This window comes from Bos grunniens, chromosome 23, assembly GCF_055505025.1.
Source record: "Bos grunniens cultivar Pamir isolate PY7600 chromosome 23, Bosgru_T2T1.0, whole genome shotgun sequence".
Taxonomy (NCBI): Eukaryota; Metazoa; Chordata; class Mammalia; order Artiodactyla; family Bovidae; genus Bos; species Bos grunniens.
In genome coordinates this window covers 27548465-27620553 of record NC_141187.1, presented here as the reverse complement: position 1 = coordinate 27620553, position 72089 = coordinate 27548465, and the positions used below count along the sequence as shown (strand labels likewise).

The 72089-nt window shown below is 39.3% G+C and overlaps 1 long non-coding RNA gene and 2 pseudogenes across 1 annotated transcript; all 3 read right to left on the bottom strand.

Annotated features, from left to right (window-relative positions):
• Positions 1–524: 524 nt before the first annotated feature.
• Positions 525–1726, bottom strand: LOC147347004 (uncharacterized). Its single transcript, XR_015152767.1, has 3 exons — positions 1705–1726; positions 1320–1346; positions 525–619 (listed from the first exon to the last, which is right to left on the bottom strand). It is a non-coding gene; the product is annotated as an uncharacterized LOC147347004 (long non-coding RNA).
• Positions 1727–11987: 10261 nt separating this feature from the next.
• On the bottom strand, positions 11988–14683 carry LOC147347003 (butyrophilin subfamily 1 member A1-like; annotated as a pseudogene).
• Positions 14684–50533: 35850 nt separating this feature from the next.
• Positions 50534–51615, bottom strand: LOC147347002 (butyrophilin subfamily 1 member A1 pseudogene; annotated as a pseudogene).
• Between the last annotated feature and the right edge of the window lie 20474 nt (positions 51616–72089).

Genomic DNA, 72089 nt, shown 5'->3' with positions numbered 1-72089 from the left:
CACATACTGCTGATATTCATTTTTAATTCCCATTCTCCTTCAGGAGAATGCTTCCAATAAAATGAGCTGTCATGTACTGTGTGTGTGTGTGTGTGTTTGTATTTGCATTGAGTACCTTATGTATGAATTTTATAATAAATAAATTTTGTTTCTTGGTATTACATTCATGATATTGACCTTAAACTTTCTGTTTTATTTTTCTGAAGAACATAGGAGAAGATATGATAAGTATTCTAAAAAAGATCTTCACGACCCAGATAATCACGATGGTGTGATCACTTACCTAGAGCCAGACATCCTGGAATGTGAAGTCAAGTGGGCCTTAGAAAGCATCACTATGAACAAAGCTAGTGGAGGTGATGGAATTCCAGTTGAGCTCTTTCAAATCCTAAAAGATGATGTTGTGAAAGTGCTGTACTCAATATCCCAGCATATTGGAAAACTCAGCAGTGGCCACAGGACTGGAAACTATGTTTGCTAGGGACAAGAAGTTGTGTTCTGTATTTTTTTCTGTTAGTAGTACAATATTGCATAGACTTTAGGAGCTTAATTCTGTATCTTAGAATCATCTTCTTCAGGGCCATGTACTTACCAGGATACAATGATGTCTTCTGCCAGCCTGAAAGTGAGCAAAATGAGATAATATTATTCCTCTTTCCTGGTCCTTCTCATAGCTTTTCCTCTCTCATCACTGGCATTCTCTAAGTATTCAGTGACTTATTTACCTCTCCATCCCTTCCCTTCTTCACAATACTGTGACCATGCCTTTAACTTCAAAATGGTTGGGTCTGTGTATGTGAGTGGGAAAATATATAAAGTTAGAAGGAAAATCAAGCTAGAAGCAAGACAAGGAAGAAAAGAAAAAAAAAGATAGAAAATAAAGAAGTGATGGAAAGAAAGGTAGGTAGTTTAGGAAATGAACATAGAAAGAAAGAATAATAGACAAACTTGAAGGAATGAGAGGAGGAGGAAGGAAGGGAGAAACAAGAAGAACAGAGGTGAAAGGATAAAGAACTAAAAGAGTGAGACAAAGACGGAAAGAGTAAAGAAAGGAGCAGTAAAGGGATGGAGAGAAAGGAAGGAAAGCTTTAGAAATATCCATCAAAAATTACATTTTTTTTCATCTCAAGGAAAAGATATCATCAATTAAGAAAGAAAATGAGTTAATTCATTTTTACAGACTCTCTTCCATTCATGCTTCTACGGTGAGCATATACAAGGGTATATTATGCCTGACTCTTTAGGGAAGGAGGTTTAAAGAAGGGTTAGATATTTGATTATCTGTGGAATTCTATCCAGTGAATGAAGTTCTGAGTTACCATTCTTAAATTGAGCTTTCCTCTCATCTGAAAGGATATGTACACGTAAGACAGGGATTCTCAAAGATATGAAGACAAAGAAAAAAAGACATGCTTTTTACAAGGGTTTATCTTAATTATTACTATTATTAGTCAAGCCATTGCTCTCTTCTGAAATTGCTTTTTATGAATAAAACGTTGAATCACATGATTTTAAGTGTTAAATCAAGGCAAGCAGATAAATTATTCCTAGCATGATAGCTGCAATATGTACAGGCAGTAGGGGAATGAAAAAGATACACGAAATAAGGAGTTAAGGGGAAAGAATAAAGGAAAGCAAGGGGTTTTAGATTGTCCTCCAGCAGAGGACAGTCTTGCAAATATTTGATTACTAGAATACAATTACCAATTTCATTTTGCAATTTTCCTGAAAAACAAGAGTGAAAAAGCATTTTAATATTACAGTGAAACAAACACCTAAACTTGCTTGGAAGGATGACATACGATGACTTAAATTAGCTCATTAAGGTTTTTAAAAAAACCCTCAGTTTTCTCCAACACTTGTTTCAAAAAAGAAAGAAAATAAGAAAACATATTACATGTTAACATAGATAAATAAGTTTACAGTTAAAATTCAAGAGGGAAATTATCCATCTCCTCCATGAAGGTATCCTTTTAGTCATGATAATCATCACATGCAATGCTGTCATGCTATAAATCATCTGTGCAATGGAAACTACAATTTATTCAATGTTTCTAATGACAAATATTTGCCAAGTGCTTTATGTAATTAATTAATACTAGAATACTAATTGTGAAATAGTGCTCCACTGATCACAAAAGAAAAATCTGAGAATCAAAGGGGTCAGTAGCATGAAGAAATTTCTGTGGGTTAATGGACAGATCAATAATTTGAAATCAGCTCTGTTTAAATGCGAAGTGAAGATGCTGTATCCCTGTGTCTCCCTATCCCCATCCCTTTTGTGTCCCCATAAACCTCCACTCCTGGTCCAGCCTGCTGAGTCTTCAATCACAAGATAGAGAACAGTGGCACTCTCTGCAAGGAATAATTTATTGTATTTTTTCAACAGGGTCCTGCACAGAAGAGGTTTTGAATTTTTCTTAGAATTAGATCAAGGGTATAGTAAGCACCAAGAGAGCTTTTTCAAATATATTCTCATTAGAATTTCATTCATTTCAGAGTCCTGAGAAGGAGTTGCTGTTAGCATCATGGGGACAATCAAAATATAACAATACATCACATAAAGAGAAGAGGGAATAGGAAAAGTGAGTTAGCTGATGAAAGCAGAACAAACGGAAACAGATAAGAGAACATTGTAATAAAGTAAGAATGAATAAAATTCGCAAAAGAGAAAATTATACATGGGAAGTAGGAGGATTGAAAAAACGAAGATGCAAGAAAAATCACTACAAAAAGATCATATCTTACAAACTGTCATTAAAGTTTACCATTTTCTCTCCTGAGTTGATCTGAAAAAATAAAAAGTAATATATAAATCAACACAATATTGTAGAATAATTAGCCTCCAATTAAAATTAATTAATTAAAAAAGAATTCTTATGAAAGAGCTAATAGGAAGATCATATTTTGTAGAGTCATTGAAGTTTACCATTTTCTTTCCTAAGTTGATCTGAAAAAATAAAAATTATATAAAAAATTTTAAGAAACAGCTAATAAGATTATATTTTATAAAGAGTCATTAAAGTTTACCATCTTCTTTCCTAGGTTGATCTGAAAAAACAAAACAAAAAAGTAACATAAGACTTCTTATGAAACATTTAACAGAAAGATCATGTTTTGTAAATAATCATTAAAGTTTACCATGTTCTTTCCTAAGTTGATCTGAAAAGTAAAAAGTAATATAAAAATCACTAAGAAATGAAAACAAACACAAAAACCTTCCAAAATCTCTTCACTTGTTTTATATATAATAGATTACCCACTTTAGAGTGAAGAAACTTATATTTATTTTCTAGGTGTTATTCTGTAAAATATACAGGGGTCACATTGCTCTTTACCAAATGATGAAGTAGAAAAAGAAATTTTAATTTATCATGACTGAACTTAAAATCCCACAAAATGGTTTCCCAAAGTCCTTTGAATGATATGGTAACATTACTGTTATTATCACCGTCATCATCACCATTATGACAATTGACTTTTACTGAAGTACTTTCCCCATACTAGACTCTATGATACTTGTTTTAGAATTACATTTGGTCATCAGAAGTGCTCCAGATAAGTAATTACACATATGCAGAGGAGTAACTTTCATGCATTGGAGAAGAAAATGGCAACCCACTCCAGTATTCTTGCCTGGAGAGTTTTATTTTTTTAACAGATATACTGAGGACTTCAAGACTGGAGGGGCAGCATCTCAAGTAACTTTGAGAGAACTGCTCCAAGAAAGTGAGGGGGGAGCTAAGATATTTAGAAGTTTTACAACAAAGGACAGGTAGCAGGAACAAAAGACTACTCTTAATAAAAGAAAACTAGACATCTCAAGTTAAAGAATTTAACACTTTTTTTTTTTTTTTTTTGTATGTGAAGAAGCAAGAGTCTGGGCTTACTGAAACCATTTCTTTGATATGCACCTCAGCTATTTGGGGCCAGTATCCTGTGTTATCTCACCCTAAGTTCCCTCAGGGCTCACTGTAGCGAGTGGCTACAGTCTGATGGCTGCTAGGTGGGCAGGTACTCTTTGTACTCCTGGTGACAGGAGTAAGTCAAGGCTGTATATTGTCATTCTGCTTGTTTAACTTATCTGCAGAATATATCATGAAAAATGCTGGATTGGATGAAGCACAAACTGGAATCAAGACTGCCAGGAGAAATATCAATAACCTCATATATGCAAATCACACGACCCTTATGGCAGAAAGCAAAGAAGGACTAAAGAGCCTCTTGATGAAAGTGAAAGAGGACAGTGAAAAAGTTGGCTTAAAACTCAATATTCAGAAAACTAAGATCATGGCATCCAGTCCCATCTCTTCATGGCAAATAGATTGGGAAACAATGGAAACAGTGACAAACTTTATTTTGGGGGGCTCCAAAATCACTGCAGATGGTGACCATAGCCATGAGATTAAAAGACACTTGCTCCTTGGAAGAAAAGTTTTGACCAGCTTCGATAACATATTGGAAAGCAGAGACATTACTTTCCCAACGTCCATCTAGTCAAAGCTATGGTTTTTCCAGTGGTCAGGTACGGTTGTGAGAATTGGACTATAAAGAAAGCTGAGCATTGAAGAATTGGTGCTTTTGAATTGTGGTGTTGGAGAAGACTCTTGAGAGTCTCTTGGACTGCAAGGAGATCCAACCAGTCCATCCTAAAGGAAATCAGTCCTGAATATTCATTGGAAGGACTGATGCTGAAGCTGAAACTCCAATACTTTGACTACTTGATGCCAAGAGCTGACTCATTGGAAAAGATCCTGATGCTGGGAAAGATTGAAGGCAGGAGGAGAAGGGGATGAGATGAACTGAACTCTTTGTTTCCTTAGTTCCCTCAGGGCTGACCAGCTAACCCGTTCTGCAGTAGATGATGACTGTGACAGCCTTTGTTTAATGATATGCTGGCAATATTTTATTCCTCACTTTGAGACTTGCTTAAGTATGTAATAATCTCAGAGATTTAGGTTTTCATTTCCTGAAAAGGTTGAGGTTTGATAAGGGTATAAATGCCACTCAGCTTTAAAGAAAAAAAAAAATTAGACTTATGAATTCACCTAATCTAAACCTTGATGTTAATATTAAAGGGTCACCATGTTGCAATCCAGATGTCAAAGTCCATAGAAGGGTTTTGAAAATCACAGTCTGTGGACCTGTTCTGCGTGGGTGCGTGCTCAGATGTTTTAGTCATGGCTGACTCTTTGCAACTCCAAGGCCTGTAGCCCACCAGGCTCCTCTGTCCAAGGCATTCTCCAGGCAAGAATACTGGAGTGAGTTGTCATTTCCTTCTCCAGGGCATCTTCCAGGCCCAGGGATCCAACCCATGTCTCCTGCATTGTAGGCAGATTCTTTACTGACTGAACTACCAGGGAAGCCTCTAAACCACCACTAAATGGCAATTATTTTTGAATACTAGTTGCTTTTCATTTGCTAAGGCATATCCAGCTGTTTTTGCAACCCAATGGACTGTAACTCCGCATGCTCCTCTGTCTGTGGGATTTCCCAGACAAGAATACTGGAGTGGGTTGGCATGCCTTCTTCCAGGGGATTTTCCTGGCCCAGGGATCAAACCTGCGTCTTCTGTGTCTCCTGCATTGCACGCGACACTGAGCCACCAGGGAAGCCCTGTGGATCTGTTCTGACTCACTGTAAACTTTTGTATAGTCCACAGCCAAGAAGATTTTTCATATTTTAAAAGGGATATAGGGTGGGGGCGGGGGGCAGTGAAATACATGGCACAGACTATGTGTGACCTCCAAAACCTAAGATATTTACTTTATTGCACTTTGTAGAATAAACATGCTGATTTCTAGTCTATAGGATTGATATCAAGGTGTGCAGTGCACACTGGTGCAGCTTTATAAGGTCTCCATGGTGCTTAAACATTTCATATTTTGCCCAAAACTGTTACTTCCTTTAGCTTTTCCTTTCAAGTCTCTGTTTATATTTTATACTTGTCTCCCTGTTTCTGTTTTTAAGTAATATGAATTATTTTTAGCAGAATAACCTAACCTACAATATTTCTATTTATTCATTCTATTTTCTTTAAAACGATGTCTTATTTTTCTGTTCTGTGTAGCAAAAAGCTCTGCTCAAAGATTAAATAGTATGCTATTGTTCAGTCACTAAGTGGTGTCTGATGCTTTGTGACCCCATGGATTGCAGCACACCAGGCTCCTATGTCCTTCACTATCTCCCGGAGTTTGCTCAAATTCATGCCCATTGACTTGCTGATGCTATTCAACCCTCTCATCCTCTGTCACCCTCTTCTCCTTTTGCCTTTAATCTTTTCTAGCATCAGGATCTTTTCCAGTGGGTTGGCTCTTTGCATCAGGTGGGCAAAGTATTGGAGCTTCAGCTTCAGCATCAGTCCTCCCAATGAATATTTACAGTTGATTTCCTTTAGGGTTGACTAGTTTGGTCTCCTTGCAGCCCAAAGAACTCTCAAGAGTCTTCTTCAACACTACAATTCGAAAACATCAATTTTCTGGGCACTCAGCCTTCTTTATGGTCCAATTCTCACATTTATACATGACACATAAATAATACATACTGCAAAATGTAGATTACACATTGCCTTTTTGTGTATATCTGTGTGATCTCTGACATATGGGGACACTGGATTGGATTCCAGATTTGCCAATCACATGTGATCCCTCCTGGAAACATGAGGCACATACATCAGTAAACGAAGGATGTCACTGTCATCAGTGATTGCAGCCACAACCAATCAATGTTGAGTTGGTGAGCCCTGAGAGAAGTCAGGAAGGAAAAGAGTAGCTGTCATCTAGCAGTCATCAGACTTCCTAAGGCTTCCCAGAAACTTAGTAGTAAAGAATCCACCTGCCATTGCAGGAGCTGTAGGAGATATGAGTGTGAGCCCTGGTTGGGAAGATCCCCTGGAGGAGGAAAAGGCAACCCACTCAAGTATTATTGCCAGTATATTCACATAGACAGAGGAGCCTGGTGGCCTACAGTCCATGGGGTCACAAAGAGTCAAACACAACTGAGGGACTAAACACACACAGCAGACATCAAACAGCAGCCACTCCCCATGATGAACTCTAAAGGGACTCAGGGTGTGAAAACACAGGATAGTGGCCCTATATAGCTGAAGTGCATATCAAAGGAATCATTTCAGTGAACCCAGACTCTTCTCACACACACACACACAAAACACTTAATTCCTTAACTTGAGATGTCTTGTTGTTCAGTTGCTCAATTGTGTCTAACTCTTTGCGTCCCCATGGGCTGCACTACCCCAGGCTTCCCTGTCCTTCACCAACTCTGCCTTCTCTCTTTCCCAGCATCAGGGTCTTTCCCAGAAAGTCGGCCTTTTGCATGAGGTGGCCAAAGTATTGGCCAGTTCAGCTTCAGCATCAGTCCTTCCAATGAATATTCAGGATTTATTCCCTTTAAGATTGACTAATTTGATCTCCTTGCAGTCCAAGGGACTCCCAAGAGTTTTCTCCAACACCACAGTTCAAAAGCATCAGTTCTTCAGTGTTCATCCTTCTTTATGGTCCAACTCTCACATCCATATACGACTACTGGAAACCCAATAGCTTTGACTCTGCAGACCTTTGTTAGCAAAGTAATGCCTCTGCTTTTTAATCAACTGTCTAGTTTTCTTTTATTAACGGTAGTTTTCTGTTCCTACTACCTGCCCTTTGTTGCAAAACTCCTGTATATCCAGGCTCCCCCCTCACCTCCTTGGAGCAGTTTTCTCAGGGTTACTTGAGACACTGACTCCCAGGCTTGAAGTCCTTAGTATGTCTTCTAAATAAAACATAGTTCTCAACTTTTTGGCCGTGCATATTTTTTTTAGTCAACAAAAGGAATACCAGAACGAACATATATTTGGGAATTAGATTATATAGACACACCTAGGAAAAGCAAGAGAGTTTCAGAAAAACATCTATTTATGCTTTATTGACTATGCCAAAGCCTTTGGCTGTGTGGATCACAATAAACTGGAAAATTCTGAAAGAGATGGGAATACCAGACCACCTGACATGCCTCTTGAGAAATTTGTATGCAGGTCAGGAAGTAACAGTTAGAACTGGACAATGAACAATAGACTCGTTCCAAATAGAAAAGTAGTACGTCAGGCTGTATATTGTCACCCTGCTTATTTAACTCCTATGCAGAGTACATCATGAGAAACGCTGGGCTGGAAGAAGAACAAGCTGAAGTCAAGATTGCCGGGAGAAATATCAATAACCTCAGATATGCAGATGACACCATCCTTATGGCAGAAAGTGAAGAGGAACTAAAAAGCCTCTTGATGAAAGTGAAAGTGGAGAGTGAAAAAGTTGGCTTAAAGCTCAACATTCAGAAAATGAAGATCATGGAATCTGGTCCCAACACTTCATGGGAAATAGATGCGGAAACAGTGGAAACAGTGTCAGACTTTATTTTCTGGGGCTCCAAAATCACTGCAGATGGTGACTGCAGCCATGAGATTAAAAGATTCTTACTCCTTGGAAGAAAAGTTATGACCAACCTAGATAGCATATTCAAAAGCAGAGACATTACTTTGCCAACAAAAGTCCGTGTAGTCAAGGCCATGGTTTTTCCTGTGGTCATGTATGGATGTGAGAGTTGGACTGTGAAGAAAGCTGAGAGCCGAAGAATTGATGCTTTTGAAGTGTGGTGTTGGAGAAGACTCTTGAGAGTCCCCTGGACTGCAAGGAAATCCAACCAGTCCATTCTGAAGGAGATCAGCCCTGGGATATCTTTGGAAGGAATGATGCTAAAGCTGAAACTCCAGTACTTTGGCCACCTCATGCGAAGAGTTGACTCATTGGAAAAGACTCTGATGCTGGGAGGGACTGAGGGCAAGAGGAGAAGGGGACGACAGAGGATGAGATGGCTGGATGGTATCACTGACTCGATGGATGTGAGTCTCAGTGAACTCTGCAAGTTGGGGATGGACAGGGAGGCCTGGCATGCTGTGATTCATGGGGTCGCAAAGAGTTGGATACGACTGAGCGACTGAACTGAACTGAACTGAGGAAGGTTTCGGAGAAGGCAATGGAATCCCACTCCAGTACTCTTGCCTGGAAAATCCCATGGGCAGAGGAGCCTGGAAGGCTGCAGTCTATTTGGTTGGGAACAGTCAGATACGACTGAACAATTTCACTTTCACTTTTCACTTTCATGCATTGGGGAAGGAAATGGCAACCCACGCCAGTGTTCTTGCCTGGAGAATCCCAGGGATGGGGGAGCCTGGTGGGCTGCCATCTATGGGGTCGCACAGAGTCAGACACGACTGAAGTGACTTAGCAGCAGCAGCAGCAAGAAGGTTTGGCATTCCAAAAACCACAAAAGTTCTTGAATATGAAATCTCTGTGTGATGTGCTTAGAAGTTTGGTTCTTCAGGCTATGTGCAAATGATTGTTATACACATTCACTTCTAATAGGTATATTATATATATGTATATATATACATATATATAATCATAAAAGTGTAATAGGATAGACTGAAAAATATACCCGGTAATTTGGACCTTCTTCATCTCTTTTCCAACCAAAAGGGCTTTGAGTCTATAGACAATATAGGATTCAGGAAGCCTTTTCATGTGTCGACAACTGTTCTGTACTCCTTAAAGTTGTATAGGGCACAGGTGTTGCCTATCATTATTAAAGGCTATTTATGAGTATATTCAACCTTAACAACATATATACTCAACCTTAGTTCAAAGAAGTTAAAAAATTCTTATATTTAATTTAAGCATCACCTAGACTCTGCAGTTTTTATTAGGTCTCAATTGATGATCATAGATATTTTTCACATTTTTAAAATAACAATGCTTCAGCATGTAGTTGTGAAGTACAACTTTAATTCTTGTTCCACTTATGAGGTTCTTTATTGCCCACAGATGATTCAACCTTTCTGTTGTTCCCAAAGGGAGAATTCTGTCTGCTTTCCAATACCCTCCAAAGAGGAGATTCTTACTCTTCCCCTTATTTTTCTCTTTCCTGTCATTACCCAGATACCTAACAGCCCTTCTTATGAAACATTTCCTTCCCATGCACTCCAGTCTCTTGGCTTCCTCCTGCCAATCTCTTCTTTCTTAGAGATATTTTTCTTTCCTCATGGTACATCTTATTTTATTGATGAGTTTTAAGCAAAGCATTATTTTAATTATCATATAGTATATCATCATGAGAATGTATTAATTAATTCTTTGCTCCCTTTCACACCAGATAAAAACACACCAGAAACAATTTGCTCATTGTTTTCTTCATTTTGGCTTTGTTTCAGAAATCTTTTTTTTTTAATACAGGTACTTAGGTCTTAGGCTATTTACTTACAATACAGTCTACAAACATAAGAGGGCATTATCCAATAGAAATTATATCAGCTTTTACCAGTATTGCTGGCAATTGTCCATCTTATAGGGCTTCACTGGGGACTCAGTGGTAAAGAATCCATCTGCATAAAGCAGAAGATACAGGTTCCATCCCTGGGTCAGGAAGATCCCTTGGAGAAGGGAATGGCAACCCACTCCAGTATTCTTGCCATGGGAAATCCCATGGACAGAGGAGCCTGGCAGGCTACAGTCCACTGGGTTGCAAAAGAGTTGGTCACAAGTTAGTGACTGAACAACAAGCCCATCTTATAAGGATCTTCATTCCTTCTGACTTTTCTCCACACTTTCTCCCTCCTGCCTTCTCCAAAGTATTTGTCTAGTCTTTAATTGGTTGCACCAGTTATACTTTCATTTCTATTTTGTTAAGTATATTAATGTTGATATTTTCCCCTGTGCAAGCAAGAGTCTTTTCACTTAGCTCATATCTGTGCTTAATCCTTCATTTGTGTCTGACTCTTCACAGACCCATGGAGTATAGTCCACCAGGCTCCTCTGTCCATGGGATTATCTCCACAAGAATACTGGAGTGGGTTGTCATTTACTTCTCCAGGGTGTCTTCCTGACTCAGGATCAAACCCTCATCTCTTGCATTGCATGCTAAGTCACATCAGTCATGTCAGACTCTTTGCAAACCTAAAAGTTCAGTGAGATTCTTGGAATAAAAATAAAGTGTATTCATTTGTTATGGCTGTTGTAACAAAGAGAACAAACTAAGTGGCTTAAAACACAAAACTTTGTTGTCTCACAATTGTAGAGGTTAGAATTTTGAGCTCAAGGTATTGCAAGGGCCATGCTTGCTTTGAAGGATCTCTTCCAAGAAGTTCTCCTTGATTCTGGTGATTTACCACCAGTCTTAGATTGTGACAATAAAACTCCAAGCCTGATATGATGACATGATGACATGATGCTCTCTCTATATACACACGTGTGCTAAGTCGCTTCAGTTGTGTCCAACTCTTTGTGACCCTGTGGACTGTAGACCTCAGGCTCCTCTGTACATGGAATTTTCCAGGCAAGAATACTGGAGTTGGTTGCCATGCCATCCTCCAAGGGATCTTCCCAACCCAGGGGTCAAACCCACATCTCCTGTATCAGCAGGCAGATTCTTTACCACAAGTGCCACCTGGAAAGCACCCCACGTACATGTCTGTGTCTACATTTCCTTTTTTATAAGGACACCCAACACATTGGATTAAGGACCCACCCTACTCCATTATGACCTTGTCTTTACTGATTACATCTGTATGACTCTACTCCAAAATAAGCACATATCATGAATATTGGAGGTTAGCTCATAACATAGGGTATATTGAGATAGCAATAAGAAAGAGGGAAATAGAACTGGAATATTTGGATAACTATTTTGAGAGGATTGATTATGAAAAGAAAAATAGGAAACTATATAGGACCATATATAATTCATGCTGTGTTACAAATGTTCACAGTTCTACAGTAATTTGCTAACTAATGATGAAGGGAGCACTGATATGTGAGGCAGTCATCAATCTGTTCCAGAGCTTTATTTTCAGAATTAGCAGTAAGGAGGAGGAAAAAAATCTACTTGCATGTTTTTTGGGGAAAATAGTGAACACCACTGAAGTCCAAAGTAAACATTATTCATGAAAAGGTAGGCCCATGAAATACAGCATCAGTCTATTTTCCTTCATCTGGACAGATGGTTAGGTGGCCAGAGGACCAATGTCTAAAAATAGGCTTTAGGACAACACAGAATGTGTTCTGGTGAAAGGTGAAACTGTGAAATCTATCTGTCATGTCACAGAAAGACACATGCCCAGCCTCATAATACAGGAATACCCCCACACTAAGGGGTTTTCCTCTACAGTAAGAGGGGTTGCTGGGGCAATAAGGGCACAGTACTCTCCCTTGTAGAAACTAATGGCCCAGAAACCATTCTATAGGGACATTGGGACCCTTCCCTTCCTTCTTACATTATTCCTACAAACTCCCAGGTCCCAGGAACAGGTGTTCCCAACCTGCACCTCCCAGAAGTATCTCCCTGAGCTGATGCTCAGTTGACCCAGCACACAGGAAACAGAGTTGAATCTCTGTGTGGAGCTGGGAAGATCTTGACACTTGTTTTGCCAGGTAACTCGTTTCCCTTCTTCAGACAGGAGGAGAACAGGATGAGCAGTGGCTGCATCCAGGGTCACATTTGCTGCAAAGACAAGTGGACCATCATGTTTCTGGGAAGGGTCTCAGTAGACCTGGGCCAGAGGGTTTTTTCTGGGAGCCAGTGTGAGGAACTCCGCCTGTGGCAAAGGTCATGAGGAAGGAGGCTCAGCATACACAAAGGCGGGATTGAGCCTCAGGAGTCCCCCTGGAAATTCTCAAGCATCTACCCCCAAAACCAGAGTCTGCCTACTTTACTGCTTTGTGCTCTCACCTACACCTCTGACTTTATGGGGGGCTGTCCCCCACCACCTCTCTCTGAAAAAGAGTTAACTTACAGCTCCAGTTGATAAAGTTCCTGGGTGTGACAAGAGTGTTTCAACCTACAAACTCCTTTGGAAGTCCTCTAGCCTGCCTGAACAGGTTCTTCCAGCCACATGTGATTGTTCACAGCCTCCCAACCGTGAGAGGCATGAGATGTTCTAAACTGTCTAAATACAGATTCCTTTGAGCAGTTAAAAGATTGATTAGAAATTGTATTGGTGAAGGGTTTTTCACTTGTTGGGCCAATGTTTGGTGCTAAGCTTCCATATCCCTTACCTACTGTGTCCCTGGCAGTGTACTGATTAATATAATTGATGTATAGGAATGTAAGTAGTACCTTTAATGTTTGTAACCTTGGACCCTTGAGTTAATTCTTTTCTTGTTATAGCCCACCATACCTTTGCCCTATAGGAATGCAGCTTTATATAATGCTTTCGGAGGGTGGCGCCTGACTTTAGAATAATCACCTTTAGAGAAAAATAAGTTTTATGAAGAAAGGGTCATAAAATGTAAACAGGCCTCCTGGCCAGAAGATAATGTAAATCACCTAAAATTTTGCATATGATAAGTTTGCAGGAAGAAAGCCTGGCCTACTGCATGACTCTACCCCTTCCCCCATTATCCTCTATGCATAACTTAAGGTATAAAAACTACTTTGGAAAATAAAGTGCGGGCCTTGTTCACCCAAGCTTGGTCTCCCCATGTCGTTCTTTCTCTCACCTTCTGGCTGAATTCCCATCTGGAGCATGGAGGCTCGTCAAGCCTACTAATTATGCCTGGGCTTCTAGGATCTGACCAGGGAGGCCTTAGTGTCTCCTCTCCTTTGGGAGAACAGGAGGACGCCTGCGGTGTACGTAGGTGAAGCAAATTCCTTGTCTTGGAATTTTATTAGCTTTCCACGTAAACCAAGTTATTCAGCCTCTTTTCTCCACTGAATTTTCTCACTGAGCTATCCTTATTTAACCACTCTTTATATCTTTAATTCTATCATATCCTGATAGCTGAAGCCATCTCCGCTTCGAATTCCCTGGATCCACCGGGGCTGGACCCTGGCAGGTTCTCATTCTGTGAGGACTCCTCTGACCCTGGGTAGATCCAGCTCACTTCCACCCAACATTCATCCAGACTGTCCCACAAAAAGCAAGGTCCCTTGTGGATCATCACGTACTCACCAGCTTTGAATTCTTCTTTCCTCCAATCTACAAAGAACAAGTGAACATGAGAACCTACCATCTGAAAAACACAGCTGCCTGTCTGTCCAAAATACAATGAGTTTAAACTACCTAGGATTAATTAAAGAAAAATAGCAATCAAAGAAAATACTCTTTAATACCTTGAACTTCTGTTTACAATCTACTAAATTATGTCTGATATGAGACCTGATATGTCACTCAGAGGGGTAGACATTCTTGCAGGATAAATATCTAGAATCTACTTACAGTGTTAGAGAGGAAATAAGGAACATGGCATGTCTGACCAAATAATTTATTTTGCAAGTCAGTTTCTACATCATTTAACTGATGAAATCCACTTTACTTATCTCAGAACACAATGTAAGATACAATTAAAGACAAACAAACAAAAGAAACTGTTAAAATTTAATGTTTCAAACACATTATTATCTGTTAATGAGTAATCTATGGAATTTATGCTATGTATATTTTGGAGTTTCTTTAATTTTCAGTATACTATTTTCCATACTGTAAGTGTTCATTTAAATATTTTTGATAGTAGAATGTTCTTCATCAGCATCCATATCACTCACCAGGATATAATGGTGCATTCCTCCAGGCTGGAAAAGAACAAATAGGAAACCCTTTACCTGTTTTCCTTTCCTGTTTTTCTCTTGTCTTTTTCATCCCTCCCTATCCTTATCCCATTTATCCTTTTGAATTCCTTGGACTTTCTCTTTCTATCCTGCAGCACTTTTATATTCCATTTTCTTTCAGATGTGATAAAATTATCAGGTGTAAAAAAGTTAGAATTATAGAAGAAACAAAATGTGATAGGGACAGAGTTGGAGCATCACAGAGACAGCATGAAATAAAGACAAGACAGGAAGGAGAAGGGGAAGAATATGCTGAATAACTCCTCATCTACATTTCAGAGATAATTCATCAAAATTACACACATTTATGGGCTTCCCTGGTGGCTCAGACAGTAAAGAATCCACCTGCAATGCAGGAGACCTAGGTTTGATCCCCGGGTTTGAAAGACCCCCTGGAGGAGGGCATGGCAGCCCACTCCAGTATTCTTACCTGGAGAATCTCCATGGACAGAGAAGTCTGGCGGGCTACAGTCCATGAAGTCACAAAGAGTCAGACACGACTGAGTGACTAAGCACAGCACAGCACAGAGAAAGAAAAATAAATGCGTCTTTGCTAACTGTAGACATTTTAATGTTTATTCCCGTATCTTATCCTATTGCTATAGAGACAGGGCCCAAGAGAGATGAAAGGATGAAACTTTCTGAGAGATAATCATTTCAGTTCAGTTCAGTTCAGTCACTAAGTTGTATCCGACTCTTTGGGACTCCATGGATTACAGCACACCAGGACTCCCTGTCCATCACCAACTCCTGGAGTTTACTCAAACTCATATCCATTGAGTTGGTGATGCCATTCAATAATCTTATCCTCTGTCGTTCCCTTCTCCTCTCACCTTCAATCTTTCCCAGCATCAGTGTCTTTTCAAATGAGTCAGCTTTTTGCATCAGGTGGCCAAAGTATTGGAGTTTCAGCTTCAACATCAGTCCTTCCAATGAATATTCAGGACTGATCTCCTTTAGGATGGACTGGTTGTATCTCCTTGCCTGTTTACTCACCATTTTGAACTGAACCATCCTCCCATCTGAGAGAAAACACACAAACAGGCATATATATGACAGGATTTCTTAACAGTAAAAGGAAGATGCAATTAAAGCCATACATCTGCAAAGTTATGTCTGCATATTTGTCAAGTATACATAGTTTTAAAATAATTAGAGAAATCTCTAAAGTTTATTCTAAATGAAAAATTCACTTCAATTTAAAGAGAACTATCTGATACATAGGGTCATGAAAATTTAAACAGTTCTCACAGTGGAGTACTAAAAAAATATTGTTGGAATACCTCATAAAATAGCCTTAGACTGTAGAAATACATTGTCAGTGAAGTTTACTTGAGCAAAAAATGCAATATAAAATATCCAAAGGAAGAGTAATTTCTTGAATTATTGTTTGAATTGAAATAAAAATGAATAATAACCAAGGTTGGGAAGAGAAAATAAATAGGCAAAATCAGGAAAAATATTTATAGACATTGGATCATCTGAGAGTATAATGCTCAAAATTCTCCAAGCCAGGCTTCAACAGTACACAAACTACGAACTTCCAGAGCTTCAAGCTGTATTTAGAAAGGCAGACGAAGCAGAGATCAAATTGCCAACATCTGTTAGATTATCGAAAGAGCAAGAGAGTGCCAGAAAAACATCTACTTCTGCTTTACTGACTACACCAAAGTCTTTGACTGTGTGGATCACCACAAACTGTGGGAAATTCTTAAAGAGATGGGACTACCAGATCACCTTATTTGCCTCCTGAGGAATCTGTATGCCGATCAAGAAGCAACAGTCAAAACTGGACATGGAACAATAGACTGGTTCCAAATCGGGAAAGGAGTATGTCAAGGCTGTATATCGTCACCCTGAGTATTTAATTTCTTTGCAGAGTACATAGTGTGAAATGCCAGCTGGATGAAGCATAAGCGGGAATCAAGATGGTTAACCCTAACCCTAACCCTAATCCTAACCCTAATTTCAATCAGGAGAAATATCAATAATCTCAGATATGCAGACGACACCACCCTTATGGCAGAAAGCAAAGAAAAACTAAAGAGCCTCTTGATGAAAATGAAAGAGGAGACTGAAAAAGCTGGCTTAAAACTCAATATTCAGAAAACTAGATCATGGCATCGGGTCCCTTCTCTTCATGGCAAATAGATGGGGAAACAATGGAAACAGTAGGAGACTTTATTTTGAGGGGCTCCAAAATCACTGCTGATGGTGACTGCAGCTATGAAATTAAAAGATGCTTGCTCCTTGGAAGAAAAGCTATGACCAACCTAGAGAGCATACTAAAAAGCAGAGACATTACTTTGCCAACAAAGGTCTGTCTAGTCGTCAAAGCTATGGTTTTTCCAGTAGTCATGTATGAATATGAGAGTTGAACTACAAAGAAAGCTGAGTGCTGAAGAATTGATACTTTCTAACTGTGGTGTTGGAGAAGACGCTTAAAAGTCCCTTGGACTGCAAGGAGATCCAACCAGACCATCCTAAAGGAGATCAGTCCTCAATATTCATTGGAAGGACTGATGCTGAAACTGAAACCCCAATATGTTGGCCACCTGATGTGAGAAACTGACTCACTGGAAAAGACCCTGATGTTGGGAAAGATTGAAGGCAGTAGGAGAAGGGGATGACAGAAGATGAGATGGTTGGATGGCATCACCAACTTGATAGACATGAGTTTGAGTAAGCTCTGGGAGTTGGTGATGGATGGGGAGGCCAGGTGTGCTGCAGTCCATAGGGTCACAAAGAGTCAGACACGACCGAGTGATTGAATTGAACTGAGAGTATGGTCAAGAAAAGTGGACCAAGTCTCAGGTTTACATGTGATATTAGTAATAGATATATAAGGACAATAACAAGAGACTTATAATAGACAAAGGGTGTAAATCAAAAAGAAACATGTCTCTCTAACCAGGTTTGGGGTTTGAACCATTCCTTTAAAACCTGGGATAAAATCTTGAACAAAACCAGAGGCATTCTATCTCGGAGGACAAGTTGAAGAACCCAAGTTAAAGAATGCCTTCTATTAAACAGAGAAAACACTATCTTTCTTAGTCCAACCCTCTTCATTGAACCATCCTTATAGTGAAATTATGATAATCATCTGGAAGATAGTACTTTAATGGTATTAAAGGAAAATAAGGAAACTAAGAAAAAGTATTTCTAGGTAATACATCTGCAAAAGAAAAAGATCAGTAAAAAATTACCAATTTCAATCTGAAGTACATCTGAAAAGCAAAAAAAAATTTTTTTAATCACATTCATGTAAATATCACAGAAAATCAACAGAAAATAAAAGATGAAAATTTCCAAATATAGAATTCCTAATTCAAAATTTAGAATAAATATGTATTTAATAAAATAATAAAATATTTTTACAGCAAATACTACACATATGACAGATTAAACAAGATTTTTTTAAGTAAAAAGTTATTTGTGTAATCATGGATAAATGCAGGGATAAGTTTTGAAAAGGTCTTTTTAGAAGATGCCACAACCTGTTGAGAAAGTGAATCAATGTATGTATGGGTACAAATTTTTGCAAGCCTGATGATTTCTAATTCTTTGCATTTAACAAATTGGCAATAATATTAATTCTGTTACAAATTCATAGGACTTTGAAAATAATTTTGAAAGCCTGTACACTTTGATTTTATCATCTATTGCAGAAAAATCAACAAATTGAGTGATATGGCTCTAACCAAATTTGCTCCACTACTTACATAATAACTTAGATAATAGTAGAAAATTTCTCAGCAAACAAACTTTTTATAAACAAACACATGGAATAAAATTGATACTGATGACTGATTCATGCATTTGGGAGAAACATAATTGGTAAAAATGAGTTAATGAAGGAAAAAATACTAGGATTACATGAGCAAAGTGTTAGAAAGCTGTGCTTTATATACTTCTTTTATATCCTTTTTATAATGTGACTCCAGACTTCATTGAAGTCCCTTAAATTTTCATGCAAATTTAAAAAGATTAGCTCATTTCTAGAATTGAAATTTTATTAAAGGACAGCATTTGAGAGCCCTTAGAATTTATAGAATTCAAGTTTTTATGTACCAGGTACACTTTTACTTGTCCTATATTATTGGAGGAAACCTCTCTGGTGGTGTTACATCCACTATGTGGTCTTCTCTGATTTCTCCTGGGTTTTACTAAACTAAAACATCAATCTGTATTCCAAGTTGTACCTTTCCTAAATTTAGATGCCTTTTAGGATATAATTCCTCACTTTAAAAGAAAGGAAACTAATGTAATCTCATATACCTTCCAGTAAGGAAAAACTCATTTCTTTGAATTAAATAACAAGAAAGTAATATAAAAGAGGTGTTATGTGGCAGTGAAGACAGATCTGTGTCAAATGAGACTATCTTGATGAAAACCGATTGGTCAGAATTTGAAATACTCAAACTTGGCATATATCTTCATAAAAAATTCTTTTCATGGAAATTATTAAAGCAGAGACATCATTTTGCTGATAAAGTTCTGTATAGTCAAGGCTATGATTTTTCCATTAGTAATGCATGCATGTGAGAGAGCATAAAGAAGTCTGAGCACTGAAGAATTGATGCTTTTGAACTGTGGTGCTGGAGAAGACACTTGAGAGTCCCTTGGACAACAAGGATATCAAACTAGTCAATCCTAAAGGAAGTCAACCTTGAATATTCATTGGAAACTGATGCTGAGGCTGAAGCTCCAATAATTTGGCCACCTGATGCAGAGTCAACTCACTGAAAAAGACCCTGATGTTGGGAAACATTGAGAGGAGGAGGAGAAGGAGACGACAGAGGATGAGATGGTTGGATGGCATTAACTTCTCAATGGACATGAGATTGAGTAAACTCCAGGAGATAGTAAAGAACAGACAAGCCTAGTTCACTGCAGTCCATGGGGTCACGAAAAGCTGGACATGACTTAGCAACTGAGCAACAACAACATTCATGAAAAGGCTCTGTTTCCTTGATTGCAATGACTGGAAATACAAAAGAAGTAATAATACCATAAATTGCATAGCAAATGAAGATGGGTAGCTTGAGTTGGAAGGATAAGATACTGACATAAAAGCATGTAAAACTATGTCTTTGCATTTAAAGGAGATGATCTTTAAGAGTGGGAGGCAAGGGCATAAGAAATACATGAGAATGACAATGTACCAATGGAATACATTTGGTACTTGCCTTTTTCCTGTTCACTCCCCTTTGAAAAAATAGAAGGAAGAAGTAAGCAATTCATTCCAAACAGAAGCATAATGTTAAGAAGGAAGGAGATCCAAAATTAGGACTTCTTTCACAGTTTACTGTGTGGTATAACTTGATGTGTATTTGTGAAAACTGAGGCCATAAATTTCCAAAGGACATCTCACCAATCAGAGGCTGGGCTGTTTTATATCCCTCCACCCCTTTGTACAAAAGGAACTAAATTAGGAAGTAAAACCCTAAGAGGAGATGGGGCAGAAATTCTTGAGGAATCCAGATATCAATCATTAGTCTGTTGTTGGACCATCCTTTTTCACACTGAAATGCGGGTATAGACACATGTGGGACACAGGGGGGCTTCTCAGGTGGCTTGGTGGTAAAGAATCTGGCTGCCAATGCAGGAGACTCGGGTTCCATCCCTGGGTCTGGAAGATCCCCTGGAGAAGGAAATGGCAACCCACTCCAGTATTGTTGCCTGGAAATCCTATATACCGAGGTGCCTGGAAGCACCAGGGATTGTAAAAGAGTCAGACAGGACCTAGGACTAAACAACAACAGGAGACAAGTACTAAAATGTGAGGAGGAAGTATATGGTGAAGGCACCCATTAGTGCAAAAATGTATCTGTAGCAGTAGTCATATGAGACTTCTTATTTACATTAAAGAGATAAATTCCTAAATTCTATTCCCAAAAAAGAGTATAACTGAAATTTTCATGAGAAATTTGTACAACCATTTTGGAAAACAGTGTTATGGTATCTTGAAAATGTAGAAATAAAGTTAATATTATGATCCAGACTTTCCTCTCCAAATATAAAGAATTAAAATGGAATTTTTACATAAACATTGCAAATGAATATTCATATCAACTTTCCTATACAGGTCAAAAATGTGAAAAAATTTAAATATTCATTGGCAGAAGGAATTGCAGAAAAATTGCTGCATATGCCTACAATGGGATAATACACAACAGTAGAGAATAAAAAGTAGATTGTGGATACATGTAGCAATATGCATAACTGCAAAATGAGTATTCTGAATGAAGTAAACCAAATATACAATTATATTAAAAATGTGTATTTTCATAAAATTCTTGAAAACAGGAGATGTATTCAGAAAGACATCCATGATTACGTAGGAACAAGATGGGGTAGAAAAAGGCCTGAAGGAGTCATTACAAAAGTCATGAGAAATCTTAATGGTATAGATAGTTTCATTTCTTTAAGTGTTGTTTTTGCTTCATGGATGTGTATGTATGTTACAATGTATTCAATTAAACATTTTTCACAAGTTCTACTTGCTGTATTTCAACTAGATCTCAATAAAAGATTGAGGTAAATCTCTCTTCAACTTCCAGCCCTGAGTTCTTCCCCATTGTCCCAAATCAGAATTTCTCTGTTAGGATTGCTTTTGCCATAAACATATTTTATTTTTTCTCAAGCAGTTTATTAGATACCCAAGGATACTTTCAACTTATCCAAAGATTCTCCTTTACTGAATTTAATTTACTAAGCACACAAATGCTCCTGAGTATCTAATGATATCCTTTGAGCAGAAAAACAAATAATAAGTTCAGGAGGTTACTGTAGTCACTCAGGAGAGAATGAATGTTCAGTAAGACCACTGTAATGAGAAGAAGTGGGGAGGAAGTAAATAAATGTTTTTGTTAACCATTTGTGTATTTCATTTAGCGTGGGTGGCTGCAACCGGCGCATTTAGCACAGCTGAGAGGAGCTACCCCACGTCCGAGGCCAGGGGTCACGGCTGGAAAGCCTGCGCAGCCACAGCTCCAAGGACCTGTGGCTGCGCAGGCACAGGAGGGCCTAGAGGAGCTATTCCACGTTCAAAGTCAGAAGGGGCAGCAGTGAGGACATACCCCTCGTCCAAGGTAAGGCACAGCGGCTGCGCTTTGCTGGAGCAGCCGTGAAGAGATACCCCATGCCCAAGGTAAGAGAAACCCAAGTAAGATGGTAGGTGTTGCAAGAGGGCATCAGAGGGCAGACACATTGAAACCATACTCACAGAAAATGAGTCAATCTAATCACTCTAGGACCACAGCCTTGTCTAACTCAATGATACTAAGCCATGCCTGTGAGGCCACCCAAGACAGGCGGGTCATGGTGGAGAGGTCTGACAGAATGTGGTCTACTGGAGAAGGAAATGGCAAACCACTTCAGTATTCTTGCCTTGAGAACCACATGAACAGTATGAAAAGGCAAAATGATAGGATACTGAAAGAGGAACTCCCCAGGTCAGTAGGTGCCCAATATGCTACTGCAGATCAGTGGAGAAATAACTCCAGAAAGAATGAAGGGTTGGAACCAAAGCAAAAACAATACCCAGTTATGGATGTGACTGGTGATAGAAGCAAGGTCCGATGCTGTAAAGAGCAATATTGCATAGGATCCTGGAATGACAGGTCCATGAATCAAGGCAATTTGGAAGTGGTCAAACAAGAGACGGCAAGAGTGAACGTTGACATTCTAGGAATCAGCAAACTAAAATGGACTGGAATGGGTGAATTTAACTCAGATGACCATTATATCTACTACTGCAGGCAGGAATCCCTCAGAAGAAATGGAGTAGCCATCATGGTCAACAAAAGAGTTTGAAATGCAGTACTTGGATGCAATCTCAAAAACGACAGAATGATCTCTGTTCGTTTCCAAGGCAAACCTTTCAATATCACAGTAATCCAAGTCTATGCCACAACCAGTAATGCTCAAGAAGCTGAAGTTGAATGGTTCTATGAAGACCTACAAGACCTTTTAGAACTAACACCCAACAAAGATGTCCTTTTCATTATTGGACGTCACCAGATGGTCAACACCGAAATCAGATTGATTATATTCTTTGTACCCAAAGATGGAGAGGCACTATACAGTCAACAAAAACAAAATGAGGAGCTGACTGTGGCTCAGATCATGAGCTCCTTATTGTCAAATTCAGACATAAACTGAAGAAAGTAGGGAAAAACACTAGACCATTCAGGTATGACCTAAATCAAATCCCTTATGATTATACAGTGGAAGTGAGAAATAGATTTAAGGGACTAGATCTGATAGATAGAGTGCCTGATGAACTATGGACTGAGGTTCGTGACATTGTACAGGAGATATGGATCAAGACCATCCCCATGGAAAAGAAATGCAAAAAAGCAAAATGGCTGTCAGGAGAGGCCTTACAAATACCTGTGAAAAGAAGAGAAACCAAAACCAAAGCAGAGAAGGAAAGATATACCCATTTGAATGCAGAGTTCCAAAGAATAGCAAGAAGAGATAAGAAAGCCTTCCTCAGTAATTAATGCAAAGAAATAGAGGAAAACAACAGAATGGGAAAGACTAGAGGTTCTCTTCAAGAAAACTAGAGATACCAAGGGAACATTTCATGCAAAGATGGGCTCGATAAAGGACAGAAATCGTATAGACCTAACAGAAGCAGAAGATATTAAGAAGAGGTGGCAAGAATACACAGAAGAACTGTACAAAAAAGATCTTCACAACTAAGATAATCACGATGGTGTGATCACTGACCTAGAGCCAGACATCCTGGAATGTGAAGTCAAGTGGGCCTTAGGAAGCATCACTACGAACAAAGCTAGTGGAGGTGATGGAATTCCAGTTGAGCTCTTTCAAATCCTGAAAGATGATGCTGTGAAAGTGCTGCATTCAATATGCCAGCAAATTTGGAAAACTCAGCAGTGGCCACAGGACTGGAAAAGGTCAGTTTTCATTCCAATCCCAAAGAAAGGCAAGGCCAAAGACTGCTCAAGCTACCGCACAATTGCACTCATGTTACACGCTAGTAAAGTAATGCTCAAAATTCTCAAAAGCCAGGCTTCAGCAATACATGAACCATGAACTTCAAGAGCTTTAAGCTGGTTTTAGAAAAGGCAGAGGAACCAGAGACCAAATTGCCAACATCCGCTGGATCATGGAAAAATCAAGAGAGTTCCAGAAGAACATCTATTTCTGCTTTATTGACTATGCCAAAGCCTTTGACTGTGTGGATCACAATAAACTGTGGAAAATTCTTCAAGAGATGGGAATACCAGACCACCTGACCTGCCTCTTGAGAAATCTGTATGCAGGTCAGGAAGCAACAGTTAGAACTGGACATGGAACAACAGACTGGTTCCAAATTGGAAAAGGAGTACATCAAGGCTGTATATTGTCACCCTGTTTATTTAACACCTATGCAGAGTACATAATGAGAAACACTGGGCTGGAAGAAGCACAAGCTGGAATCAAGATTGCGGGGAGAAATATCAATAACCTCAGATATGCAGATGACACCACCCTTATGGCAGAAAGTGAAGAGGAACTATAAAGCCTCTTGATGAAGATGAAAGAGGAGAGTGAAAAAGTTGGCTTAAAGCTCAATATTCAGAAAACGAAGATCATGGCATCTGGTCCCATCATTTCATGGGAAATAGATTGGGAAACAGTGTAAATAGTGTCAGACTGTATTTTGGGGGGCTCCAAAATCACTGCAGATGGTGACTGCAGCCATGAAATTAAAAGACGCTTGCTCCTTGGAAGGAAAGTTATGACCAACCTAGATAGCATATTCAAAAGCAGAGACATTACTTTGCCAACAAAGGTTTGTCTAGTCAAGGCTATGGTTTTTCCTGTGGTCATGTATGGATGTGAGAGTTGGACTGTGAAGAAGGCTGAGCGCCAAAGAACTGATGCTTTTGAACTGTGGTGTTGGAAAAGAATCTTGAGAATCCCTTGGACTGCAAGGAGATCTATTCTTCAGTCCATTCTGAAGGAGCTCAGGCCTGGGATTTCTTTGGAAGGAATGATGCTAAAGCTGAAACTCCAGTACTTTGGCCACCTCATGTGAAGAATTGACTCATTGGAAAAGACTCTGATGCTGGGAGATATTGGGGGCAGGAGGAGAAGGGGACAACAGGGGATGAGATGGCTGGATGGCATCACTGACTTGATGGACGTGATTCTTAGTGAGCTCTGGGAGTTGGTGATGGTCAGCGAGGCCTGGCGTGCTGTGGTTCTTGGGGTCACAAAGAGTTGGACATGACTGAGCAACTGAACTGAACTGAACTGTGTATTTCTCGTATCATTAATTGGCTTCCCAGGTGGCTTGTGGCTCAGTTGGTATAGAGTATGCCTGCAAAACAGGAACCTGGCTTTGATCCCTGGCTTGGGAAGATCTGCTGGAGAAGGGAAAGGCTACCCACTCCAGTATTCTGGCCTGGAGAATTCCATAGACTGTATAGTCCACGGGGTTGCAAAGAGTTGGACACGGCTGAGTGACTTTCACTTCACTTCACTTCAGGTGGTTCAGGGGTAAAGAATCCATCTGCAATGCTGAGCTGCAGAAGATGCCAGTTTGATCTCTGTGTCAGTAAGATCCCTTGCAGAAGAAAATGGAAACACACTCCAGCATTCTCGCCCACATAATCCTAAGGACAGAGTAGCCTGGCTACCTACAGTCCATGGAGTTGCAAAGAGTCAAAAATGACTGAGCCAATAAACACATACACACATCATTTATGCAGGGCTTACTTTCATTTTTTCTGGTAATATTAATTCTAACAAGTATAAAGATAGATTTAGACAAATCTTAGTCTTAGAGCTAGAGTGGCATTGTTTTCTCTGATTCTTCTTCCTCTTTTTCCTCTCCTCTACTCTTTCTCTTCCTCTTGTTTCTTCTTTTCATGTTCTCCTTCTTCCCTCATTGTTCATCTTTCTCTATGGAGACCACTACTTCCTAACAGATTTCTCTATTTTCTTTCTTTCCTTTCTTATATCTCTGCCTTTTTTTCCTCTCTTTTCCCTGTAGATTTATATGCATTACTTCTCTTTCACAGATTCTTACATGGCTTTATTAGTGATTTTTCTCAATAAAAGAGAAATTCAATTTGATATATACAATTTTTTCAAAGACTATTAATCAATCATTTCTTTTTAACTTTGAAAAATCTCCCTTAATAGTTACTATGCATTCCTAACTAAAATATCACTTCAGAAAAAAAAAAAGAAATTAAATATTTATAGTAAGCTTTCTGTGAATCTCTTCAGAAATAATTTTCAAATTATTTAAAGAGATGGAAAAATGTTATTTTCAAGCATTGTCTTACAATTCTTATAATTCCTAAGCAAATAAGAATAAATAAGTTGAGTCCTTGCTTCTCTTATGGCTCAGCTGTTAAAGAATCTGCCTGTAATGTGGGAGACCTGTGTTCGACTCCTGGGCTGGGAAGATCCCCTGGAGAAGGGAAAGGCTACCCACTCCAGTATTCTGGCCTGGAGAATTCCATGGACTATAGCCCACGGGGTCTCAAAGAGTCAGACTTGGCTTGGCAACTTTCAGTCACTCACTCAAGTTGAGTCCTGTGACAATCCCGGTGTTCTGCCTTGAGGCACTATCTGGACTCCAATTGAAAGAGGAGTGAGACCAAGAGAATATGGTAATCCTCAGGTGAAGCCAATAAGATCAGTTTCTGTGGGTCAAGGGACCTGGTTTTGTATAACTGAATACAGTGAGGAGGAAAATTTTTAAAGAAATAACTCCAAATACTGGCTTAGATTTCTTGATTCTATTGCTGAGTTTAAGCTCTGCATACATGAGGTGCAACTAATGAAATGAAGCAAAACATAGCAAAGAATCTATACTACTTATAGGAGTTCTATAGGACTGGAAAGCATTCAAGTTAATAGCAGCTAGAAAGAAGAGCTTTCATTGCACATATGGGCCCTGAGAAAACACCAAAATATGGGCAAATCTAGTGGTAAGACAAAATTAATTACATATTCAAGGCTACCCTGATCTTGATTTGACAAAATTTAAACAAATCTTAAAAGAACCAAGGCAATTCAGTAACTAAACTCTGTGCCAGACAAATTCAATACTCAAAAAAACAAAACACAGAAGCCAGCAGTCAACAACATAATATTCAAACTATCCAACATCCTACAAGCAATTACTTACTAGGTGAAGGAGAAAAGTTTAATCCATAACTAGGAAAGAAAGATTCAAAAGAAAAAGACCTAGAATGGCAGATATCAGGGAATTAAATACTGGTTTAAAGATAGTATTTGGTTTATATTATTAATATAAACATTAATTTAAAAAACATAAAATACAGCAAAAAAATACAAAGTACAAAAAGGAGACAATAGAATGCTTAAGGAAAAAAATAGTCTTTGAAAATTTAGCTTACTGGATAGGGGTATATATTAAGCACTGCAGAAGCAAAAATATTAAAATTTGAGACAAAAATTATAACCAAACTAAAGCATAGAGAAAAAATGGCATTGATTGAATTGACATACATGTGTTTTAGATCCTAGAAGCAGTAGAATGAGCAGGGACAGTGAAGAAGAAATAATTGTCTAAATTTCTCCCAATTTTATAAAACTAGAAAGCCACACCTGACTCCAAACTGGATAAACAAAAAGAGTTCCTCACTAAGACACATTTTTTAAAAATCTGGAAACAGTCAGAGAAAAAGATATTTTACCAAAAGTAAAATAAATACAAGAATGTATTTCTTACAGTTCTTTGTCATTAAGTATGCAAACTGTAAGACTATCAAATCACAACTTGAAAGTCTGAAAATGAAAAAAAATTAAAACTGGACTTCTATAGTTGGTGATATATCGTTCAAAATTAAGGAAGGAAAATAATTTTTAAAACAAACCAATGTAGAAGCTTATGTTGCCAGAATAGTGCCACTACAAGATAGAAGTCAATGTTTATTTAGAATGAATGAAATAAAACAAAAATAGGAGAATAAGAATGTATGGAAGTTACATAGACAGAAATGATCAGAACTTAAATAGCGAGAGGTCCAACATGGAAAATTTTAGATGTGAAAAACAGACAGCCTGGAGCGAAGGGAGCCAACAAATGGCTAAATGGCTTATAAATTTTTTTAAAAGCAGGGAATCATAAAGACATCCAGAAACCAATTTCTCAAAGAGCTTCAGGCATAAAGGATATCTGAAAATTTACCAACTTTTTTCTGAAGTTCTTCTGAAAAATATAAATGCAAAGATCAATGTAAATTTCATGAGATAGACATAAGACATAAAATTTAAAATTATTGAAATATTTGTATTTATAATTTACACTATCAGGATGCAGAAGACTACTCACACTCACACACACAGAGAAACAGGGAATCAGAACTCACTTTTTCTATGGTTTGTTTTCTTTTCCTTGGGCTTTGACTGCTGTTAAATATGTAGTCATTTTTCATAATGTGGTAGCCACATGTGTAAGGTTACTTCAAACACTGCGTTAGAGAAAACAGAATCACAGCTCCAAAATTGCCTAACATAGAGTTAGGTTTCTGGGTGCATCTATGCTCAAAGATTTTGTCCACCAGTTATTATGGAATTTTGTTGAATTTGAGTTTCTGTCTTAAACCAGCCTTAAAAATGCTGATCTCCACTATATTACATGGGGGGGTGGGGTGGGGCGAGGAGTACTAAATGACAATAAAGGAGGTTTAAATCAAATGATCTGGTTTTTTAAAAGAGAAATCTGGCATATCATAAACCTTAAACACATTGAAATTTCAAAGGTATCTTGATAAAATTAATGAGAAAACAACTATCTGTTCCTTTGATTGCAACAAGAAGACCAATCAAAGAAGTAATGATGGGAAAACTGAATGGCAAATGAAGAGGGCAACCTCAGTTGGAAAAATAAATTAACAAGACAAAAATCAAATAAAAATATGTGTCTATGTGAGTTGAAGAAGGAGATCCTTGCTTGTTGAGGGTAAAGGGTAAAAATGTAAAAAAATGTAAATGAAGTCGTTCAGTCATGTCCGACTCTTTGCGACCCCATGAACTGTAGCCTACCAAGCTCCTCTGTCCATGGGATTTTCCAGGCAATAGTACTGGAGTGGATTGCCATTTCCTTCTCCAGAAGATCTTTCCAACCCAGGGATCGAACCCAGGTCTGCCACATTGTAGACAGACGCTTTACCGTCTGAGCCACCAGGGAAGTACAAGGTAAGGAAGGTAAGGGTACAAGAAACAAATGAAATAATGACAAGATCCCAGTGGAATACATTATTGGTACTTGCATTTTTCATGTTCACTGTCCTCTAAAAAGTAGAAGGGAAAGAGCAATCCATTCCAAATGAAAGCATTTTGTCAAGAAAAGAGATGGACAAAATTGAAAGCCCTTTTATAATTTACTCTTTGGTATATATTGACTCAGGTCTTACCTGGTGGCTTCATGATAAAGAATACGCCTACCAAGTAGGAGTCACGGGTTCAATCCCTGGGTTGGATACATGACATGGAGTAGGAAATGGGCAACCCACTCCAGTATCCTTGCCTGGGATTCCATGGACAGAGGAGCCTGGTGGGCTACACTGCAAATTTTTGGGAAGAGTTGGATACGATTTAGTGACCAAATAACAGCAAAGGAATAGAAAAGAGATGTTAAATGTAACTGAAGAGGTATCTATATCAATTGAGCTTTTCCTGGAGAAAAATGATAGGCCAACAAATTAAAATACACAAACTTGGCACCTATCTTAGAAATAAAATTCTGTTCACAGAAAGGCTGTCTCCTCGATGGCCATCACTAGAAAGACAAGACAGGTAATAATGCCGTAAACTGAATAGCAAATGAAAGTGGGTAACTTGAGTTGGATGAATAAGATACTCACATGCTGCTGCTGCTGCTGCTGCTGCTAAGTGGCTTCAGTCGTGTCCTACTCTGTGCGACCCCATAGATGGCAGCCCACCAGGCTCCGCCGTCCCTGGGATTCTCCAGGCAAGAACACTTTCCTTCTCCAGTGCATGAAAGTGAAAAGTGAAAGTGAAGTTGCTCAGTCGTGTCCGACTCTTCGCGACCCCATGGACTGTAGCCCACCAGGCTCCTTCATCCATGGAATTTTCCAGGCAAGAGTCCTGGAGTGGGGTGCCATTGCCTTCTCCAAGATACTCACATAAAAGCATGTAAAATCATGTCTCTGTTTGTATTCAAGAGAGATGATCTTTAAGAGTTGAAGGCAAGAGCATAAGAAATAGATGAGAGAATGACAATGTACACAGCGGAATACGTTATTGGTACGTGTTTTCCTATTCATTTTCCTCTGAAAAGTAGAAGGAAGAAATAAGCGATTCATTCCAAATAAAAGCATAATGTTAAGAAGGAAGAAAACAAAAAATTGGACTTCTTTCATAGTGTACTGTCTGGTCCAACTTGATCTATATTTGTGAAAACTGGAGCCATAAATTTCCAAAGGACATGTCACCAATCAGAGGCTGGGTTGTCTTACATCCCTCCCCCGCTTTCTGCTAAAGGAACTAAATTAGGAAATAAAACCATAATAGGAGATAAGGCCAGAATTCTTCAGGGATGCACAATATCAGTAATTCTTCTTTTGTTAGGCCATCCTATTTTACACTGAAGTGCAGATATGCACACATGAGGGCTTTCCAGGTGGCTCAGTGGTAAAAAATCCAACTGCCAATGCAAGAAATGGGGGATTGGACACGACTTAGTGACTAAAGAACATCAACAGGAAACAGGTTTTTAAAAAGATGAGGAGGCATACAGTGAAGGCATCTATCTATGCAAAAATGTAGCTGTAGCAGAGTCATATGAGACTTACTATATACATTAAAGATATATGTTCCTAAATTCCATTCCCCCAAAATAATATAACTGAAATTGTCATGAGAAAGTGGTACAACTGTTTTGGAAAACAGTGTTAGGGTAGCCTGAAAATATAGTAATAAGTTTCCTCTTATGTTCCAGAATCTATTCTCCAAGGAAAAAGTAGTAAAATAGAATTACTAAACAAATATTTGTTTATTTTTGCAACTTAATCAGATTTAATTTTATCTTTTTAATTAATTTAATTAGAGGCTAATTCAGTTTAGTTCAGTTGCTCAGTCATGTCTGATTCTTTGTGACCCCATGAACTGCAGCACACCAGGCCTCCCTGTCCATCACCAACACCTGGAGTCCATCCAAACCCACGTCCATCAAGTCAGTGATGCCATCCAACCATCTCATCCTCTGTCAGCCCCTTCTCCTCCTGCCCTCAATCTTTCCCAGCATCAGGGTCTTTTCAAATGAGTCAGCTCTTCACATCAGGTGGCCAAGTATTGGAGTTTCAGCTTCAACATCACTCCTGCCAATGAACACCCAGGACTGATCTCCTTTAAGATGGACTGGCTGGATCTCCTTGCAGTCCAAGGGACTCTCAAGAGTCCTCTCCAACACCCCAGTTCAAAAGCATCAATTCTTTGGCATTCAGCTTTCTTTATAGTCCAACTCTCACATCCATACATGACTTCTGGAAAAACCACAGCCTTGACTAGACGGACCTTTGTTGGCAAAGTAATGTCTCTGCTTTTGAATATGCTATCTAGGTTGGTCATAACTTTCCTTCCAAGAAGTAAGCGTCTTTTAATTTTGTGGCTGCAATCACCATCTGCAGTGATTTTGAAGCCCAGAAAAATAAAATCTGACACTGTTTCCACTGTTTCCCCATCTATTTCCCATGAAGTGATGGGACCGGATACCATGATCTTAGTTTACTGAATATTGAACTTTAAGCCAACTTCTTCATTCTCCTCTTTCACTTTCATCAAGAGGCTCTTTAGTTCTTCTTCACTTTCTGCCATAAGGGTGGTGTCATTTGCATATCTGAGGTTATTGATATTTCTCCCGTCAATCTTGATTCCAGCTTGTGTTTCTTCCAGCCCTGCATTTCTCATGGTGTGCATCACCGACTTGATGGACGTAGGTTTGGGTGAACTCTGGGGTTTGGTGATGGACAAGGTGGCCTGGCTTGCTGTTGTCATGGAGTCGCAAAGATCGGACATGACTGAGTGACTGAACTGAACTGAACTCTGCATATAAGTTAAATAAGCAGGGTGACAATATACAGCCTTGACATACTCCTTTTCCTCTTTGAAACCAGTCTGTTGTTCCATGTCCAGTTCTAACTGTTGCTTCCTGACCTGATACAGGTTTCTCAAGAGGCAGGTCTTACATTACAATATTGTAGTGGCTTTCACCAAACATCGACATGAATCAGCCGTGGGTGTACACGTGTTCCCCATCCTGAAACCCCCTCCCACGTCCCTCCCCATCCCATCCCTCAGGGTCATCCCAGTGTACTGGCCCTGAGCGCCCTGTTTCATGCATCAAGCCTGGCCTGGCAATATATTTCACATATTTCACATAATATACATGTTTCAATGCAATTCTCTCAAATCATCCAACCCTCGCCTTCTTCCACAGAGTCCAAAAGTCTGTTCTTTATTCTCTGTGTCTCTTTTGCTGTCTCACATATAGGGTCAATGTTACCATCTTTTTAAATTCCATATACAAGTGTTAATATTCCGAATTGGTGTTTTTCTTTCCGACTTACTTCACTCTGTATAATAGGCTCCACTTTCATCCACCTCATTAGAACTGACTCAAATGCTTTCTTTTTAATAGCTGAGGAATATTCCATGTGTATATGTATCACTGCTTTCTTATCCATTTGTCTGCCAATGGATATCTAGGTTGCTTCCATGTCCTAGTTATTGTAAACAGTGCTGTGATGAACACTGGGATACACGTGACTCTTTCAATTCTGGTTTTCTCGGTATGTATGCCCAGCAGTGGGGTTGCTGGGTCATATGGCAGTTTTATTTCATTTTTTAAAGGAATCTCCACACTGTTTTCCATAGTGGTTGTAGTAGCTTGCATTCCCAAAACAGTGTAAGAGGGTTCCCTCTTCTCCACACCCTCTCCAGAATTTATTGTTTGTAGACATTTTGATAGCAGCCATTCTGACTGGCATGAGATGGTACCTCATTGTGGTTTTGGTTTGCATTTCTCTGATAATGAGTGGTGTTGAGCATCTTTTCATGCGTTTGTCAGCCATCTGTATGTCTTCTTTGGAGAAATGTCTGTTTAGTTCTTTGTCCCATTTTTCCGTTGGGTCATTTATTTTTCTGGAATTGAGCTGCAGGAGCTGCTTGTATAGTTTTTTGAGATTAATTCTTTGTCAGTTGCTTCATTTGCTATTACTTTCTCCCATTCTGAGGGCTGTCTTTTCACATTGCTTATAGTTTCCTTCATTGTGCAACAGCTTTTAAGTTTAATTAGGTCCCATTTGTTTATTTTTGCTTTTATTTCCATTACTCTGGGAGGTGGGTCATAGAGGATCCTGTTGGGGTTTATATCAGAGAGTGTTTTGTCTATGTTTTCCTCTAGGAGTTTTATAGTATCTGGTCTTACATTTAGACCTTTAATCCATTTTGAGTTTATTTTTGTGTATGGTGTTAGTAAGTGTTCTAGTTTCATTCTTTTATAGGTAGTTGACCAGTTTTGCCAGCACCACTTGTTAAAGAGATTGTCTTTTCTCCATTGTATATTCTTGCCTCCTTTGTCAAAGATAAGGTGTCCATAGGTGTGTGGATTTATCTCTGGGCTTTCTATTTTGTTCCATCGATCTATGTTTCTGTCTTTGTGCCAGGAACGTACTGTCTTGATTACTGTAGCTTTGTAATATAATCTGAAGTCAGGCAAGTTGATGCCTCCATTTCCATTCTTCTTTCTCAAGGTTGCTTTGGCTATTCGAAGTTTTTGTTATTTCCATACAAATTGTGAAATTATTTGTTCTAGTTCTCTGAAAGATACTGGTGGTAGCTTGATAGGGATTGCATTGAATCTATAGATTGCTTTGTGTAGTATACTCATTTTCACTATATTGAGTCTTCTGATCCATGAACATCGTAAATTTCTCCATCTATTTGTGTCCTCTTTGATTACTTTCATCCGTGTTTTATAGTTTTCTATATATAGCTCTTTTGTTTCTTTAGGTAGATTTATTCCTTTAGGTAGATTTTTTTGTTGCAACGGTGAATGGAATTGTTTCCTTAATTTCTCTTTCTGTTTTCTCATTGTTAGTGTATAGGAATGCAAGGGACTTCTGTGTGTTAATTTTATATCCTGCAACTTTCGTATATTCATAGGTTAGCTCTAGTAATTTTCTGGTGGTGTCTTTAGGGTTTTCTATGTAGAGGATCATGTCATCTGCAAACAGTGAAAGTTTTACTTCTTCTTTTCCAATCTGGATTCCTTTTATTTCTTTTTCTTCTCTGACTGCTGTGGCCAAAACTTCCAAAACTATGTTGAATAGTAGTGGTGAGAGTGGGCACCCTTGTCTTGTTCCTGACTTTAGGGGAAATGCTTTCAATCTTTCAGCATTGAGAATAATGTTTGCTGTGGGTTTATCATGTATGACTTTCTTTATGCTGAGGTATGTTCTTTGTATGCCTGTTTTCTGGAGGGGTTGTTTTTTTTATTATAAATTGATGTTGAATTTTGTCAAAGCCTTTCTCTGCATCTATTGAGATAATCATATGGTTTTTATCTTTCAATTTGTTAATGTGGTGTATCACATTGATTGATTTGCATCCCTGGGATAAAGCCCACTTGGTCATGATGTGTGATCCTTTGAATATGTTGTTGGATTCTGTTTGCTAGAATTTTGTTAAGTATGTTTGCATCTATGTTCATCAGTGATACTGGCCTGTAATTTTCTTTTTTTGTAGCATCTTTGTCTGGTTTTGGTATTAGGGTGATTTTGGCCTCATAGAATGAGTTTGACAGTTTACCTTCCTCTGCAATTTTCTGGAAGAGTTTGAGCAGGATAGGTGTTAACCCTTCTCTAAATATTTGGTAGGATTCACCTATGAAGACATCTGGTCCCGGGCTTTTGTTTGTTAGAAGATTTCTGATTACAGTTTCAATTTCCATGCTTGTGATGGATCTGTTAAGATTTTCTATTTCTTCCTTGTTCAGTTTTGGAAAGTTGTACTCTTCTAAGAATTCATCCATTTCTTCCAAGTTGTCCATTTTATTGGCTTATAGTTGCTGATAGTAGTCTTTTAAGATTCTTTGTATTTCTGTGTTGTCTGTTGTGATCTCTCCATTTTCCTTTCTAATTTTGTTGACTTGATTCTTTTCCCTTTGTTTTTTGATGAGTCTGGCTACTGGTTTGTCTATTTTATTTATCTTTTCAAAGAACCAGCTTTTACTTTTGTTGATTTTTGTTATAGTTTCCCTTGTTTATTTTTCATTTATTTCTGCTTTAATTTTTATGATTTCTTTCCTTCTTCTAACACTGGGGTTCTTCATTTCTTCTTTTTCTAGTTGCTTTTGGTGTAAAGTTAGGTTATTTATTTAATTTCTTTCTTGTTTCTTGAGGTACGCTTGTATTGCTATGAACCTTCACCTTAGCACTGCTTTTACTGAATCCCATAGGTTTTCAGTAGTTGTGTTTTCATTTTCACTTGTTTCTAAGCATATTTTGATTTCTTTTTTGATTTCTTCTGTGATTTCTTGGTTATTAAGAAGTGTGTGTTTAGCCTCCATATGTTTGTATTTTTAATAGTTTTTTTTTTTTTGTAGTTGACATCTAATCTTACCTCATTGTGATCAGAAAAGATGCTTGAAATGATTTCAATTTTTTTGAGTTTACCAAGTCTAGATTTATGGTACAGGATGTGATCTATCCTGAGGAATGTTCCATGTGTACTTGAGAAAAAGGTGTAATTCATTATTTAGGTGTGAAGTGTCCTATAGATATCAATTAAGTGTAACTGGTCTATTGTATCATTTAAAGTTTGTGTTTCCTTGTTAATTTTCTGTTTTGTTGATCTATCCATAGTTGTGAATGGGTATTAAAGTCTCCCAATATTATTGTGTTACTGTTAATTTCCCTTTCATACTTGTCAGCATTTGCCTTACATATTGTGGTGCTGCTATGTTGGGTGCATATATGTTTATAATTGTTACATCTTCTTCTTGGATTGATCCTTTGATCACTATGTAGTGTACTTATTTGTCTGTTTTCATGGCCTTTATTTCAAAGTCTATTTTATCCAATATGAGTATTGCTACTCCTGGTCTCCATTTGAGTGAAATATCTTTTTCCAGCCCTTCACTTTCAGTCTGTATGTGTCCTTTGTTTTGAGGTGGGTCACTTGTAGACAGCATATATAGGGGTCTTGTTTTTGTATCCATTCAGCCAGTCTTTGTCTTTTGGTTGGGGCATTCAACCCATTTACATTTCAGGTGATTATTGATAAGTATGAACCCATTGCCATTTACTTTGTTGTTTTGGGTTTGAGTTTATAAACCTTTTCTGTGTTTCCTGTCTGGAGAAGATCCTTTAGCATTTTTGAAGAGCTGGTTTGGTGGTGCTGAATTCTCTCAGCTTTTGCTTGTCTGTAAAGTTTTTGATTTCTCCTTAATATATGAATGAGATCCTTGCTGGGTATAATAATCTGGGTTGCAGATTTCTCTCTTTCATCACTTTAGTTATGTCCTACCATTCCCTTCTGGCCTGAAGACTTTCTATTGAAAGATCAGCTGTTATCCTTATGGGGATTCCCTTGTGTGTTATTTTTTCTTTTCCTTTGTTGCTTTTAATATTTGTTCTGTGTGTTTGATCTTTGTTAATTTGATTAATATGTGTCTTGGGGTGTTTCATCTTGGTTTTATCCTGTTTGGGACTCTCCTGATTTCTTGGACTTGGGTGGCTATTTCCTTTCCCATTTTAGGGAAGTTTTCAACTACTATCTCCTCAAGAATTTTCTCATGCCCTTTGTTTTTGTCTTCTTCTGGGACCCCTATGATCCAAATGTTGGGGGCATTTAACATTGTACCAGCAGTCTCTGAGGTTGTCCTCATTTCTTTTAATTCTTTTTTCCTCTCTGCTTCATTTATTTCTGCCATTCTATCTGCCACCTCACTCATCCTACCTTCTGCCTCAGTTATTCTACTGCTGGTTCCCTCCAGAGTGCTTTTGATCTATTATTGCATAATTCATTGTGATTGACTCCTTTTTATTTCTTCTATGTCCTTGTTAAACATTTCTTGCATCTTCTGAATCCTTGTCTCTAGTCTATTTATCTGTGACTCCATTTTGTTTTCAAGATTTTATATTATTTTACTATCATTATTCTGAATTCTTTTTCAGGTAAACTCCCTATGTCCTCCTCTTTGGTTTGGTTTGGTGGGCATTTACATGTTCCTTTACCCACTGATTATTTCTCTGCCTTTTCATTTTGTTCAGATTGCTGTGTTTGGGGTGGCCATTCTGTAGGCTGGAAGTTTGTGGTTTCTCTTTATTGTGGAGGTTGCTCCCTTGAGTGGGGTTGGACTAGTGGCTTGTCAAGGTTTCCTGGTTAGGAAAGCCTGTGTCTGTGTTCTGGTGGGTGGAGCTGGATCTCTTCTCTCTGGAGTGCAAGGAAGTGTCCAGTAGCGAGTTTTGGGGTGTCTATGGGTTTGGCATGACTTTGGGCAGCCTGTATTTTAATAATCAGGGCTGTGTTCTTGCATTGCTGGAGAATTAGCGTCTTATATCTTGCCCTGGAATTTGTTGGCTCTTGAGAGGATTTGGTTTCAGTGTAAGTATGGAGGCTTTTGGATGAGCTCTTGTTGATTAATGTTCCCTGGAGTCAGGAGTTATCTGGTGTTCTCAAGTTTTGGACTTAAGCCCCTTGCCTCTGGCTTTCAGTCTTATTCTTACAGTGGCTTCAAGAGTTCTCCATCCATACAGCACCGATGATAAAACATCTAGGTTAATGGTGAAAGGATTCCCCACACTTAGGGACACCCAGAGAGGTTGACAGAGTTACATGGAGTAGAGAAGAGGGAGGAGGGCGATAGAGGTCACCAGGAGGAGAAGAGGGGGAGTCAAAAGAGTAGAAAACAATTTAGCCAGTAGTCAATTCCCTATGTGCTCTCCACAGTCTGGAACACTCAGAGAGGTTCATGGAATTACATAGAGAAGAGCATGGAGGGTGATAGAAGTGACCAAGCAGAGAAGAGGTGGAGTCAAAAGGGGAGAGACTAATCTATCCAGTAATCAGTTCCCTAAGGAGGACAAGGGGATGACAGAGGATGAGATGGTTGGATGGCATCACCGACTCAATGGACATGGGTTTGGGTGGACTCTGGGAGTTGGTGATGGACAGGGAGGCCTGGCACGCTGTGGTTCATGGGTCGCAAAGAGTCAGATACGACTGAGTGACTGAACTGAACTGAAGTGTTCTCAACATCCCGGAACACCCAGAGAGATTCGCAAAATTAAGTAGAGACGAGAAGGGGGAGGGAGGAGATAGAGGTGACCTGGGGGAGAAAAGGGAGAGTCAAAAGGGGAGAGAGCAATCAAACCTGTAATCACACCCCCAAGTGAAAATGGATACTGAAGATTAGATTCTTAAAGGTACAAAATTGAAAACAAATACCAAAAAGCAAAGGACAAAAATATAGAGTAATGGTTAGACTCTCAAAAATACAATATTAAAAAATAAAACAAAATCAATCACAAAAATTATTAAAAACATATATGTGAAATTTGCTTTAAAAACAGGGTCTTTTTTTTTTTTTTTGCAAGGTAGGTTATAAAAATGAAAATTAAAGGGGTAATAAAGAACTTAAAAATGAAAAGATTTTAAAAATTTTTAAATGATAATAGTAAAAATATATCTAGGAATTTCTCTGGAGCAGTTGTAGGCAGTGTGGGGTCAGTTCAGTTTCAGATAGTTCCTTGTTCCAGCTTGTACTGCTTCTCAAGATCTATAGGCCCCTTCCAATGCTTGCTAAGTCACTTCAATTGTGTCTGACTCTGTGCGACCCCATAGACGGCAGCCCACCAGACTCCCCCATCCCTGGGATTATCTAGGCAAGAACACTGGAGTGGGTTGCCATTTCCTTCTCCAATGCATGGAAGTGAAAAGTGAAACTGAGTGAAAAGTCGCTCAGTCGTGTCTGACTCCCAGCGACCCCATGGACTCTACCCCACCAGGCTCCTCCATCCATTGGATTTTCCAGGCAAGAGTACTCAAGTAGGGTGCCATCGCCCTCTCCATTTCAATGCTTAGTCAATGTTAACTACAGAGTTTTAATCTGTTGCACTTGTCACTGCCAGAGTGGTTCCCTTTTCTTTGTTTATTTTGGCTTCCTCTGTTTGCAAATCTCTTTAGTTTCTAAATTCTGTCTTGACAAAAGAGGGAGAAGGTGGTCACTTATTTAGGCTCATGTGTTCAGTTGTGTTGAGAGGGAGGAACACTGCAAACAAATATCACTGGTGTGTTGGGGGGTGCTCCCAGTGTATGTACCACCCTGTGTTTGCCCAAGCTCAAGGCAGCATGTGCTTTCCAGGTCTACACTGCTCAGGTTCCAGGTTGCTCTGCAGGGGAACTATCCAAAGCGGGCCCTGAATTTCATGCACTTCCCAGGTCTGAGCTGCTCAGGTTCAGGTTCTCGGGTACTCCACAAGGGCACAGACTTTGTTGGGCATGCATGTTGTGTCCTTCCCAGGTCCGAGCAGCTCAGGTGACCAGGTGCTTGATGAACACGCTGTCCCAGGTGGCCCGTGTGTCTTAATCACCTTCCCGGTCCCGGCCACTCTGTTTCCTGGGTGTGCTGTGAGAGCACTGTCTCAGGTGTGCTGTGTGTCTCCTCTGGGAAGCTGATCTCAGGCTGCGACCCTCTTGGCAGACATCAACTGTTCAGGATCCCAGGAAGACTTGGTTAGCAACTGAAGCCAGGAGCCTGCTCACAGTTTGGTGGAGGATGCCGGTCTCTGCGGCCGAGATGGCCCCTTGACTTCCGCCTCTGGCTGTTGCATGCCTGCCTATGCCTCTGGCAGCAGGGGAGGGTCCTGTATGCAGCTGGCTAACTCTCCTTTGGTATTTGCTCAATCCTTTGTTCTATGAGCGGGCCAGCCTGTGCGTTAGGTTAGAGCCTTTCATGGGAAAGTTTTCTCTTTTTTTTTCTTTTTTCCCTTTCTCTGGCTATCCCACAGTTTGGGTGGCTATCTCACATAGCTCCCTCAGATTGTCCTCAGAGCATTCAGGCCTGGTCCTTACCTTAAGCATGCAACCCACGCTCCCTGTCCAGGTCCTCCTCACTTATGGCAGACGTGAGCACCTGGGCTACTTCTCCTCTGGGAGTTGCAGTTAGAAGCATATTCTGTGTGTGTGTGTGTGTGTGTGTATGTATGTTTGTCCTCCCGGTTATGTTGCCCTTAAGATTCCAAAACTCCTTACAGACCTGCCAGTGAGATGGTTTCCTGGTGTTTGGAAACTTCTCCTCCTTCACTACTCCCTCCTCAGGATGGGTCTCCATCCCTAAATCTTTTGTCTCTCATTTTGTCTTTTATATTTTGTCCTACCTCATTTTGAAGAGAATGGGCTGTCTTTCTGTGTGCCTGGTTCCTCCGTCAGAGTTCAAAAGTTGTTTTGTGGAAGTTGCTCATCATTCAAATGATCTTTTGATGAATTTGTGAGGAAGAAAGTGGTCTCCCCATTCTCTTCCTCTGCCATCTTGGGACCGCCTCTGAATGTTGAGTTTTAAGCCAACTTTTTCACTCTCCTGTTTCACTTTCATCAAAGGCTCATTAGTTCTTTGCTTTCTGCCATACGGGTGGTGTCATCTACATATCTAAGGTTATTAGTATTTCTCCTGGAAGTCTTGATTCCAGCTTGTGCTTCATCCAGCCTGCATTTTGCATACTATACTCTGCATATGGATGGAGGTTCATGACATTGTACAGGAGACAGGGATCAAGACCATCCCTCCAAAAAGAAATGCAAAAAAGCAAAATGGCTGTCTGAGGAGGCCTTACAAATAGCTATGAAAAGAAGGGAAATGAAAAGCAAAGGAGAAAAGGAAAGATATACCCATTTGTATGCAGAGTTCCAAAGAATAGAAGGAGAGATAAGAAAGCCTTCCTCAGTGATCAATGCAAAGAAATAGAGGAAAACCATAGAATGAGAAAGACTAGAAATCTCTTCAAGAAAATTAGACATACCAAGGGAACATTTCATGCAAAGATGGTCTTGATAAAGGATAGAAATGGTATGGATCTAACAGAAGCAGAAGATATTAAGAGGTGGCAAGAATACACAGAAGAATTATACAAAAAGGATCTTCACGACCTAGATAATCAGATTGATGGAATCACTCACCTAGAACCAGACATCCTAGGGGGCCTTAGGAAGCATCACTACGAAAAAAGCTAGTGAAGGTGATGGAATTCCAGCTAAGCTATTTCAAATCCTAAAGATGATACTATGAAAGTGCTACATGCAATATGCCAGCAAATTTGGAAAACTCAGCAGTGGCCACAGGACTGGTAAAGGTCAATTTTCATTCCAATCCCAAAGAAAGACAATGCCAAAGAATGCTCAAACTACCACACAATTGTATACTCTCACATGCTAGTAAAGTGATGCTTAAAATTCTCCAAGCCAGGCTTAGGCAATACATGAACCGTGAACTTCCAGATATCCAAGCTGGTTTTAGAAAAGGCAGAGGAACCAGAGAACAAATTGCCAATACCCGCTGGATCATGGAAAAATCAAGAGAGTTCCAGACAAACATCTATTTCTGCTTTATTGACTATGCCAAAGCCTTTGACTGTGTGGATCACAATAAACTGGAAAATTCTTAAAGAGATGGGAAAACCAGACCACCTGAACTGCGTCTTGAGAAACCTGTATGCAGGTCAGGAAGCAACAGTTAGAGTTGGGCATGAAACAACAGAAAGGTTACAAATAGGAAAAGGAGTACATCAAGGCTGTATATTGTCACCCTGCTTATTTAACTTATATGCAGAGTACATTATGAGAAACGCTGGGCTGGAAGAAGCACAAGCTGGAATCGAGATTGCCAGGAGACATATAAATAACCTCAGATATGCAGATGACACCACCCTTATGGCAGAAAGTGAAGAAGAACTAAAGAGCCTCTTGATGAAAGTGAAAGTGGAGAGTAAAAAGTTGGCTTAAAGCTCAACATTCATAAAACAAAGATCATGGCATCCAATCCCATCACTTCATGGGAAATAGATGGGGAGACAGTGGAAACAGTGTCAGACTTTATTTTGGGGGGCTCCAAAATCACTGCAGATCGTGATTGCAGCCACGAAATTAAAAGATGCCTACTCCTTGGAAGGAAAGTTATGATCAACCCTGACAGCATATTTAAAAGCAGACATTACTTTGCCAACAAAGGTCTGTCTAGTCCAGGCTATGGTTTTTTCAGCAGTCATGTATGGATGTGAGAGTTGGACTATAAAGAAAGCTGAGCGCAGAAGAATTGATGTTTTGAACTGGGGTGTTAGAGAAGACTCTTGAGAGTCCCTTGGACTGCAAGGAGATCCAACCAGTCCATCCTAAAGGAAATCAGTCCTGAATATTCATTGGAAGCACTAACACTGAAGCTGAAACTCCAATACTTTGGCCATCTGATGCGAAGAGCTGACTTATTTGAAAAGACCCTGATGCTTGGAACAGAGAAGGCAATGGCATCCCATTCCAGTACGCTTGCCTGGAAAATGCTATGGACGGAGGAGCCTGGTAGGCTGCAATCCATGGGGTCGCTAAGGTCGGATATGACTGAGCGACTTCACTTTCAGTTTTCACTTTCATGCATTGGAGAAGGAAATGGCAACCCACTCCAGTATTCTTGCCTGGAGAATCCCAGGGATGGGGGAGCCTAGTGCACTGCCGTCTATGGGGTTGCACAGACTTGGACACGAGTGAACTGACTTAGCAGTAGCAGTAGCAGTGATGCTTGGAAAGATTGAGGGCAGGAGGAGAAGGGGACGACAGAGGATGAGATGGTTGGATGGCATCACCGACTCAGGGGACATGGGTTTGGGTGGACTCTGGGAGTTAGTGATGGGCAGGGAGGCCTGGTGTGCTGCAGTTCATGGGGTTGCAAAGAATCGGACACAACTGAGTGACTGAACTGAACTGAAATGAACTTTGCATATAAGTTAAATAAGGAGAGTGACAATATACAGCCTTGATGTACTCCTTTCCCAATTTGAAACCAGTCTTTTGTTTCATGTCTGGTTCTAACTGTTGCTTCTTGACCTGCATACATATTTCTCAGAAGGCAGTAAGATGGTTTGGTATTCCCATCTCTTGAAGAATTTTCCACAGTTTGTTGAGATCCGCACAAAGATTTGGCTTAATCAATAAAGTGTAAGTAGATGGTTTTGTGGTATTCTCTTGCTTTTTCGATGCCAACAGATGTTGGATCCAACTAATCAAACTGATCACATGGGCCAAAGCCTTTTTTAACTCAAAAAAACGATGAGCCGTGCTGTATAGGACCACCCAAGACATATGGGTCATGGTAGAGAGTACTGACAAAACGTGGTGCACTGGAGAAGGGAATGGCAACCCACTTCAGTATTCTTGCCTTGAGAACCCCATGAATAGTATGTAAAGGCAAAAAGATATGATACTGAAAGATGAACTCCTCAGGTCAGTAGGTGCCCAATATGCTACTGGAGAAGAGTGGAGAAATAATTCCAGAAAGAATGAAGAGATGGAGCCAAAGTGAAAACAATGCCCAGTTGTGGATGTGACTGGTGATAGAAGTAAATTCTGATGCTGTAAAGACCAATATTGCATAGGAATCTGGAATGTTAGGTCCATGAATCAAGGTAAATTAGAAGTGGTCAAACAGGAGATGGCAAGAGTGAACATCAACATTTAGGAATCAGTGAACTAAAATGGACTGGAATGGGTGAATTTGACCCCTTGGGCTATCTGGACCAAAGGGAACCTCAGAATCCTTTCCTAGAGATCATGTGGATATGAAAGGTTGAGTAGGGGTCATCTGGAAATCTGATGGAGAGAGAAAGGGACGGGAGATAAGGAGGCAACAGAAAGACACATGCTGCATGAGTCTCTCAAATCCGGATTCTGACTGAGGTCTGTGAAGGACTGCATGTAAGGAAATTCTGAGTCATTTCCCTGTTTTTGGCAAAAGCTACTATGCCATTCACAGGCCATCATTTTGCGGACTCCCCCAATTTGTATTGGGCCAAGCCTTTTTCAGGGTCAAAATTTTCCACTTTCTGAGAGTGCAGACAGGAGTGAGTTTGAGAGAGGCTCCTGGGATGTACCAGAACCCACTCTTAGCCTACCTGCCATAGAATGGGGTACTGACAGTCACCGGCTGACACTGTCCCTTTGGTCCCAGTGATCTGTGTGACTAATGGCACAAAATGGCCAACTGTCCCAACAGTTACATCCGAAGTGAGAGGTGGCCCCTGAGAAACATGCAGCTAAGTTACCATGTGACAGCTAAGGCACCATGTGACAGAACTGTGAGGCTAAGACACCATGTGACCCAGGCAGACAGACATTCCTGGGAGCCACCAGGTGACTCACTGGTGATTCCCTGAAACGTGGAAGGCACTCTTGGGATGGCTCAGAGGCAACATTTAGGCTCCTGTAAATCAATCCACACCGAAAGAGGGAGAAGTGAAAGTGACAGGGAAGAAAGCTGAGGAATCTGACTTACAATCCTATTGGGGAGGTGGTGGCCAGGGGACAATGGTATCTGTTTTGCTTCAACCACTATGTGCCTGACACAGTGCATGGAAGTTGTTTTGCTGGGGGTGGTTGCCCTTGTGGCCTGATCCATTCCATGTCCCCCTTATCTTCACATGGGAGTCTGCATGTAGCAGATGCCCTAATGGCTTTTAAGTGCCTGACCCATGCCCACACTATATTGGTTGGACTAGTCCTCAGTTAGAAAGGAGTCTAAAAGAGAGACCCTCACCTATTCGGGTGGCAACTACTGGAGTGCAGTGAGCAGTGGGGCCTTTGGGATACACCAGAGGGTAACGCTGGCCAGAGTTCCTCAGTTGCTTCCACAGCACTTGCCTGTTCGCAGAGGGTCCCTATGGAAAGGAGAAGTGAGGAGGTAGGGAAGAGACCCCAAGTCCCCATACAGGCCACCAAAAATGTCATGGTCCAAGTGCAGTTTGGAAAAGAATTTCCAGAAATGAGGCAGAATTAGAGGAGAATAAAGTTTATTAGAGTGAGAGATGCTCTTAGAACAGCAGGCCAGCTCAAGGGAGAACTGACATTGAACAGGGGTCTTTAGTCCACTTTTATACCCAGGATACAAGGAGTGGGATAGGTGTCTTGTGAGACATTTGCTGATTGGATGAGGCACGTATACTGGGTGGGGGAAGAGTAAGGCAAATACCTTCTCCCTTTGTGGGGTAGAAGGAGAGACAGGTTATACTGCTTAGTTCAGTTCAGTAGCTCAGTTGTGTCCGACTCTTTGCAACCCCATGAATCGCAGCACGCCAGGCCTCCCTGGCCATCACCAACTCCCGGAGTTCACTCAGACTCACGTCCATTGACTCAGTGATGCCACCCAGCCATCTCATCCTCTGTCGTCCCCTTCTCACCTGCCCCCAATCCCTCCCAGCATCAGAGTCATTTCCAATGAATCAACTCTTCTCATGAGGTGGCCAAAGTACTGGAGTTTCAGCTTTAGCATCATTCCTTCCAAAGAAATCCCAGGCCTGATCTCCTTCAGAATGGACGGGTTGGATCTCCTTGTAGTCCAAGGGACTCTCGGGAGTCTTCTCCAACACCACAGTTCAAAAGCATCAATTCTTCAGTGCTCAGCCTTCTTCACAGTCCAACTCTCACAAGCATATATGACCACAGGAAAAAACATAGCCTTGACTAGATGGACCTTTGTTGGAAAAGTAATGTCTCTGCTTTTCAATATGCTATCTAGGTTGGTCATAACTTTCCTTCCAAGGAGTAAGAGTTTTTTACTTTCATGGATGCAGTCACCATCAGCAGTGATTTTGGAGCCCCAAAAAATAAAGTCTGACACTGTTTCCACTGTTTCCCCATCTATTTCCCATTAAGTGATAGGACCAGATGCCATGATCTTCGTTTTCTGAATGTTGAGCTTTAAGCCAACTTTTTCACTCTCCACTTTCACTTTCATCAAGAGGCTTTTGAGTTCCTCTTCACTTTCTGCCATAAGGGTGGTGTCATCTGCATATTTGAGGTTATTGATATTTCTCCCGGCAATCTTGATTCCAGCTTGTGCTTCTTCCAGCCCAGCGTTTCTCATGATGTACTCTGCATAGAAGTTAAATAAGCAGGGTGACAATATACAGCCTTGACGTACTCCTTTTCCTATTTGGAACCAGTCTGTTGTTCTATGTCCAGTTCTACCTGTTGCTTCCTGATCTGCATACGTTTTCTCAAGAGGCATGTCAGGTGGTCTGGTATTCCCACCTCTTTCAGAATTTTCCAGTTTATTGTGATCCACACAGTCAAAGGCTTTGGCATAGTCAATAAAGCAGAAATAGATGTTTGTCTGGAACTCTCTTGCTTTTTCCATGATCCAGCGGATACTGCATAGGAGGACCTGAAATCCATTAATAGTTACGATATGGGGGAGGGAAGGATTGTAAGGGTCTGATTTTTCCATTCTTGCATTCCAAAACCCTTTTGGTTTTATCTGCTTTTTCATCCTTCGGTCACTACATTCGTCCCTCTATTTTTAGGACCAATTCTTTGGCCCCCTTTGCCAAGCCTCAGGCAGGGGATGTGTTATTTTCTTCCTTCCTGCCATCTGCAGGTAGACAGGGTTCTGACAAAGGCACTTTAGTTTAACAGTCAGGCAGAGGTGCAGGATTCTTTGAAGCAAATTATTCTGTATGATTATAATAACAAAAGCAATGAAAGCAAGTCAAAGAAACAGTTCCATCATGGAATCAGAGTTGGCTTCCATGGTTTACTTATTATGAGGGGGTAGGGAAGTTATTTAATTATGGTGAGGACTATCAAATCTAAAATCCGTAGGGCAGGGCAAGCTGGCAGATTCTATTTCTTTTGACTGCTTCACTTGTAGGGTTGAAATAATTTAGAATAGCACTTTCTAGAAAATACAGCAACCTATAGAATTTTATAATTTTTACATTAGAAAAGATTTGAGCACTTTATTTAATCAAGAGACTATCACAGAAATAATGTTTTTTGGAACATTACTTTGGAGTAACGTTCCTTTGGAGTAGAGAATTAATAGCTTGTGGTCATTTAAACTAAGAGCTTTAACACCCACCGTTTAACTATAAAGTGAGCTTATCAGCTGATGCTAGTGGTAAAGAACCCACTTGCCAATGCAGCAGATGTAAGAGACATGGGTTTGATGCCTGGGTTGGGAAGATCCCCTGGGGGAAGGCATGGTGATCCACTCCAGTATTGTTGCCTGGAGAATTCCATGACCAGAGGAGCCTGGTGGGCTTCAGTCCATGGGGGCAAAAAAAGTTGGCCACCACTGAAGCAACTTAGCATACATTTACTATAACTCTCTTTGGTCACACTGCTGCTGATTTTACTTCTTTAATCAGAAACCTGTAACTGGTCTTCAGCATGAAGTATATATATTGTGATGCTTTGGTCTATATAAATAAGAAAAGAGTGAGTTTGTTTAGCAACAGTTGCCTTGGATTTGTGGAGTTAAAAGACTAGGATTCTAGTTCCAGTTCTGGCATCTAGTAAATGTGTGACTTTGGAAAACATTAAAAGCCTGATAGCAATATAAATAATCAAAGCCTTACTTTACTCATCTGTAAAATAGGAATTAAGGATATTGATAGCTTTAACATGAAACAATGGGTATTAAGGCATGTGGAATTATGAACACTGAAATACGGACATAATTATCATAGAATTAAGTACTTTACATAAATTCATTACAATCTTAGAATTTAAAACTTTTTTTTCTATGTTGGTTTTCAACTGTTTCATGAAATTTATAGAAGTGCAGAAATTCTCTGGAGTTTCTGTAACAGGTTTTGGGTTATTATTTTTTTTTAAAGAATAAATGATCAGATTGTGTTTAACAAAACAAAATAAAAAAGAGTTCATTGGCTTGCTATGACTATTAATAGACTATAATAAAGTATCACACGTTAATTAACCTTAAATGACTGAAGTTTATTATATCACAGCTCTGGGGGCAAGAATTGTGATACTAAGGTGTGGCAGGGCAATGCTCTTTCTGAAGGTGCTGGGGAGGAATCTGTTCCAAGTTTCTCTCCTAGCAGCTGGTATTTTGTTAGCTATCTGGGGTATTCCTTGGCTGTGGAAGCAGACTTCAGACTTCACATGGCATTCTCCTTGTGCCTTTGTGGATGTCTAAATTTCCCTCCCCCTTTTAAGGTCAACAGTCTTACTGTATGAGGGATGCACTCTACTCCATCTTTAATGACACCTGCAATTACCCCATTTCCAAAAAAAGTCACATTCAGAGGTACTGGAGGTAAAGGATTTCAATATGTGAATTTAGGAGAGGTGGTGAGGGAGATACAGTTTAACCCATAACCTAGAGTATATTCTGAAGGAAATGAGAATCAGAGAAATACAAACACAGTTTTTATATAATTATTTTGAGAAATTTATGAAAGCAGAGTATAAAGGAGGATCTAGAGTGGTAGAAAATTGTATTGTTTTGATTTTTAAGGTGGACAAGATTTTGAAAAACATAAGGTTCTTGGGGAAAAGCTCATGGCAAGTCTGAGAGGAACAACTGAAGGGTTGATGTCCAGAGAGCACTGTACAGAATGAATGGAGATAAAGATGGGTTGGTGTTCCCATGAAGAAAGGGAAATACTTCTGTTAATAACACAGTGAGAGAGGAGTAATGGAGAGGTGGAGATTTAGATTTGTTATATTTATGGCAGGGAGCGAGCTCCGCCCATGGCAAAGGTCATGAGGAAGGAGGCTTGGCACACGCAAAGGCGGGATCAAGCCTCAGGAGTCCCCCTGGAAATTCTCAAGCATCTACCCGCAAAACCAGAGTCTGCCTACTTTCTGCTTTGTGCTCTCACCTACACCTCTGACTTTACGGGGGGCTGTCCCCCACTACCTCTCTCTGAAAAAAGAGTTAGCTTACAGCTCCAGTTAATAATTCTTGGGTGTGACAGTGTTTCAACCTACAAACTCCTTTGGAAATCCTCTAGCCTGCCTGAATAGGTTTTTCCGGCCACATGTGATTGTTCAGAGCCTCCCAACTGTGAGAGACAGGAGATGTTCTAAACTGTCTAAACACAGATTCTTTTGAGTAGTTAAAAGATTGATTAGAAATTGTATTGGTGAAGGGTTTTTCACTTGTTGGGCCAATGTTTGCTGCTAAGTCTCCATACCCCTTACCTACTGTGTCCTTGGCAGTGTATTGATTGATATAATGGGTGTATAGAAATGTAAGTACTAGCCTCAATGCTTGTAACCTTGGACGCTTGAGTTAATTCTTTTCTTGATTGAGCCCACCTCACCTTTGCCCTATAGGAATGCAACTCTATCCAATGCTTTTTGGAGGCTGGCGCCTGATTTTGGAATAATCGCCTGACTTTGGAATAATCACCTTTAGAGAAAAATAAGTTTCTTAAAATGTTAACAGGCCTCCTGGCCAGAAGATGATGTAAATCACCTGAACTTTTGCATATGATAAGTTTGAAAGCCTGGTTTCGATTAGAACGAGGAACTGCTGTCCTTGTATGACTCCACCCCTTCCCCCATTATCCTCTATGCACAACTTAAGGTATAAACTACTTTGAAAAATAAAGTACACCCTTTTTTGTTCTCCAAAATTTGGTCTCCCCATGTCGTTCTTTCTTTCACCTTCTGGCTGAATTTTTCCTCTGAGGCGGGGAAGCTCGTCAAGCCTACTAATTTTGCCTGGGCTTCTAAGATCCGACCGGGGAGGCCTTAGTGTCTCCTCTCTTTCGGGAGAACGGGAGGACGCCTGCGGCCTTTGTAGGTGACGTTAATTCCCTGCTTTGGAATTTTATTCAGCCTCTTTTCTTCACTGAATTTTCCTACTGAGCTATCCTTATTTCAGCCGCTTTTCTCCACTAAATTTCCTCACTGAGCTATCCTCATTCTATTACTCTTTATATCCTTAATTAACATTTAATTAAGCAAATGTTTCCTGATCTTCGCCTACGCCGTCTCTCCTTCGAATACCCTGGATCAGCTGGGGCTGGACCCCGGCAATTTATTATTACAAAAATGAGATAATTATCTTCTAATTGATGATTATTATTATTGTTAATTTTATTTTTCAAAGTGGGAACATGGTCATATATGAGTATAAGGTGGGAGTAGATTTGGAAGTTGAACGAAGGTAGATTTTTTAATGAATGAGAGGATTATTTGATAGTGCTGGTGTCCAAGTTGTGATAAGTAATCACACACGTAAAGAGGAACCATCTGCTCACATGTGTGGATTTCTATAGCATGTTTAACTGTCAGTATGAGAGATAGGTAATTAGATTTATCCATATTTGGAGGTTTTTTTTCAAGTACATGTGATATAAGGGCAATGAGGCCAGAGATTTTTACTCACTAGTAAGATAATACTTAAAATTATTAACCATGGTAACCACAAAGGAGAGGGTAGGAAGTAAAGTCAAGAGGGACTGAAGATTCAGGAGAAATTGGAAGACCCTAATGAGAATGACACACTGGAGTAGCTGAGCAAGCAAGTACAGGACTTTACATTTCCGGTTTCATCTGAATACTCAACTGTGGATGTCACCTGCTACCATCCTTAAAGGGAGGATGCTGAGTTAGTATTGGATTCAGTCACAACAGGCAAAAATAAAACATACAAATGGTTTAAAGAGACAAAATTTGTTTCTTACTGGAAGTAATTCAGAAAGTGAACATATAGTAGTTTCATAAAGCTGTCAAAACTCCAGAATCATTCCATTAATATCTTCTTTTCTGTCCATATCATATTACATGATCAGAGATATTCTTAGAGATCCACCCATCATGTGACATTCCAGCCATCCAAATAGTTAGAGAAAAGAAGAAAATCACATAATTTTCCTTTAAGAACACATTCCAGAGATGATACTGAATGTAGTTATTTAGTTGACAAGTCATGTTCAACTTTTTGCAACGCCACAGACTACAGCACTCCAGGCTTCCTTGTCCCTCCCCATCTCCCAGAGTTTGCCCAAGTTCATGTCCATTGACTCGGTGATGCCATCCAATCTCTGTCATCCTCTTCTCCTTCTTTGCTCAATCTTTCCCAGGATCAGGGTCTTTTCCAAAGAGTCATACAGAATAATTCATCTTAAAATGCACTGGTCATAATTTAGTCACATTCATCAGGGGATGCTAGGAAACCTCTTCTTTCTACTAGACTGTCATAGGCATAGTAATAATTGAGGGACCTATAACTTAGGAAGAAGGGAGAATTACTATGAGAGGCAACCATCAGTGTGTGTATCAGAGCTTCATCTTAGAATAAACCAGTAAAGGAGGAAGAAACAAATAAATTTGTGTCTAGTGGGGAGAACTGTAATCATCGTGGAATGTTAGGCATATGAATTACAGCATCATTGTGTTCTACTCCACCTGGACAATAGTCAGAGGGCCTGAGTCAGAGGACCAAAGTCTAAAAAGTGGCCTTAGGTCACCATAAAATTTTTGTTTGGAAAATGTGTAGATGTGGGATCCATCTGTCATGTTATAGAAAGATACATCTCCAGCCTCATAATCAAGGAATACTCCCACCCTACAGGGTTTTTCTTTTAGAGTAAGATAAGTTTCTGGGGATGTGAGGCCCCAGTACTCCCCGTTATAGAGCCTAATGGCCCAGAAACCATTCTGTGGTGACACTATGACCCTCCCCTCCTTTGCTACATTATTCCTACAAACTCCCAGGTCCCAGGAATGTGCGTCCTGACCCTCCACCTCCCAGACGTATCTCCCTGAGCTGACATAGAGCTGACCAAGCACACAGGGAAGGGAGACAAAACTCTCTGGGCATCTGGGAAGATCTTGATTTGGTTCTTGCCAGGTTATTCTTCTCCCCTCTTCAGACAAGAAGAGAGCAGAATGGGCAGTGGTTGCATCCAGAGTCATGTTTACTGCAAAGACAAGAGATCATCAGGTTTCTGGGAAGAGTCTCAGTAGGCTTAAGCCAGAGTCTCCCTTCTGTGAGGGCTCCTCTGGCCCTGGGAAGATCCAGTTAAAACCCCCTTCCTCATCTTCCCTTGGACTACCCAGAAGGAGCTAGGTCTCTCTTGGATCATTACAGACTCACCAGTCTGGAACTCTTCTTTTCTCCAATCTACAAGGAACAAATGAACATAAGAATCCACAATCTGACAGAGTTGCCTGTCTGTCCAGAATACTATGGTAATAAACTCCTTAATTGAAGAATAATGACAACCAAAAAAAGAAAAAACAAACCAACAGACAAATCTCTTTTTATATTCTTGAACCTCTTTTTACAAGATGATAAATTATGTATGACTTGAAGACCTGTGCCAACCCTATGCTCTCCTCATCCAAAATTCATATAGGATAAATATTTATACTTTATTTAGTTTGTTTGAAAGGAAATATAGAATATGATGGGTCTGACCAAATAATATATTATTCACTCTCAATTCCTCAGATTTTAGAAGATGGTAACCATTCTGCTGCTGCTGCTAAGTCACTTCAGTCGTGTCCAACTCTGTGTGACCCCATAGACGGCAGCCCACCAGGCTCCCCCGTTTCTGGGATTCTCCAGGCAAGAACACTGGAGTGGGTTGCCATTTCCTTCTCCAATGCGTGAAAGTGAAAAGTGAAAGTGAAGTCGCTCAAGTCATGTCCGACCCTCAGCGACCCCATGGACTGCAGCCCACCAGGCTCCTCCATCCATGGGAATTTCCAGGCAGGCGTACTGGAGTGGGGTGCCATTGCCTTCTCCAAAATAATATATTATTCACTCTCAATTCCTGAGATTTTAGAAGATGGTAACCATTCTACCTACACTCAAAACAATGTTATATGCAATTGAAAATAATAAAACTACTAAAATGTAATGTTCCAAACATATTATTATCTGTTAGAATAATGAGTAGTCTACTGGATTCATGAAATAAATCCCTGAAGTTTCCTTGACTTTCAGCAAATCATTTTGCACATGGTAGATGTTCATTTAAAATATCTTTGATAATAGGATTTTGTTCATCAGAACCCGTGTTGCTCACCAGTATATAATGGTATATCCCTCCATGCTGCAAAAGAACAAAATAGAAAAAACTTTACTTTTATCCTTGCATGTCTCTTTTACTGTCTTATTTTATTACAAACAATTATAAGAAATATTTGTCTTTGTTCTATTTCTTCTACTGAATCCTTTGAACTTCTTCTTTCTATCCTATATCCTCATATTCCAATTTTCAAATATGGTGATAAAAATGATCAGGTGGAGTTTAGATAGGAATATAGAAAAAACAAAGGTGGCAGGGATAGGAGCATGAAGGAAGGGGCATAGAAGAAAGGAAGGAACAAAGGAATGAAAGGGGAGAGAAAGAATTGTGGGGTGAGTCATTCATAGCTTGCACTTCAGAGAGAATTTATTGAAAGCATCGATATTTATAAAGATAATGCTTCCAATGCTGCTTTGCTTACACTAAACATTTTTGTTGTATTTCTGCATTCTATCCCACTGGCATAGGGGCAGACTCTAAGAAAAGAAGAACAGTCAAGGTTTCTGAGAGATAATCATTACTCACAGGACTTGAACTGATCCTTCTTCCTCTCTGAAAGAAATTACACAATTATGTATGTATATTTAAACAGATTTTCTTAACATCATAAAGAAGATGTGAGTAATGCTATGCATCTGTCAATATTTGTGTCTGAAATTCGCTAAGTAATGTACATTTCAAAAGCAATGAAAGAAATGTCTGAAGTTCATTCCATCTGGAAACTTTACTAAAATTTGAAGAATATAATCTGATACGAAAGGACACCTTGTTGCTGTTCAGTCGCTCAGTCGTGTCTGACTCTTTGAGACCCCGTGGACAGGTGTGTCCCTGTCCTTCACCATCTCCCAGAGTTTGCTTAAACTCACGTCCATTGAGTCAGTGATGCCATCCAATCATCTCATCCTCTTTTGTTCCCTTCTCCTCCTGCGTTCAGTCTTTCCCAGCATCAGGGTCTTTTCCCATGAGTTGGGTCTTCAAGTCAAGTGGCCAAAGTATTGGAGCTTCAACTTCAGCATCAGTCCTTCCAATGAATATTCATGACTAATTTCCTTTAGGATAGACTGGTTTGATCTTCTTGCTGTCCAGGGAACTCTGAAGAATCTTCTCCAGCAATACAGTTCCAAGACATCAATCCTTTGGTGCTCAGCCTTTTTCACTGTCCAGCTGTCACATTCATACATGATTACTGGGAAAACCATAGCTTTGACTATATGGACCTTTGCAGGCAAAGTAACGTCTCTAAACAGCATATTTTAATATGCTATTTAGGTTTGTCATAGTTTTTCTTCCAAGGAGCAAGTGTCTTTGAATTTCATGGCTACAGTCACTGTCCTTTTGGAGCCCCAGAAAATAATAATTCTTGAAGTAGAATACTAAAAATAATGTAGACGTATATTAGAAAATAGCCATAGAATTTAGAGATATAATGTCAATGAAGTTTATTTGATTGACTGATAAATATATGTTCAGGACCCTGAAGGAAGAGAAATTTGTTGAATTAACTATTAAATGGTTAAAATAAAAATGAATGTACACTAATAATTTTGGTTGGAAAGAAAAGATGATGCAAATTCATGTGAAAATATCTTTACACCTTAGATCACTGGAGATTATTGTCAAGCAAAATGTATCAAGATTACATTTGACAGTAGTATATGCAAAGTGTTTAGAAGATCAACAAAAGAGGAACTTATTCAGCTGCTTTAGAGGCTGAATACTATTCTTAAATTGAACGAAGATAATATATATAAAAAAAAATGGGGACTCCATCTCAGAGCACATGAGGAAAAATCAAAGTTAAAGGAAACTTTCTATTGAATGGAAATAATCTCATTCTTCTTAGACTAATCCCTTTCATCACACCAATTTTTTTCACCAACTTTATAATGAAGCTATGATAGTCAACAGGAAGATAAAATAAAAGAGAAAGAATAAAAAGTAGAGGAGAGAATTAAAAGGCAATATGGGGAGGAGTTCAGAAAGTCAAAGAAAATGGAAAAGATAATTTGAAATTCACAAGAATGAAAATGAAAGACAAGCAGTATGTAAGAGGTGAATGTGAAGAAATGAGGAAAACATTTATCTGGAAATATATATTTTTTAAAAATTCATAAAACTTACCAATTTCTTTCTTGAGTTGTTCTGAAAAATATAATGGAAAAACTTGTATGAATTTCAAGGAAAACCAATACAGAAAATGAAAGTGAAAATAAAATTTCCATTGTACAGTAGACAGAGAAGATGGATACAATTAAAAAAAAAAAAGAAAAAGGAAAAGAAACAAAAGTCCTGAAAAATACCAAGGAAGCAAATATTTTTATATTGGAAAAATGGTGAAAATTTGTTCTTGCAGACAAAAAATGTTGCCTGACACTTTGGTAAACAATGAATGTTACCAACCACGAAGCCATCAGAACCTGATGGTGTACCCTAAGGAGATTCAGGATGGAGAAAACAAGATACATGGCCCCAGTATCAATGATGCATATCAAAGGAATAATTTCAGTGAGCTGAGACTCTTGTATCTTGCCAAGTGTAGAAAGGTGTTAATATCATTACCTTGAGATGCCTGTTTTGTTTTTGCTTTTTTAGTTATTGTTAGAAGTAATCTTGATGTATTCCACCACAGGTTTTTTGTTTTTGTTTTTTTTTTCCCCAGCTAAAATTCCTATATATCTTGAATCCTTCCTTATCTCTCTGTAAGAGTTCCTCAGAACTCTCTGAGAGGCTGTATCCTAGGTTTTAGTCCTGAGTAAGGTCCCCAATAAAATAGAACTTGAAACTTTTAGCTTGTGCATTTGTTTTTCAGTCAACAATTTTGGTTTGGTGACCAAAAACAGACTTCTCTCCTTCACCAGAACTCCTTCACCTGAACACGAGGATCTTTAGCTTTGGGACCAGATGAAGTTCCCTTGTGCCCGTCTACCTCCTTAGAGTTCCAGACAATTCTGGGTGCATCTTGGATCTCCTGTTATTAACTGATGAGCCTGAGTTTTAATCAGTGGTATTAAATCTCTGGCTGGAGTAGTAGTTTTTCCTTGAAATTTAATTTCAAGAAGAGATGCCTGGGTGAAAGACAGAGAAACTTTTGCTTGATTGAAAGACACTGAAAGAGTTATCCTCAGTTGAGATATACTGGGAAGTTTTTATCGTGTAATTATAGAATTTGTACTTACAAATACCTGCTTTGTTGCAAATTAAAGGACATCTCACTATAAAAATGGCCAAATTGAAGCTCTTTTGATATACCCAAATTATGTTTTTTCATGCACAGCTAAAAAAAGCTGGCTTGATGGAACATTTTTTCAGAATTCTGACTTTAAAGGGAAAAAAAAAAATCTGCTATGGAGGAACTTGCATTTTTCTCCCTGTGTCTTTGAAATGTAAATGTTCTACCTGCTCTTCTCAGATATTTTTTCTGTGTTTTGAGAGCTTGATCTCTGCCTTCCAGAAGGTACACATATGGCAAGAATTTGGCAGGCAGTCAGATAGACTAGGATTCTGAGCAATCATTTTGTCTGGCTATGCCAACTCTTGGTAAGGAATCTGTCTGCAATGCAGGAGACCCAAGTTTGATCCCTGAGTCAGGAAGATCCCCTGGAGAAGGGAATGGCTACCCACTCCAGTATTTTTTCCTGATAGTCTACGGACAGAGGAGCCTGATGGGCTACAGTCCATGGGGTCACAAAGAGTTGGACACGACTGAGCAAGTAACTACATGACAACTCTCAAAAAATTTGTCATAAGGGGCCCCAACACATAAGGCCTTTGTCATCTTAACTTTCAGTGCATCTGCCTGTACAATGATATCCCTTTACTTAGACAAGTTTTGTGAGTAAACGTTTAAGATCTTGTGAAGATTGCATTCTTTTTGGTCTCTTGTGGAGACACCTTTTGTGTCTTATTGGTTTGAGTTGCTATTAAGATTCTACTCATCAATGGCCAGACAATTGAGTCTTTAAATTGAAGAAACTTTTAAACTGGTGAATTTTTAGAAAGTTCTCACTATGAACAGCTATTTTATTGGCATCTATGGGGAAAAAAAAAAAACAAATTAGAAAGTGGATAAAAAATATATATGAAATGGGTAACCTAAAAACTCCCTTCAGTTCAGTTCAGTCGCTCAGTCATGATCGAATTTTGCGACCCCATGAATTGCAGCACGCCGGGCCTCCCTGACCATCACCAACTCCCAGAGTTCACTCAGACTCATGGCCATCGAGTCAGTGATGCCATCCAGCCATCTCATCCTCTGGTGTCCCCTTCTCCTCCTGCCCCTAATCCCCCCAGCATCAGAGTCTTTTCCAATGAGTCAACTCTTCTCATGAGGTGGCCAAAGTACTGGAGTTTCAGTTTTAGCATCATTCCTTTCAAAGAAATCCCAGGGCTGATCTTCAGAATGGTCTGGTTGGATCTCCTTGCAGTCCAAGGGACTTTCAAGAGTCTTCTCCAACATTACAGTTCAAAAGCATCAATTCTTCGGCACTCAGCCTTCTTCACAGTTTGTGTTAAACTAAGGGAGTTTGTGTTAAACTCCCTTAGTTTAACACAAAAAAATTTGAGAAGCCTTATATTTGGTCTCAGCTGCCCATCAATCAGTCTTACAAATCCTAATAAAACATTAGATCAACTTTTTGTTAGGTTGATTAATAGAGGAATAAGAAGCTGAAGGAAAAATCTAAAAATTTCTTCTCTAATAAGTACAAATTTTAAAGGGCCTCATCCCCAAAAGAGAAATCTTTCCATGGTTACTAAGAAACAGAATTTTTAAAAATGAACATTAATGTGATTAAAGCAAAAACCTTTTGCAACACTACTTAAGGTTTGATAGGCCAAAGGAATCCCTTATTGATCCTCAACATTGTGTGTAGGCATGATAAGTCGCTTCAGTCCTGTCAGTCTCTGTTACCCTATGGACTGTAGCCTGCCAGGCTCCTCTGCTCAGGGGATTCTCTAGGCAAGAATACTTGAGTGGCCATGCTTTCTTCCAGGGGATCTTCCCAACCCTGGGATTGAACCAGCATCTCCTTCAGCTCCTGCACTGCAGGCAGATTCTTTAACGCTAAGCCACCATGGAAGCCTCCTCAGCATTAAAGGGCCCCAAATAAGTATACTTTATTTATCATGGAAGAATAATTACACAGCTATTTGATAAGAAGTTGGTCACTTGGGGCAAAAATTAAGCCAATTAATCAAGTTAAAAGATTGACAAAAGAGCCTTCATCCCTTGGTTCAATCTCTCACTGAGGATGCTGAAGAATTTATTTTAAAATTGATAATATGGTCAGTGTTTAAAAAGAAAAGCTTCTGGTACTCTTGGAAGACCAAGGCTTGTTAATGGGGTCTTAATGAAAATTAAAGTTAAAGATATAAATTGATATAATTGAGATCAAAGTTTATAAAAATTGCTGTATTTAAATGAGTTTCTGTATTTTAAGAATGTTACATCTCTTTTGCCTGATTATATTGTAGGATAGACATTATGCCTCACTGGGCAGTGCTTCCCCAGCCTGGTATTATAAGACAAGGCATATAAATCTGTTCCTCAGGCAATATTAATTACATATACTAAAGGGAACCCATAGGGTCACCTGAATTTATACAATGTAAAATAAAGACTGAGAGCTAATATTTAAGGCTAATAAAGACAGTAATAGGGATTTTTTTGCTGTAGGTTTGATTTGTGAACTCAGAAAGAAGATCTTCATTAAATGCCTTGTGCAAATTTTAAGGGATGATACATTTGAACCCTACAGTTCTAGAAGACAGAAGGCTTGATTTTCAGTTTAGTTGGAAATCTTATCAGTGATATAAAATATCAAGTCAAATAAAATATAGTAAGACAAGTCAATGTTTTAACACCATTTAGGTGGCAGACTGGACTTCCCTAATGGTTTCGTGGTAAAGAATCTGCCTGCCAATGCAGGAGATGGGTATTCAATACCTGGGTCGGGAAGATCCCCTGCAGGAGGAAATGGCTACCAACTAACTCCAGTACTCTTGCCTGGAAAGTCCCGTGGATGGAAGAGCATGGTGGGCTATAGTCAATGGGGTCGCAAAACAGTTGGACTGACTTAGCAACTGACAAGAACAGGTGGTAGACCAGTTATTTGGGGAATTTAAAGCAAACCTATAAGAATCAGAAGGAGAAATACAACCTACAATGACCTGAGTCTGAACCTAATTAGCTCAAAAAAGTAGAACCTGAAACCAAAGTTAGAGGAAGGGTCTGGGCGGCAGGGGACTGGGGAGGTCTTTTTAAATTCAAATTGGTGGAAAGACTTCCTCACTCAAAAATTTAATTCACAACCTTCCCAGGGATTTATCAAGAACAAATACAAATTTTAAATGTCTTTTCCACAAGAAGTACAGTCTTAATCACCTGAGAAAATAAATTTAACTTATTTCAATTCTTATTTATAAACTAGAAAGTTTACTCCTTACTGCCAAGTTCTGACTTAAATTGAAGAAAGTAGGGAAAACCATTAAACCATTCAGGTATGACCTGAATCAAATCTGTTATGATTATACACTGGAAGTGAGACATAGATTCAAGGGATTAGATCTGATAGACAGAATGCCTGAAGAACGATGGAAAGAGGTTTGTGACATTGTACAGGAGGCAGTGATCAAAACCTTCCCCAAGAAAAAGAACTGCAAAAAGGCAAAATGGTTGTTGGAGGAGGGCTTACAAGTAGCTGTGAAAAGAAGAGAAACAAAAGGCAAAGGTGAAAAGGAGAGATATAACCATTTGAATTCAGAGTTCCAAAGAATAGCAAGGAGAGTTAAGAAAGCCTTCCTGAGCAGAAGATATTAAGAAGAGGTGGCAAGAATACACAGAAGAACTATACAAAAAAGATCTTCATGACCCAGATAATCACAATGGTGTGATCACTCATGGAGCCAGACATCCTAGAATGTGAAGTCAAGTGGGCCTTAGGAAGCAACACTACAGACAAAGCTAGTGGACGTGATGGAATTCCAGTTGAGTTATTTCAAATCCTAAAAGATGATGCTGTGAAAGTTCTACACTCAACATGCCAGAAAATTTGGAAAACTCAGCAGTGGCCACAGGACTGGAAAAGGTCAGTTTTCATTCTAATCCCTAAGAAGGGCAATGCCAAAGAGTGCTCAAACTACCATGCAATAGCACTCATTTCACACACTAGCAAAGTAATGCTCAAAATTCTCCAAGCCAGGCTTCAATAGTACATGAACCGAGAACTTTCAAATGTTCAAGCTGGATTTAGAAAAGGCAGAGGAACCAGAGATCAAATTGCCAACATCCATTGGATCATTGAAAAACTAAGAGAGTTCCAGAAAAACACCTATTTCTGCTTTATTGACTATGCCCAAGACTTTGACTGTGTGGATCACGATGCTGCTGCTGCTGCTAAGTCGTGTGCAACTCTGTGCGACCCCATAGACTGGGAGCCCACCAGGCTCCTCTGTCCCTGGGATTCTCCAGTCAAGAATACTGGAATGGGTTGCCATTTACTTCTCCAATAAACTGTGGAAAGTTCTTAAGGAAATGGGAATACCAGACCACTTTACCTGCCTCCTGAGAAATCTGTATGAAGGTCAGGAAGCAACAGTTAGAACTCGACATGGAACAACAGACTGGTGCCAAATGTGGAAAGGAGTATGTCAAAGCTGTATATTGTTACCCTGCTTATGTAACTTATATGCAGAGTACATCATGCGAAATGCCAGACTGGATGAAGCACAAGATGGAATCCAGATTGCCAGGAGAAATATCAATAACCTCAGATATGCAGATGACACCACCCTTATGGTAGAAAGGGAAGATCTAAAGAGCATCTTGATGAAAGTGAAAGAGGATAGTGAAAAAGTTGGCTTAAAACTCAACATTCAGAAAACTAAGATCATGGCATCTGGTCCCATCACTTCATGGCACATAGATGGGGAAACAATCGAAACAGTGAGAGACTTTATTTTCTTGGGCTCCAAAATCACTGCAGATGGTGATTGCAGCCATGAAATCAAAAGACACTTGCTCCTTGGAAGAAAAGCTATGAACAACCTAGACAGCATAATAAAAAGCAGAGACAACTTTGCCAACAAAGGTCTGTCTAGTCAAAGCTCTGGTTTTTCCAGTAGTCATGTATGGATGTGAGAGTTGGACTATAAAGAAAGCTGAGTGCCAAAGAACTGATGATTTTGAACTGTGGTGTTGAATACTCTTGAGAGTCCCTTGGAAAGCAAGGAGATCCAATCAGTCAATCCTAAAGGAAATCAGTCCTGAATATTCCTTGGAAGGACTGATGCTGAAGCTGAAACTCCAATAATTTGGCCACCTGATGGGAAGAACTGACTCTTTTGAGAAGACCCTGATGCTGGGAAAGATTGAAAGTGGAAGGAGAAGGGGACAACAGAGGATGAGACGGTTGCATGGCATCACTGACTCGATGGACATGACCTTGAGTAAACCTCAAGAATTGGTGATGGACAGGGAGGCCTGGTGTACTGCAGTGCATGGGGTCACAAAGAGTCTGACACGACTGAACTACTGAACTGAACCAACAATATTTATATTTAATATTTGATTTATGACTACGTTTTAAAGTGAAGCCATGAGATCTATAGTTCTGTCAGTTTACATGTATGTGTGTATTATATGTATGCTGTGTCTCTATCTTCAGATAGTATTATCAACATTAAATTATTAAAGAACTGTGTTTAATTGACTTAAAAGTAGATGGTTACAAATTAAATATAAAGGAAACTGGCTCAGATAATTTTAGATTCATGTGATCAGTATTAATTTAATATCAGGTATTAAAGTTACTTTAGGCTTTTAATGATATGGACATGATTTTGGAGTCATCAATATTGAGTATGATACCCTTTTGTACCTTGGCTTACTGTAAGTCATTAAGTTCATGTTATTTCTATTGTAAAATTTGTCAGCAAGAAAAATAACTTGGTGTGATGATATTTTTATAAAGTATAAGAGAAAGTAAATGAGATTAGAATTTTCATCGAAATCTAAGAGTAATTGTTTTGGTATGTCTAAAATAGCTTTGCCAGATAAAATTTTAGTTATGATAAGTTAAACAATGGGAAATCATTGAATAGTTAGATCATTCATTTAAGGTAAAATAATGGAACACTGACTACTAAACCTTTTTACATTTATCTGCTTTGTCTTCTTATGAGAGGAAAACTAATGATGATTCGATTTATTAGACATGTGTTTTGTACCACACTGAGGAAAGAAATTGTGCTGTGGGAAGAGGTATGTTTCTAGAGGATATGGAATATTTTTAAGTTTGCCAGTCAAGAAATTCTGGTATGACAGTTCACAATTACGTGCTTTTTGTTGTCTTTCATTAGAGATTAAGGTTTTTAAGGGTTAACATTATAATATGTGTAATTAAAGTTACTGGGATGACAAGTAGGAGGTTCAGGGAAAGAAGTTTTGAAAAACGGGGATGTATTTTGTTAAGGGGAAAAACATGATTTTGTCCTAAAGCTGGTTATTCCTAAATGAAGAAGTCAGAGTGTTAGTCGTTCAATTGTTTCTGACTTTCTGTGACCCCATGGACTGTAGCCCACCAGGCTCCTCTGTCCATGGAATTCTCCAGGAAAGAATACTGGAGTGGGTTGCCATGCCCTTCTCCAGGGGATCTTCCCAATCCAGGGACTGAGCCCAGGTCTTCTGCCTTGCTGGCAGATTCTGTACCATCTGAGTCACCAGGGAAAAGAGGCTAAATGGGGAAAAGAGGGGGCGGGGGGGTTAACTAATGTAGATACAGAAAGTTGTGAAAAATGATTCCTGAAAAAATAATTTTGTACATGTTAAGGCTGGAGTGGAATTGGATTTATTAGGTAAATAAATTATGTTCTTGAGGTCGAACTGGAGCAGGACAGGAGTTTTCTCTTTCTGTTAAGAGAACAAAGACTTTTGGAATGTTGAGCTACACTTGATAGCAGATTGTGAATTTCTTTGCCTTCTAAATGTTCTGTATTTGACTTAAAGTATTTTAGTGTCACTTTGGTTAGATAAATAACTATTGATTTACGGTTTCTTATGATTCTATTTGACCAAGTTTTTAAAAACTTTTTGATACCTTTGACAAACTTACCCAAGGAAAAGAAGAAAAAATTACTATGGCAAGAAAGAAAATAAACCTGGGAAAAGGTATGTAAATTATCTGTACAAGTGAGAGAAGACTTTAGTAAATGGTCAAGGGCATTGGAAGAGTGAACCTAAAGTTCACTGGACCAGGCTTTGAAAGGACAATGAAGAAAGAAATATGAAACAAATTCACAAGCAAGACATTTTTGAAGTTAGAATGGGAGACATTCAGAAGAACTGTGAGTCAATAAGTGGCTAATCCATAAGAATGTTGATTTTGAAAAGTTTTGTGGCTATAAAAGAACATCAGAAATAATTTGCCAGCTTCGTTCTGAAATTCTTCTGAAAAATAAAAAAAGCTATGTAAATATTATTGAAAATAAATTCCATGAAAATAAATGTAAAGAAAATTAAACATATTATATTTGAAATGTACAGTTATCATCAAACACATGCCAGAATGAAGCCTATCTTAGCTCAGTTACACAAAAGGAAGGATGGTAAAGTATTACATGGCAGGGGAAGTGAAAGTGTTAGTAACTCAGTCGTGTCCAACTCTTTGTGACCCCATGAGGTGTAGCCCACCAGGCTCCTCTATCATGGGATTCTCCAGGCAAGAATACTGGAGTGGATTTTTGTTCTCTTCTCTGGAGGATCTTCCCAACCTAAGGATCTAACCCAGGTCTCCTGCATCACAGGCAGATTCTTTATAGTGCGAGCATCAGGGAAGCCCACATGGCAGGGAAGGGGGTTCAAATCAACAGAACTGAGCCTCACTCAAAGAAAGTGAACATATCAGAAATGTTAAAAATACCAAAACTCCACAAGTACAGGGTTAATAATATTCACTAGACTTTAAGGATATCTCTCCCTGGATTGCAAAGGCAAGAGAAATCAAATGAGTGGCTTGGGGGAAACTGAAGAGAAATTGAAGATTTCACACTTCAGTTAGATAATGACAATGAGAATAAATTATGGAACAGTGAATGGATGTTGGGGTGGAGGAAGCTGATCATTGACAAATACAGAGATCTAAGTAGCAGATTAACTAGTAACTAGGAACAGAATGAAATACACTTTGTTATTGATTGAAAAGTTACCTTTTCTTTATGCTTCTGGAATAATGAATTATTTCCCTAACAGTCTTCTACCTTAGCCATGGAAATGTGCATTATTAACAACATGTGCATATTTAACACATTTAATGTATTTAAAATATTTTTCCAGTCATAATTCCTTTGATATTCAGTCTCTAACATGACTGTGAAGTTAGATTTTATTCAAGGGAAACCTGTATCCTCTTAAAGTGACCTTAGACGGCTTTTACAGCTTGCTCACTTGTTGGTTTAACAAGATGTTCCCAAGTCATTATGACGTTCCCCATGTGACCTGGAAATGGCACAATTTTTTTGAGAGATTTTCTGTTCTTTTCCTGAGCTATGGTTTATAGAGATCATGTTCTTGTCCATGGGGCTTTGGCCATGGGGGTTGTAATTGCTGGGGGATTATCAAAATACCTGGATATATTCAGTGAAACAAAATATATGTGTATCTCTCTATACATATAAACTATATTATTGACTTGCCTTTTACCTTTTCTTTCTTGTTTGAAAGATAAAAGGAAGAAAAAAATCAATTTAACAGAATGAAAGTACAACATCAGGAATAGAGATGATCAACAATTTGAAAACATCCATAGTTTGTTTCAAAATGACCAATATTTCTGAGAATTAAAAGTTTCTGTAAGTTTTTGAACTCCGTGAAACCAGTCAGAAGTAATGTGTACATCACTCAGTTCTTAGTGCAAAACAAGTTAAGATAGGAAATGACACTGTGAGAAGGAGTAGGTGATATGTCCTCTGGCATAAAAATGACAATCATTGCTCTTTCCTTGGACCGTCTACCTTTTTCAGAGTAAACTACAAACACCTTGTAGGCACAACAGAGGCTACTCAGAAAGTGATGAGTATGCTTGGAGGCAAAGCCTCCATATGACCAAAACTGTGTCTGTAGCAGCAGTCATATGAAGCCTGCTGCGCACATTCAAGACATATAGTCCCCAACTCCATCCACTCTGAAAACAGAAAAAAGTGATTGAGAAATACTGTTATAATGCTGCTGCTGCTAAGTCGCTGCAGTCATGTCCGACTCTGTGTGACCCCATAGAGGGGGGCCAACCAGGCTCCCCCATCCCTGGGATTCTCCAGGCAAGAACACTGGAGTGGGTTGCCATTTCCTTCTCCAATGCGTGAAAGTGAAAAGTGAAAAGTGAAAGTGAAGTTGCTCAGTCGTGCCCGACTTTCAGCAACCCCATCGTCTGCAGCCTACCAGGCTCCTCCGTCTATGGGATTTTCCAGGCAAGAGTACTGGAGTGGCTTGCCATTGCCTTCTCTGACTGTTACAATGGAAGATGGTAAAATTTTGGAAACATCATAGGCTATTACCTTCTCTTCCTGTTTACATGAAAAATTCAGAACACAGATATGCATTATCAGACAACGTTTCTGAAGAAAGTGCTTCTAAATACATCAAAGAATTGCATTTGTAGAGTTACTATTACGGAAATCAAAGTGCAAAAATAGAAATAATTATATACCTGTGTTGGATTCTTTTTGATATTTGGCAAAAATAATACAATTATGTAAAGTTTAAAAATAAAATAAAATTAAAAAAAAATAATTATAGTTGGTAGAAAAAGATCCCAGAAATTTTCGTGTGAAATATATAGTTGAGACTGCTTTGTACTATGATCAATGGCAGTGGAAGACACAGATCCAAGCTTACGTTTGACCAAAGGATGACATTGGAATTGACTTATCTTTCATAAGGCAAAACAGAGTTAAACTTACTGAATAAGTAATTTAATAAAGTTTGGGCAAATATCAGTTGCATAAACTGTTATTTCCCCAGTTAGTCCTAATATTTGAAATTCGTAACAAAGGTCCAAAGATTTGGTGTCTTCAGAAATACATACAGGATATAAACCAGGTGGGGAAAATTGAGCAACATGTGAAAATGATGGACATCACTAGGAAAACTAAGAGAGTAAGAGGAAATCATGGAATAATATGAATGTGGGAGTTGAGGAAGATGACCATTGATAGTTGAAGACAAAGGCCCAAGTTACAGATGAAACACCTACTAAGAAGAGGCCAAAAAAAAAAAAAAATTTTTACTTGCCTTTTTCCTGTGCAATCTCATCTGAAAAAGAAAAGAAGAAAAAATAAATTTAGAAGAAGCTGATCTTTTAATGGGAAGCATGGTGTGGAGTACAAAAGGAAAGAATGGCAAAAGATGGGATTTAGGTAACATAAAATGGCAAAACTTTTTAAAACGTGCAAATAAAAGATGCAACAACACTTAAGAAAATGAAAAACATTTTTTTTTTTCACTTGCCTTTTCCTGTTTCGTCTTATCTGAAGAAAAATAAGAGGGAAAAAAAATATTTTGTGAATCGCAGGCCCAATGTCAAAAAGAGAGGGCAGATATTTGAAACCTTTCTATAGTTGACTCCATAGGTCAAATGAACCACTATTGTGGGAACTGGAAGAGTGATGTTCCACGGGACATCCTGCAGCCAGGGGCATTGTTGTATGACATCCCACCACCCCCATCTCCAACTCCTGGAGCAAATGGAGCAAAGACAGATAATGACTCAACGAGAGGAGGTAGGCTAGGACTGCTAGGACAAACAATATCCATCATTCATCGCTGAGTGGACCTTCTTTTTTTCAGGGTGCAGTGCAAACAGGCACCATCACGCAAATTGTTTGTTTACTGATGAGCCTTTGAAGCCTTCCCTGGTAGCTCACTTATTTGCCTGCCGTGCAGGAGACAGCCTGTGGTGCAAGAGATCCAGGTTCCATCCCTGGTTTGGGAGGATCCTCTGGAGAAGGAAATGGCAACCCACTCCAGTATTCTTGCCTGGAGAATCCCACGGACAGAGGAGCTGGCAGGCTATAGTCCATGGGGTTACAAAGAATCAGACACGACTGAAGGGACTTAGCACACATGCATGCAAGGAAGGAATGCCTGGGACTATGATCAATATCAGTGGAAGACTTGCGTTCAAGATTACATTTGCCCAAAGAAGGACATCAGAACTGACTCATCTTTCACGGGACAAAAGATAGTGAGAATTGCCAGACAAGTAATCTCTCCAGGTCTGGGGAAAAAATACCAGTTGTATAAAGGCTGGTCCTGATCTTTGAAATTTCTGACAGTGCTCCAAAGATTTGGTGTCTCTAGAAATACATATAAGCTATAAACCAGGTGGCAATTAGTCAAATGCCCTTTATCTCACCACTTCTCAGTGAAACTATGGGAAATCTCTGGAGACAAAGAAGCCAATGTTTCTATGGGGAGAGTGGTGTGGAGTACAAAGAGAAAGAATGGGATGTAGGAAACAGAAAATGACAGAACTTAAGGAGGAGAAGGCCAGCACAACATTTGGAGAGAAACCTGTACACACCCAGGAGAAGATCAAGCCCATAGATGACATACAGTTAAAAAGGCAGGGAATATTAAAGTCAGGCGAAAAGGAGTTATTTTAAAAGGCATTTTGGAGTAGGGAGTTGTCAGAAATTTTACCTAAATTGTGCTGCAGTACTTCTGAAAAATAAAATGAAGGATCAATGTAAATATATTGTGAGGGAAACATGAAGAAAATCCAGTGTGCTCAAAACATTTGTATTTAACATGAAACAAATCAGCATGCAGACAAATATGAAAACGATGTTTGCAAATACACACACACAAACACAGAGACACTGGCTGAGAGCTCACACTTATCCAGAGAAGAGTCTGCAGCAGTGCACACAGAGATAAAGAAGAGAATTTACTGACTGAGAAATAACTTAGGAATAGCATATATGATGACTGCATTTTAAAAGTGTTATTATTTCCTTTTGACACTCCTGAGACCTTTAGTACTTGTCTTGCTAGCTTTAGAAGGCATTGGATACCCTAACTTGAAAGAAAGAGAACTGTGGTATTAATGCCAGGAGGAAGAGTTCTAAGTCAAATGACCTGAGTTTTTCTTGAAGAATACCTTAGCATCAGAAACTATAAAACTGCTGAACTTATTAGGTATGTTAATCGTAAATCTACCTGACAGTATGGAGCTGTCTACACTGATTCCTTGGCCAAGACAAACGAAAGAGGTAGGAATGGGGGATCTTCAGCAACATGTGAATGTGGCAGACATCACTTGGAAAACTAAATGAGTAAGATGAAATCGTGTAATAATAGGGATGTGATAGTTGAGGAGGATGATCATTGATAGTTGAAGACAAAGGAGCAAGTTACAGATGAAACACCAACTAAGAACAGGCAAAAAACAATTTGATTTGCCTTTTTCCTGTGCAATCTTGTCTGAGAAAAGAAAAGAAAAAATCAATTCAAAAGAAGCCGGTCTTTATAGGGGAAGCATGTTCGGAGTATAAAAGGAAAGAAGGGCAAAAGATGGGATTTAAAATGTAGCATAAAATGACAGAATTTTTTTAAGGTGCAAGGAATAGAGGAAAAAACTAAGAATATGTGAAAAAATTTTTCACTTACCTTTTTCCTGTGCAATCTTATCTGAGAAAAAAACAGAACAGAAAAGCAGTTAAAAGATGCCAGTGTTTCAAGGGAAGGTTGGTGTGAAGTACAAAAGAAAAGAATAGGAAAAGATGGAATTTAGGTAAAACAAACAAACAAACAAACAAAATCGACAGCTTTTTTCTTGAAGTGCAAGTTACAGATTAAATAGCAAATAAGAATAGGCAAAAAACCTTTGACTTGCTTTTTTCCTGTGAAGTCTTATCTGAGGGGGAAAAAAAAAAAGAAAAAAGCAATTCAAAAGAGGCTGATCTTTACAGGGGAAGCGTGTGGTAAAGTAAAAGAAGGAAAGAATGGGAAAAGATGGAAGTTGGGTTACAGAAAATAACAGAACTTTTGCTTAAGGTGCAAATAAAAGATGAAACAACAATTAAGAACATGCAAAAATGTTTTCTTCACTTGCCTTTTTCCTGTTTCATCTTATCTGAATAAGATAAGAGGGAATTAAATATTTATGAATAAAAAGAAGAGGGAAGAAAATATTTCGTCAAAGCGCAGGCCCAATGTCAAAAAGAGAGGGCAGATATTTGAAACCTTTCTATAGTTGACTCCATAGGTCAAATGAACCACTATTGTGGGAACTGGAACGGTGATGTTCCACGGGACATCCTGCAGCCAGGGGCATTGTTGTATGACATCCCACCACCCCCATCTCCAACTCCTGGAGCAAATGGAGCAAAGACAGATAATGACTCAACAAGAGGAGGTAGACTAGGACTGCTAGGAAAAACAATATCAATCTTCATCTTGTAGTGAACTTTCTCCTTTTTTCAGGATGGAGTGGAAACAAGGACACATATGTGAGTCACATATTTAGCAAGTAATAAAGAAGATCCCCGGGTAGTGGAGACTGGGATGCCACAGTCTGTCGGGTTGCAAAGAGTTGGAAATGACTCAGCAACTGAGCACAAAGAAGTCTTCAGGCTTCTCAGGTGGCACTAGTGGGAAGGAACCCACCTGCCAATGCAGGAGACATTAGAGATGCAGGTACGACCCCTGGATCGGGAAGATCCCCTGGAGGAGGGCATGGCAACTCATACCAGTATTCTTTCCTGGAGAATCCCACAGACAGAGGACCCTGGCAGGCTACAGTCCATAAGGTGGCAAAAGTCGGACATGACTGAAGCAACTTGGCACACACGCACTGAAAGAAGCCTACAGTAAAAGTACCCATCAGCTCTATATGATATCTGTAACTGTAATCTTATGAAGGCTGCTCAGTATATAGAAGAGGTGTGCTTCTAAGTTCATTAAACTTGTAAACACAATATGATTGAAAACCATCATTAGGAAATCAAGGATGTTAAACTTTTGATGTTTATACTACTGCATTACAAAGAAACCTTTTAGGAATGTATAGGATTATAGTTTTTCACCTCATCCATATAGCATTTCAACACTGAGAAATTTGTTGTATATTTCCTTTTAAAAGTCCTTCTACCAAAATCTGAAAATAAAGTCAGTTTGCTAAATTAATAATTATGTCAGAATAAAAATGCAGAAAAAAATGATACTATTTACAGTAAAAAAGAAAATAAACCCAGGGAATACCATCAAATGTTTGTTATTTAGGGCACTTGGGTGATATGCTCAACGGCAGTGGAGGAGGGAGTCTGAAAGCTACAGTGGAACCATTAAGGATATCTGAGTTTTTATAGTCCTTAATGCTCAAAATTCTCCAAGCCAGGCTTCAACAGTATGTAAACCATGAAATTTCAGATGTTTAAGCTGAATTTAGAAAAGGCAGAGGAACCAGAGATCAAATTGCCAACATCCGTTGTATCATTGAAAAAGCAACAGAGTTCCAGAAAAACATCTACTTCTGCTTTATTGACTATGCCAAAGCCTTTGACTGTGTGGATCACAAAAAACTGCAGAAAATTCTTCAAGATATGGGAGTACCAGACCTTCTGATCTACCTCCTGAGAAATCTGTGTGCAGGTCAAGAAGCAACAGTTAGAACTGCACATGGAACAACAGACTGGTTCCAAATCAGAAAAGGAATATGTCAAGGCTATATATTGTCACCCTGCTTATTTAACATTTATGCAGAGTACATCATGCAAAATGCAGGGCTGGATGAAGCACAAGCTGGAATCAAGATTGCCAGAAGAAATATCAATAACCTCAGATACACAGATGACACCATCCTTATGGCAGAAAGCAAAGAATTAAAGAGCCTCTTGATGAAAGTGAAAGAGGTGAGTGAAAAAGCTGGCTTGAAACTCAGCATTCAGAAAACTAAGATCATGGCATCCCGTCCCACCACTTCACGGCAAATAGATGGGAAAATAATGGAAACAATGAGAGACTTTGTTTTCTTGGGTTCCAAAATCACTGCAGATGGGGACTACAGCCATGAAATTAAAAGATGCTTGCTCCTTGGAAGAAAAGCTATGCCTCTGCATATTAAAAAGCATATTAAAAAGCATTACTTTGCTGACAAAGGTCCATCTAATTAAAGCTATGGTTTTTCCAGTAGTTATGTATGAATGTGAGAGTTGGACTATAAAGAAAGCTGAGCACCAGAGAATTGATGTTTTTGAACTGTGGTATTGGAGAGTGTTGGAGAAGACTCTTGAGAGTCCCTTGGACTGCAAGGAGATCCAACCAATCCATCCTAAAGGAGATCAGTCCTGAATATTCATTGGAAGCACTGATGCTGAAGCTGAAATGCCAATATTTTGGCCACCTGATGTGAAGAACTGACTCACTGGGAAAGACCCTGATGCTGGGAGGGATCGGGAGCAGGAGAGAAGAGAACAACAGAGGATGAGATGGTTGGATGGCATCACTGACTCAACAGGCATGAGTTTGAGTGAACTCTGAGAGCTGGTGATGAACAGGGAGGCCTGGCGTGCTGCAGTCCATGGGATCACAAAAAGTCAGATATGGTTGAGTGACTGAACTGAACTGAACTGAACTGAACTTATAAGGACTATAGACCAAGAAGCTTCTCTGGAAAGAATGGAGTCTTAGCTCATCTCCTAAGGTTTGGCCAATAGCAACTGCATAGTAATGGCCTTTGAACTTGGTACATGTTCAAGACTATATGGCGCATGCACTAACAATGGGTAGTTTTCAGAAAATATATACAGAGTGTAATCATGTATCCATTTGTCTCTTCCCTTTTGTTCCACAAAATTCACATTGAAACTGTGGTGAGACTCTACAGAATAGAAGAAGGCAGGGTTTATAGGAAAGAAACATGTGTTCTGAAAAATTAAGGGATGGAAAAGAATGAGGACAGAGGGTAAGAAAACAGAAATTGAGAGAACTTAACAAGGATGATGTCTATGAAACAAAATAAGAGAAAATAACAGACATGAAGGTTCAGATCAGATCAGATCAGATCAGTCGCTCAGTCGTGTCCGACTCTTTGCGACCCCATGAATAGAAGCACGCCAGGCCTCCCTGTCCATCACCAACTCCCGGAGTTCACTCAGACTCATGTCCATCGAGACAGTGATGCCATCCAGCCATCTCATCCTCTGGTGTCCCCTTCTCCTCCTGCCCCTAATCCCCCCAGCATCAGAGTCTTTTCCAATGAGTCAACTCTTCGCATGAGGTGGCCAAAGTACTGGAATTTCAGCTTTACCATCATTCCCTCCAAAGAAATCCCAGGGCTGATCTCCTTCAGAATGGACTTG